The sequence below is a fragment of the Aegilops tauschii genome, chromosome 6 (genome assembly GCF_002575655.3).
Source record: "Aegilops tauschii subsp. strangulata cultivar AL8/78 chromosome 6, Aet v6.0, whole genome shotgun sequence".
In the NCBI taxonomy this organism is placed as follows: Eukaryota; Viridiplantae; Streptophyta; class Magnoliopsida; order Poales; family Poaceae; genus Aegilops; species Aegilops tauschii.
Genome location: NC_053040.3, coordinates 97,022,597 through 97,094,685, shown reverse-complemented (window position 1 = coordinate 97,094,685; position 72,089 = coordinate 97,022,597). Strand labels below are relative to the sequence as shown.

Below are 72,089 nucleotides of genomic sequence, written 5' to 3'. Positions count from 1 at the left end.
TATAATGATTCATAAGGTTCATGGAGCTCTCGGTGGTGTACACCAACAACCCGATCTGGGTGGAGCACTCCATCCACATCATGGAGTTGTTGCTTGCTGAGGAGAAGTACAGGGTGGTCGGGTTCAACCTCGAGTACACCTGCGCTCGTGCCGGGTCTCGTCCCAAGGTCGCCGTCACCCATATGTGCATGCACAATAACGTCCTAGTCTACCACTACTGCCTGGCCACAAGGCCTTGCGAGAGTTTTGCCAGGTTTGTCAACAGACCCCACTACATGTTCGCTATGGTGGACATCACCAATGATGTAAAGGTGCTCAAGAATTCGGGCATTGCCTGCCAGAATCTTGTCGACATCCAGGGCCAATACAAGATCTGGGGCAGCAAGTAGCATGAGAAGGACTCACTGGTTCACCTCGCCGAGGCCATCATCGACTCCTACTACAGAAACATGAAGGATTCCTGCAACAAGGACAAGTGTGCCTAGCACTCGGCCTGGATGGAGAAACTCGACAAAGCTCACGTCGTGTACGCGGCCAAGGAGGCGTACACGAGCTACGAGATGTACATGCGGATCGTTGACATGAGGAAGTGCCTCCTTCCCCAAAATGGCCAGGGATCCAGCCGGAAGCAGAGCAATGGAAAGCGTCGTCACAACAAGAAGTAGATGATTAGATGCTCGTTTCTCCTAGTTTAGTATGCATGTAATTACTTAGTTTGGTGTGTATAAATGTTATGTGTGTAGTCACTTACTCCCTTTGTTTTTATTTAGTTCGCGTATTAGATTTGACTGAAGTCAAACTTCGCAAAGTTTGACCAAGTTTATAGAAAACAATATAAACATTTACCATACCAAATCTATATGATGTGAAAGTACAATTAATAATGAATCTAATGGTATTGATTTGTTATTATATATGTTAATATTTTTGTTTAGAAACTTCGTCAAACTTTACAAAGCTTGACTATGACCAAAGCTAATATGCGAACTAAATAAAAATGGAGGGAGTATGTAATTGTATGATTAATTTGGTTATGCAATGTTGTTCTTATAAGTATATATGTTGATGTTCTGTAGACAGAGCGTAGATGTTGTGCGGACAGACCAAATCACATCGCACACGAACTAAACAATGGAACCATCGGTGATGATTTCATCAATCGCTCACAATTGCATACCAGCAATCGTTTACTAACAACACACACGGCTTCTTAACAGGAATCGTTTGTGTTGTTATCGGTCTTCCCACACATTTACGATTACTGAACTATTTCCCGCATATCACACACATCTTTTAAGTCAAACATTTTCTCTTGTGCTGGCTCATCGAAAATAGTTCATTCGAGTGAACTGTATGTCGTATATCACACACACCTTGATCTGGCTGACCGTTTCTGTTGTGTTGCCTGATCACAAACAGTTCATCCGAGTGAACTGTATGTCGTATATCGCACACACCTTCATCTGGTTGACCGTTTCTATTGTTATGCTCATTGCAAACAGTTCACACAAGTGAACTGTGTGCATTGCACACGCAACTATAATCTAAAACGTGTTTGATGTCTCTGCTGTCGCAAATGTTTTGTATCATTTTTGACGGTTTTCTTACACCACCGTTTGTGATTAATGCATCGCACACAGTTTCATCGAAGGGTCTCTGATTGTAGTGTCGCGTTAGCAGCATCCTGCAGCAGTAAAAGGTAGAATTAATATTCCCTTCAATTTTAGCGACAACCAATACAACTCTACGCACGCTTAACGTTCGCTTTACCTAGCTAGAACAAGAATAAAAATATTTTGGTGGCTACAGAGGCTTGCGGCGGCGGAACTCCCGATCTATTCTGTTCCCCGAAGTTTTTAGGGTATATGGGTATATATAGGAGGAAGAAGTACGTCAGGGGAGCCACGAGGGGCCCATGAGGGTGGAGGGCGCGCCCTAGGGGGGTGGGCGCGCCCCCTACCTCGTGGCTCCCTCGTTTCTTTCCTGACGTGCACTCCAAGTCTATCGGGTAGCTTTCCTTCCAAAAATAACTTCTCCAGAAGGTTTCATTCCGTTTCGACTCCGTTTGATATTCCTTTTCTTCGAAACACTGAAACAAGGGAAAAACAGGAACTGGCACTGGGCTCTGGGTCAATAGGTTAGTCCCAAAAATAATATAAAAGTGCATAGTAAAGCCCATAAAACATCCAAGATGAATAATATAATAGCATGAATACTTCATAAATTATAGATACGTTGGAGACGTATCAGGAACCTGGTCCATAATTTCCTGGCCGATTCCCCTGGTTGCTGAGTTATATGGCTCAAGTCATCAGCATCCGGTGGTCGCACATAAGTGCCCTGGAAGTTGTCAAGAAATGCATCTTCCAAATCCTCCCAACTGCCAATGGAGTCTGCTGGCAAGCTATTCAGCCAATGCCGAGCTGGTCCTTTGAGTTTTAGTGGGAGGTATTTGATGGCATGTAGATCATCACCGCGAGCCATGTGGATGTGGAGGAGGAAATCCTCGATCCATACCGCGGGATCTGTTGTACCATCGTATGATTCAATGTTTACGGGTTTAAAACCCTCTGGGAATTCGTGATCCATTACTTCATCAGTGAAGCATAGGGGTGTGTGGCGCCTCTGTGCCGGGCTATATCACGACGCAGTTCATACGAGTCTTGTCTGCTGTATTCGGCCCGGCCGGATTTGCTTTTAGTGTATCCGGCGTGACGGTCATCGTCCCGCGTTGGGGCGCGCCCCCGTGATCCGTAGATCGATCTTGCATGTTTTGCTTTGTTTTCCAATACGTCTCGCAGGTCCCGCGTGTTGCCCCGTGCCTTGGTTTTTTTGTTTGAACGGCGGCGGGGTGCGGGCTAGACTTCGGGCTGATATGCCTCTCTGTCTCGGCCACGAGGTGGCCGATCAACCGCATCATACGCTGGTGATGTAGGTTTCAATGCTTCCTCCTCGAGTTGGGGTAGCAACCTGCGCTTTGGGTAACTCTTGGTTGGGCGTTCGAGTTCGAATTCCTCGGCCGCAAGGACTTCGGTCCATCTGTCCGCTAGCAGATCCTGATCAGCTCGAAGCTGATGTTGCTTTTTCTTCAGGCTATTTGCTGTGGCTATAAGACGGCGCTTGAAGCGCTCCTGTTCGACGGGATCCTCAGGCACGATAAATTCTTCGTCGCCGAGGCTCACCTCGTCTTCGGAGAGAGGCATGTAATTATCATCCTCTGATTCTCCGTCTGCTGCCTGTTCCAGAGGGCTAGCTTGTTCATCCTCCCGCTCGAGGTCTGGCTGGAGGGGATTATCATCGTCTTCGGCACTATCCGGAGCGTTATTATCTCTTGTGCGGGTATTGCTACTTTTGCTATGGCGGGACTTAGAGCGGCACCGCTGACGTCGGTGCTTGGATTGCTTCTTGGAGGGGTTATCCTCCGTTGTCTTATCGACATCCCCTTCTTTAGGGGTGTCCATCATGTATATGTCATACGATGAGGTGGCAGCCCAGCGCCCTGTGGGCAGTGGTTCTTGTTCGTCTCCTGCATCGTCGTCCATGCCGTCGATGTCTTCGGAGCCGAAGTCGAGCATGTCGGTTAAATCGTCGACAGTGGCTACTACGTGGGTGGTGGGCGGGGAGCGAATTTCTTCGTCGTTCGCATCCCATTCTAGCCGGACATAGTTCGTCCAAGAGTCTCCTGACAAGGAGAGAGACCTTAACGAGTTTAACACGTCGCCAAAGGGTGAGTGCTGAAAGATATCCGCGGAGGTAAACTCCATGATCGGTGCCCAATCGGATTCGATAGGCACGGACGCGGGCGGCTCGGATCCCATGGCCAGGGACGAATCCAACGGTTCGGCAACACGGGTCTCGTGGGAGGTGAAGTCAGTATTCGGCTCTATCGCCACTGAGTGTGCGACCTCCGTGGCGGGGTCCATCCACCCGTCCTCAGATGGCGCAATTTGTTCCGGATTGAGGGCTGGAGTAGTTGCAGGTGTGATCTCCCGAACACTGTCCGACGGCAGAGCTAAGTCATGATCGTCGTGATTGTGCGGCACACCCGACATGGGCCCGAATCCGTCGAAGATCAAGTCTCCGCGGATATCGGCAGTATAGTTCAAGTTTTCAAACCTGACCTGATGGCCAGGGGCGTAGCTCTCGATCTGCTCCAGATGGCCAAGCGAATTGGCCCGCAGTACGAAGCCGCCGAATACGAAGATCTGTCCGGGGAGGAAAACCTCACCTTGGATCGCATCGTTGCCGATGATCGAAGGGGCCATCTAGCCTTACGGTGATGGCACAGTGTAACTCTCAATGAAAGCACCAATGTCGGTGTCAAAACCGGCGGATCTCGGGTAGGGGGTCCCGAACTGTGCGTCTAAGGCGGATGGTAACAGGAGGCGGGGGACATGATGTTTACCCAGGTTTGGGCCCTCTCGATGGAGGTAATACCCTACTTCCTGCTTGATTGATCTTGATGATATGAGTATTACAAGAGTTGATCTACCACGAGATCGTAGAGGCTAAACCCTAGAAGCTAGCCTATGGTATGATTGTTGTTGTCCTACGGACTAAACCCTCCGGTTTATATAGTCACCAGAGGGGGCTAGGGTTACACAGAGTCGGTTACAAGGGAGGAGATCTACATATCCATATTGCAAAGCTTGCCTTCCACGCCAAGGAGAGTCCCATCCGGACACGGGTCGAAGTCTTCAATCTTGTATCTTCATAGTCCAACAGTCCGGCCAAAGGATATAGTCCGGCTGTCCGAGGACCCCCTAATCCAGGACTCCCTCACCTTGAATTTTTCATTCATCGTGGAACTAACCTTTTCTTTTCCTTCTCATACACGCATCAAGAATTTACTAAAAAATATGCGCACCAAGGATCAAGTCCAAATTCGTGACTTGGTTCGTGATGCTAATGCTGACTTGGCGTGTTCAGTTGAAACCTTTAAAGCTTCGTTTTCTACCCCTGAGATTTCTTCGATCGCTGGTGCTGACCTATTTGTCTGGCGCTGCCTTCCGGCATCTGGGCATTCGGGTGGAATTCTTATTGGTGCTAGGGTTGATTTTTTGATTTTGTTGCTTTTGATCATGGGATTTTTTGGGCTAGCGTGGTGGTTTATTACAAGAGCCTCAATGTTCTTTGGGAAATTTTGGTGGTGTATGCCCCAGCTGATCATTCGCTCTCCTTACTCTTCTTGGATGAACTTACTGCTAAGATTGACTCTTGTAACATTCCTTTGGTCATTGGTGGCTGTTGGGGAACGTAGTAATTTCAAAAAAAAATCCTACGCACACGCAAGATCATGGTGATGCATAGCAACAAGAGGGGAGAGTGTTGTCCACGTACCCTCGTAGACCGTAAGCAGAAGCGTTATGACAACGCGGTTGATGTAGTCGTACGTCTTCACGATCGACCGATCCTAGCACCGAAGGTACGGCACCTCCGCGATCTGCACATGTTCGGCTCGGTGACGTCCCACGAACTCAAGATCCAGCAGAGTGTCGGGGAGAGCTTCGTCAGCACGACGGCGTGATGACGGTGATGATGAAGCTACCGGCGCAGGGCTTCGCCTAAGCACTACGACGATATGACCGAGGTGGATTATGGTGGAGGGGGGCACCGCACACGGCTAAAAGATCAATGATCAACTTGTGTGTCTATGGGGTGGCCCTGGCCACGTATATAAAGGATGGAGGGAGGAGGAGGCCGGCCCTCATAGGGCGCGCCCAAAGTGTCGAGTCCTACTAGGACTCCCTAGTCCTAGTAGGATTCCACCTCCCACATGGAATAGGAAAAAGGGAAGGGAGAAGGAGAAGGAAGGAAGGGGGCGCCCCCTTTCCCTAGTCCAATTCGGACCAGTCCACGGGGAAGGGGCGCGTCCACCCTTGAAGCCTTTCTCTCCTTTCCCGTATGGCCCATTAAGGCCCAATACGAATTCCCGTAACTCTCCGGTACTCCGAAAAATACCCGAATCACTTGGAACCTTTCTGATGTCCGAATATAGCCTTCCAATATATCGATCTTTATGTCTCGACCATTTTGAGACTCCTCATCATGTCCCCGATCTCATCTGGGACTCTGAACAAACTTCGGTCATCAAATCACATAACTCATAATACAAATCGTCACAGAACGTTAAGCGTGCGGACCCTACGGGTTCGAGAACTATGTAGACATGACCGAGACTCATCTCCGGTCAATAACCAATAGCGGAACCTGGATGCTCATATTGGTTCCTAAATATTGTACGAAGATCTTTATCGGTCAAACCGCATAACAACATACGTTGTTCCCTTTGTCATCGGTATGTTACTTGCCCGAGATTCGATCATCGGTATCCTCATACCTAGTTCAATCTCGTTACCGGCAAGTCTCTTTACTCGTTCCATAATGCATCATCCCGCAACTAACTCATTAGTCACAATGCTTTCAAGGCTTATAGTGATGTGCATTATCGAGAGGTCCCAGAGATACCTCTCCGACAATCGGAGTGACAAATCCTAATCTCGTTCTATGCCAACTCAACAAACACCATCGGAGACACCTGTAAAGCATCTTTATAATCACCCAGTTACGTTGTGACGTTTGATAGCACACAAGGTGTTCCTCCGGTATTCGGGAGTTGCATAATCTCATAGTCATAGGAACATGTATAAGTCATGAAGAAAGCAATAGCAACATACTAAACGATCAAGTGCTAAGCTAACGAAATGGGTCTTGTCCATCACATCATTCTCCTAATGATGTGATCCCTTTCATCAAATGACAACACATGTCTATGGTTTAGGAAACATAACCATCTTTGATAAACAAGCTAGTCAAGTAGAGGCATACTAGGGACACTTTGTTTTCTCTATGTATTCACACATGTACTAAGTTTCTGGTTAATACAATTCTAGCAGGAATAATAAACATTTACCATGAAATAAGGAAATAAATAATAACTTTACTATTGCCTCAAGGGAATATTTCTTTCAGTCTCCCAATTGCACTAGAGTCAATAATCTAGTTCACATCGCCATGTGATTTAACACCAATAGTTCACATCACCATGTGATTAACACACATAGTTCACATCGTCATGTGACCAACACTCAAAGGATTTACTAGAGTCAGTAATCTAGTTCACATCGCCATGTGATTAACACCCAAAGAGTACTAAGGTGTGATCATGTTTTGCTTGTGAGAGAAGTTTAGTCAACGGGTCTGCCAAATTCAGATCCATATGTATTTTGCAAATTTCTATGTCTACAATGCTCTGCACGGAGCTACTTTAGCTAATTGCGCCCACTTTTAATATGTGTCCGGACTGTGACTTAGAGTCATCCAGATCGGTGTCAAAGCTTGCATCGACGTAACTCTTTACGACGAACTCTTTATCACCTCCATAACCGAGAAATATTTCCGTAGATCTCTAAGGATAATTTTGAGCGCTGTCCAGTGATCTACTCCTAGATCAAAATTGTACTCCCTTGCCAAACTCAGGGCAGGGTATACAATAGGTCTGGTACACAGCATGGCATACTTTATAGAACCTATGGCTGAGGCATAGGGAATGACTTTCATTCTCTATCTATCTTCTGCCGTGGTCGTGCTTTGAGTCTTACTCAACTTCACACCTTGCAACACAGGCAAGAACTCCTTCTTTGACTGTTCCATTTTGAACTACTTCAAAAACTTGTCAAGGTATGTACTCATTGAAAAAAAACTTATCAAGCGTCTTGATCTATCTCTATAGATCTTGATGCTCAATATGTAAGCAGCTTCACCGAGGTCTTTCTTTGAAAAACTCCTTTCAAACACTCCTTTATGCTTTCCAGAAAATTCTACATTATTTTCGATCAACAATATGTCATTCACATATACTTATCAGAAATGATGTAGTCCTCCCACTCACTTTCTTGTAAATACAGGCTTCATCGCAAGTCTGTATAAAACTATATGCTTTGATCAACTCATCAAAGCGTATATTCCAACTCTGAGATGCTTTGCACCAGTCCATGGATGGGTCGCTGGAGCTTGCACATTTTGTTAGCACCTTTAGGATCGACAAAACCTTCTGGTTGCATCATATACAACTCTTCTTTAAGAAATCCATTAAGGAATGTAGTTTTGACATCCATTTGCCAGATTTCATAAAATGTGGCAATTTGCTAACATGATTCGGACAGACTTAAGCATCGCTACGAGTGAGAAAATCTCATCGTAGTCAACACCTTGAACTTTGTCCAAAACCTTTTTCGACAAGTCTAGCTTTGTAGATAGTAACACTACTATCAGCGTCCGTCTTCCTCTTGAAGATCCATTTATTTTATATGGCTTGCCGATCATCGGGCAAGTCAACCAAAGTCCACACTTTCTTCTCATGCATGGATCCCATTCAGATTTCATGGCCTCAAGCCATTTCGCGGAATCTGGGCTCATCATCGCTTCCCCATAGTTCGTAGGTTCATCATGGTCAAGTAACATGACCTCCAGAACAGGATTACCGTACCACTCTGGTGCGGATCTCACTCTGGTTGACCTACGAGGTTCGGTAGTAACTTGATCCGAAGCTTCATGATCATCATCATTAACTTCCTCACTAATTGGTGTAAGCATCACTTGAACTGATTTCAGTGAAGAAATACTTTCCAATTCAGGAGAAGGTACAATTAACTCATCAAGTTCTACCTTCCTCCCACTCACTTCTCTCGAGAGAAACTGCTTCTCCAGAAAGGATCCATTCTTAGCAACAAAGATCTTGCTTTCGGATCTATGAAAGAAGGTGTACCCAACAGTATCTTTTGGGTATCCTATGAAGACACATTTCTCCGATTTGGGTTCGAGCTTATCAGGTTGAAGCTTTTTCACATAAGCATCGCAGCCTCAAACTTTAAGAAACGACAACTTGGGTTTCTTGCCAAACCACAGTTCATAAGGTGTCGTCTCAACGGATTTAGATGGTGCCCTATTTAACGTGAATGCAGCTGTCTCTAGTGCATAACCCCAAAACAATAGTGGTAAATCGGTAAGAGACATCATAGATTGCACTATATCCAATAAAGTACGGTTATGACGTTCGGACACACCATTATGCTGTGGTGTTCCAGGTGGCATGAGTTTGTGAAACTATTCCACATTGTTTTAATTGAAGGCCAAACTCGTAACTCAAATATTTGCCTCTACGATCAGATCGTAGAAACTTTATTTTCTTGTTACGATGATTCTCTACTTCACTCTGAAAATCTTTGAACTTTTCAAATGTTTCAGACGTATGTTTCATCAAGTAGATATACCCATATCTGCTCAAACCATCTGTTAAGGTCAGAAAATAACAATACCCGCCGCGAGCCTCAACACTCATCGGACCGCATACATCAGTATGTATTATTTCCAACAAGTCTGTTGCTCGCTCCATTGTTCCAGAGAACGGAGTCTTAGTCATCTTGCCCATGAGGCATGGTTCGCAAGCATCAAGTGATTCCAAAAGCCCATCAGCATGGAGTTTCTTCATGCGCTTTACACCAATATGACCTAAACGGCAGTGCCACAAATATGTTGCACTATCATTATTAACTTTGCATCTTTTGGCATCACTATTACGAATATGTGTATTCTTACGATCGAGATTTAGTAAATCATTTACATTGGATGTATGACCACATAGAAGGTTTTATTCATGTAAACAGAACAACAATTATTCTCTGACTTAAATGAATTACCGTACCGCAATAAACATGATCAAATCATATTCATGCTCAACGCAAAACACCAAATAACATTTATTTAGGTCCAACACCAATCCCGAAGGTATAGGGAGTGTGCGATGATGATCTTATCAACCTTGGAATCACTTCCAACACACATCGTCACTTCGCCCTCAACTAGTTTCTGTTCATTTTGCAACTCCCGTTTCGAGTTACTACTCTTTAGTAACTGAACCAGTATCAAATACCGAGGGGTTGCTATAAACACTAGTAAAGTACACATCAATAACATGTATATCAAATATACCTTTGTTTACTTTGCCACCCTTCTTATCCACCAAATACTTGGGGCAATTCTGCTTCCAGTGACCAGTCCCTTTGCAGTAGAGGCACTTAGTCTCAGGCTTAGGTCCAGACTTGGGCTTCTTCACTTGAGCAGCAACTTGCTTGCCATTCTTCTTGAAGTTCCCCTTCTTCTCTTTGCCCTTTTCTTGAAACTAGTGGTCTTGTCAACCATCAACACTTGATGCTTTTTCTTGATTTCTACCTTCGCCGATTTCAGCATCGCGAACAGCTTTGGGAATCATTTCCGTTATCCCTTGCATATTATAGTTCATCACGAAGTTCTAGTAACTTGGTGATAGTGACTAGAGAACTCTATCAATCACTATCTTATCGGGAAGATTAACTCCCACTTGATTCAAGTGATTGTAGTACTCAGACATTCTGAGCACATGCTCACTAGCTGAGCTATTCTCCTCCATCTTGTAGGCAAAGTGATTGTCAAAGGTCTCATACCTTTCGACATGGGCATGAGTCTGAAATACTAATTTCAACTCTTGGAACATCTCATATGCTCCGTGGCGTTCAAAACATCTTTGAAACCCCGATTCTAAGCCGTAAAGCATGGTGCACTAAACTATCAAGTAGTCATCATATCGAGCTTGCCAAACGTTCATAACGTCTGCATCTGCTCCTGCAATCGGTCTTTCACCTAGTGGTGCATCAAGGACATAATTCTTCTATGCAGCAATGAGGATAATCCTCAGATCACGGATCCAATCCGCATCATTGCTACTAACATCTTTCAACTTAGTTTTCTCTAGGAACATATCAAAAATAAAATAGGGGAGCTAAACACAAGCTATTGATCTACAACATAGATATGCTAATACTACCAGGACTAAGTTCATGATATATTTGAAGTTCAATTAATCATATTACTTAAGAACTCCCACTTAGATAGACATCCCTCTAATCATCTAAGTGATCACGTGATCCATATCAACTAAACCATGTCCGATCATCACGTGAGATGGAGTAGTTTTCAATGGTGAACATCACTATGTTGATCATATCTACTATATGATTCACGTTCGACCTTTCGGTCTCCAGTGTTCCGAGGCCATATCTGCATATGCTAGGCTCGTCAAGTTTAACCCGAGTATTCTGCATGTGCAAAACTGGCTTGCACCCGTTGTATGTGAACGTAGAGCTTATCACACCCGATCATCACGTGGTGTCTCAGCATGAAGAACTGTCGCAATGGTGCATACTTAGGGAGAACACTTATACCTTGAAATTTAGTGAGAGATCATCTTATAATGCTACCACCGAACTAAGCAAAATAAGATGCATAAAGTATAAACATCACATGCAATCAAAATATGTGACATGATATGGCCATGATCATCTTGCGCCTTTGATCTCCATCTCCAAAGTACCGTCATGATCTCTATCATCACCGGCATGACACCATGATCTCCATCATCTTGATCTCTATCAACGTGTCGTCACATGGTCGTCTCACCAACTATTGCTCTTGCAAATATTGCTATCTCATAGCGATAAAGTAAGGCAATTATTTGGCGCTTGCATCTTATGCAATAAAGAGACAACCATAAGTCTTCTGCTAGTTGCCAATAACTTCAACAAAACATGATCATCTCATACAACAACGTATATCTCATCACGTCCTGACCATATCACATCACAACAAGTCCTGCAAAAACAAGTTAGACGTCCTCTACTTTGTTGTTGCAAGTTTTACGTGGCTGCTACGGGCTAAGCAAGAACCGTTCTTACCTACGCATCAAAACCACAACGATTTTTCGTCAAGTATGTGTTGTTTTAACCTTCAACAAGGACCGGATGTAGTCACACTCGATTCAACTAAAGTTGGAGAAACTGACACCCGCCAGCCACCTGTGTGCGAAGCACGTCGGTAGAACCAGTCTCGCGTAAGCGTGTGCGTAATGTCGGTCCGGGCCGCTTCATCCAACAATACCGCCGAATCAAAGTATGACATGCTGGTAAGCAGTATGACTATTATTGCCCACAACTCTTTCTGTTCTACTTGTGCATATAACATCTACGCATAGACCTGGCTCGGATGCCACTGTTGGGGAACGTAGTAATTTCAAAAAATTCCTACGCACATGCAAGATCATGGTGATGCATAGCAACGAGAGGGAAGAGTGTTGTCCACGTACCCTCGTAGACCGTAAGCGGAAGCGTTATGACAACGCGGTTGATGTACTCGTACGTCTTCACGATCAACTGATCCTAGCACCGAAGGTACGGCACCTCCGCGATCTATGCACGTTCGGCTCGGTGACGTCCCACGAACTCACGATCCAGCAGAGTGTCAGGGAGAGCTTCATCAGCACGACGGCGTGATGACGGTGATGATGAAGCTACCGGCGCAGGGCTTCGCCTAAGCACTATGACGATATGACCGAGGTGGATTATGGTGGAGGGGGCACCGCACACGGCTAAAAGATCAATGATCAACTTGTGCGTCTATGGGGTGTCCCCTGGCCACGTATATAAAGGATGGAGGGAGGAGGAGGCCAGCCCTCATAGGGCGCGCACAAAGTGTGGAGTCCTACTAGGACTCCCTAGTCCTAGTAGGATTCCACCTCCCACATGGAGTAGGAAAAAGGGAAGGGAGAAGGCGAACGAAGGAAGGGGGCGCCCCCTTTCCCTAGTCCAATTCGGACCAGTCCATGGGGAAGGGGCGCGTCCACCCTTGAGGCCTTTCTCTCCTTTCCCGTATGGCCCATTAAGGCCTAATACGAATTCCCGTAACTCTCCGGTACTCCAAAAAATACCCGAATCATTCGGAACCTTTACGATGTCCGAATATAGCCTTCCAATATATCGATCTTTACGTCTCGACCATTTTGAGACTCCTCGTCATGTCCCCGATCTCATCTGGGACTCCGAACAAACTTCGATCATCAAATCACATAACTCATAATACAAATCGTCACAAAACATTAAGCGTGCGGACCCTACGGGTTCGAGAACTATGTAGACATGACCGAGACTCATCTCCGGTCAATAACCAATAGCGGAACCTGGATGCTTATATTGGTTCCTAAATATTCTACGAAGATCTTTATCGGTCAAACCGCATAACAACATACGTTGTTCCCTTTGTCATCGGTATGTTACTTGCCCGAGATTCGATCGTCGGTATCCTCATACCTAGTTCAATCTCGTTACCAGCAAGTCTCTTTACTCGTTCCGTAATGCATCATCCCGCAACTAACTCATTAGTCACAATGCTTGCAAGGCTTATAGTGATGTGCATTACCGAGAGGGCCCAGAGATACCTCTCCGACAATCGGAGTGACAAATCCTAATCTCGATCTATGTCAACTCAACAAACACCATCGGAGACACCTGTAGAGCATCTTTATAATCACCCAGTTACGTTGTGACATTTGATAGCACACAAGGTGTTCCTCCGGTATTCGGGAGTTGCGTAATCTCATAGTCATAGGAACATGTATAAGTCATGAAGAAAGCAATAGCAACATACTAAACGATTAAGTGCTAAGCTAACGGAATGGGTCTTGTCCATCACATCATTCTCCTAATGATGTGATCCCTTTCATCAAATGACAACAATGTCTATGGTTTAGGAAACATAACCATCTTTGATAAACGAGCTAGTCAAGTAGAGGCATACTAGGGACACTTTGTTTTGTCTATGTATTCACACATGTACTAAGTTTCCGGTTAAAACAATTCTAGCATGAATAATAAAAATTTATCATAAAATAAGGAAATAAATAATAACTTTATTATTGCCTCTAGGGCATATTTCCTTCAGTGGCGACTTTAATCTTCTCAGGTTTCCTTCTGAGAAGAGTAACTCAAACTTCTCTTGGCCTTTGGCTGATGCGTTTAATGATTTCATTGCGGACTGTGCTCTTCACGAATCACCTAGGAATGGGTCGTGCTTCACCTGGTCTAACCACCAGGCCCACCCGATCCGTTCAGTGCTCAATCGTGTGTTGGTGACCTCACCTTGGGACCCGTTGTTTCCCCGTGCTTCCCTATTTGCGCTGGCTCACGTTGGCTCGGATCACTCCCCTCTCATTCTGGATTTGGGCATAAATTATACGGTGTCTGTCTCTAGATCCCAATTTGATGCCTCTTGGTTTTTTGTGGATGGCTTTTTTAACCTGGTTTCGGCTAAAATATCCTCTCTTCTTAATTCCATAGTTCGTTCTTTTGGTCCTATGGATGACTAGCATTTTTGTTCGAATGAACTTTAGATATTCCTTAAGGGTTGGGGACGCAATCGTGCGGCCGAGGCCCTCAAGTGTAAGCGTGAGCTATTGGGGCAGGTCTCATTGCTTGATGCTGAGGTAGACCAGGTTGGGCTCTCGGCTGCCGGTTGGCAAAAGCGTTATGATCTTGAAGCTCTCCTTATGCAATTGCACCAACATAACGAGGTCTACTAGAGACAACGCGACACGATTAACTGGACCCTGAAGGGTGATTCTCTATCTGCTTATTTTTTTGCTATTGCCAATGGTCGTCGTAGATGTTTGATTGACAGTCTGGTTATTATGGAGCATGTGTTTAATTTATTTTCTGGCCTATTGGCTGCTAGGCCGGCTTCTGGTTTATTATCTCTCCCAACTTCTGGCTCCAAGATTGGAGGGTTTCAGATGTGGGGAATGTGGCCCTTTCGATTCCCCTCTCTGTGGAGGAGATTGAGATGGCCATTAACTCTGCCAACCAGAACTCGGCGTCAGGCCCAGATAGTTTCTCTATCCCTTTCTTTAGACGATTCTGGCATGTCTTGCGCCCTTTGGTCTGTGCTATAATCCAAGGCCTCTGCTTAGGCACTGTGGACATTTCTCGCCTTAACTATGCTATTATTTCCCTTATTCCCAAGGTCAAGGGTGCTGACTCTATTTCTAACTTCGCCCCATTGCTCTGATTAACAACTTTGCTAAATTCCATGCTAAAGGACAGGCAACGAGGTCGACACCTGTTGCTCATCGTACCATCAGTCCAACTCAGCCGGACTTCATTAAAGGGTGACATATTCTGGAGGGTGTTCCTTGCTTGCAGGAAATTGTTCATGATCTTAGAATGCGAGACTCCCGAGCTATTATTCTAAAACTGGATTTTGAAAAGGCTTACGATTCGGTGAGTTGGGATTTTCTTTGTCAAGTGTTGCATGCCAAGGGGTTTGAGGCTGGTTTCGTGCACAGACTGATGCAGCTTGTGTCTGGGGGGCACACGGCTGTGGCAGTTAACGGTTCGATCAACAAATACTTTGTCAATGGCAGGGGCCTACGGCAAGGCGACTCCATATCTCCTATCCTTTTTAATTTCGTGGCCGATGCTTTGTCTTGTCTGTTGGATCGAGCGGCCTTGGCTGGGCATATCACCCCTGTCATCTCCCATCTACTTCCTCACGGCATCACTCACCTCCAATATGCTGATGATAAGATCATTCTAGTGGAACTGAATCAATCTTGCCTTACCAATCTTAAGTTCATCCTCCTTTGTTTTGAAGCCTTGTTGGGGTTAAAAATTAACTTTTCAAAGAGTGAGGTCATTGTCAATGGGGTTGAGGATAATGAGGCATTGCGGGTGTCTCGGCTTCTTAACTGTTCTCTTGGTTTTTTTTCTTTTAAATACCTGAGGCTTCCTATCTCCCCTTTCCACCTTTGTGCGAAGGAATTTAAACCTCTGGTTTCTAAGGTGGTAATAGAGTTATGCCTTGGCGTGGAAGATACAACACCTCTGCTGGGAAAGTTTGTCTTATTAATGTTTTCCTTTCTTCTCTTCCTATGTTCACCATGGGCTTCTATAAACTGTCTAAGGGCACTCATGAGGGTTTTGGTAAGCATAGAGGTGCTTTTTATTGGAACTCTACGGACAACAAGCGAAAATATAGATTTATCAAGTGGGATATCATATGCAGACCTAAAGCCTTGGGGGCCAGGGATTTTGAACACCTCGGTTATGAACACTTGTCTTATTACTAAATGGTGGTGGAAGATTATGACTGCTACCCTCGGCACCCTCTGGTTTGATCTCCTTAAAGCCAAGTACTTCCCTGATGGCAGTCCCATGTTTGCCTTGGCGACTCGTGGATCACAGTTCTGGAACGACCTTGTTAGGGTGAGGGACGTTTTTCGGGAGCATGTCAAGTTTGTGGTCAATAATGGTGTATCCACTCGTTTTTGGTTGGACTAGTGGACTGGTGACTCCACTCTTGCTTCTTCTTTTCCTACTTTGTTTTCTTATTGTTCTAATCCTAAGATCTCAATCTCCAAGCTCTCCCGTAATAACTGAGACCTGGGCTTCCGTAGGTCCCTTTCTCCCGAAGAGTTGGGGGATTGGCACCGTCTTGCTGCTGTGTTCCCAATCCTCTCGGAGGAGGACTTGGTTACCTGGCCCCATGTTGCGTCTGGGAAATTTTCCGTTTAGTCTCTTTATACTAGAATTATCTCTGGTACTCCTACTTCCAAGTTCAAACCCTTTTGGGCTTCCCAAGGTTAAGATTTTTCTCTAGCAGGCCTCAAGGGGCCGGTTGCCTTCTGCTGATCAGATTCGGAAGAGGAATGGCCCTGGCTCAGCATTGTGTGCTTTATGCTCTGTGCAGGAGGATACTAACCATATCTTCTTTGGTTGTACTCTGGCCAAGTTGATGTGGGGTTGTGTTCGATCGGGCTGCAAACCTCTTGGGCCCCCACCTCTTTTTCGGGTGTGCGCGTATTAACCTCTAACCTTCAGGGGCGCTCTAAGAGGGTATTTTGGGTCAGGCTGAGTGCTCTTTGCTAGTCGTTATGGACTACCAGAAACGAATTCACCATTGAGGGTGTGTTCCCTAATAAACCTGTTGATGTCCTGTTTAAAATGTCTATTCTCTTGCAGCAGTAGAAATTATTGACTAAGCATGTGGACCGGGATGGGGTGGAGATGCTGATCAACAAAGTTCGGGCGTCTGCCAATCTATTATCATCTCCTTCCATCGTACCGTCTCCGTAGTTTGTTGGGCTTTTCCTTAGCAGTAGGTGGTTGGCCTGCGTGCCTTCGTATCTGTCATTTGGGCTTGCGTGCCGCTGAACTTTGGTTTTTGTTCTGTGTGCTGGTTGGCCTGAGTGTTTTGGGTAAACTGTTTGTTCGATGCTGAATGGTTGTTACTCTGTCGTGTGGCTTTATTTATAAAGTCGGGTGTATGCCTTTTTTTAAAAGAAAATCAAGTCCAACAACGATCCATTGTGAGCATATTAGAATGCACGTGTCTTACATCCACATGCGTGACAGTTGGTGCACAAATATTCAATTACGTGTATATACATGAAGTGTGAATATTTAAAACTTGATTTAAAGACCAAGCTTTTATTATCGCGTTTTGCTATATTTTCCTATAGTAGTAGTATATGATGATGGAACCGGTTGGAACCTTGGAAGTGTGAAAAGGTTAACTTATCCGTTGAAAACTACTCCCCCACCCACTGGCCAGCGCTGGTGAAAGACGAGACGGAACGGGAGGAGTAATAATTGGTGGTTCAGCGCATGCAGCTCGGCGCTTGCGTGAGGAGGAGACGGCAGAGAGCCAGAGAGGAGGGATACGAATTTTGAAATTTCAAAGCCGCCGCCTCTCCTCGATCCCCAGCCATTAACCCCTTCCCTCCCGCCGTCCCTCCTGTCACTTCACCGCTCGCTCACTGATGCCTTCCTCCTCTCCCTTCCCCCCTTCGACGCCTCCAAGGCACGGCACGGCGGCGCAGGCTCCGACCCCATCCATGGCGACGGCGTCTCCGTCCTCGCGGCTGGACTTGTCCGACTTCTCCGACGCCCTCGACCACCCTCCTTCCGGCGAACCCCACCACCCGGCAGCAGCCGGTATCATCATCGTCCTCCTCATCTAACTACGCTAATTTCTTCAAATTAATCGTCAATCGATCCATCCTCAATCGCCCCCCTCCCGTGCACGCATACGCAGAGCCTCCTCACCACGTTGGCATGGGGAAGGTGAAGCTGCCAGGCCGCCGCCGCCGCCTATTCAAGCTTGCCAGCAACACATCTTCCGACGACGAGCTCGATGTCGCCTGCAGCTGGGAGGCGGAGGAGCCGGACATATTTCTGGACTGCATAGATGATGAAGACGAGGCAGATCAGGAGGTGGAAAACCACCATGACACAGACGGCGACGAGGAGGAGGAGCCACCCGACATATTTCTGGACTGCATAGATGATGAAGACGAGGCAGACACTGGTAGAAAAAAGGCCTTTAGTCCCGGTTCGCAAAGGCCTTTAGTCCCGGCTGTGCAACCGGGACTAAATATGCGCGACTAAAGACCTTCCCTTTAGTCGCGCCTCTTACGAACCGCGACTAAAGGCTTTAGTCCCGGTTCTCGTGGCTAACTGGGACTAAAGGCCCGTCTTTTAGTCCCGGTTCTCGTGGCTAACCGGGACTAAAGGCCTCCTCCGCAGGTTTAAACCTGGGTTTTTTGCGAATTTTTTTAAATTTTTTTTATTTTCAAATTTCTGAATTATTTTAACCTCTAATCTCTAATCACCACCCCTCATCACTGCTCAATTTATCCTCTAATCTCTAATCACCCCTCATCATTCCAAATCATCTAACTTTCCGGACGGTCACCCATCCTCTCACTACTCCAGCCTGAGCACGCTTAACTTCCGGGTTCTATTCTCCCTCGTTTCCAAGTCTGCACTTCTTGTTTTCCTGACAATAGTAGGATGTCAATTCTATTAACCCTCAGGAATTTAGCTTGAGCATGAAGTGACACATTTCACTGTTTGAGTTTGAAACTATTGTTTTAAAAAACAATAATTATTTAGTAACACTAATATTTCTAGAATAATTAGTTTGACCATTGTTTGACCACAGTTTGACCAGATTTGACCAAAATTTAAAAAAAACTGAAATAATTATTTAGTAACACTAATATTCTAGAATAATTAGTTTGACCATTGTTTGACCACAGTTTGACCACAATTTGAATTTTTTTGCCTCTCCAGATCTTAAAAGCCTCGTATCTTTTTTTTCTGTTAGGTTTTTGAGGATTTTGAAAATGTTTAACGGGGTTCCCCCAGTTAAATTCGGATGTAACTTTTCGAGTAGATGATTTTTCATATAAAAAACTTTTTCATCCGAGTTCGTATGCAAAAATTATGCCCATTTAAAGAAATTCCAGAGAGATTTTGCAAATAAAGTCGAAATTCATATTTGTTAATTTTCCCAACAATTAGACCACATATCACATGGGAAACTTATTTTATTTTATTTTTTTGACATTTCCATCGTTTTTTTTGTTTTTTCTAAAACTGAAAAGGCGATCCACGGGGCGGGGGGGGGGGGGGTAGAGTTTGAAAATGAGGCCTCAAATCCCATTAGTCGCGGTTGGCCAGACCAACCGGGACTAAAGGTCTAACCTTTAGTCCCGGTTGGTCTGGCCAACCGCGACTAAAGGTTCGGGCCATTAGTCGCGGTTGGCCAGACCAACCGGGACTAAAGGTCTAACCTTTAGTCCCGGTTGGTCTGGCCAACCGGGACTAAAGGCCTTCGGGCCAGCCTGAGGACCTTTAGTCCCGGTTGGCCAGGCCAACCGGGACTAAAGCCCCTCCCGTCCGCCAGCTGTCGACCGAGCGCGCTGGGCCCAGATAGTTGGTCGCGGGTCTCCTCCCGAACCGCGACTAAAGACCCCTTTGGTCGCGGTTTGATTATTTTGGGGACTAATGGGGGCGTATGGAAGCCTCTTTTTCTACTAGTGAGACCAGGTGGAAAACCACCATGACACCGACGGCGACGAGGAGCAGGTGGAGGTGGAGCCCGCTGACATACTTCTGGACTGCATAGATGATGAAGACGATGCCAACCAGGAGGAGGAAAACCACCATGACACCGACGGTGACGAGGAGGAGGAGGAGAAGGAGCCGGCTGACATACTTCTGGACTGCATTGATGATGAAGACGATGCCGACCAGGAGGAGGAAAACCACCATGACACCGACGGCGACGAGGAGGAGGAGGAGGACTTTGAGATGGGGGCCGCCGCGGGAAGCGGCAGGCCGCCGTACAGGCTCCCAGCGAGGGTATACAAGATGTTGTACGCCCACCAGCGCGAGGGACTCGGCTGGCTCTGGTCGCTGCACTGCATGGGAACCGGCGGGATCCTAGGGGACGAGATGGGACTCGGCAAGATCATGCAGGTTCAATTCCTATTTCTTCCCTTCATCTAACCCATTGGCATTCATTTGGTTGTTCTCCTCATTAAATTGATCAATCATAACAAGACCTGTTAATTTGTGTCGATCTCACCATCATCGGCTCGGTTTCTCCCTTAATTGTACGCCCTTTGTTCCTAAATATAAGACATTTTAGTAGTTCAATTTAAACTGCTAAAACGTCATATATATATTTAGAAACAGAGGTAGTATTTTTTTTGCGAAGAATCATAGGGTTTATTATTCCAAAATGACAGAGTTACAATCCTCAGCGACTAAGTCACTGACACAAGGAAGGTTGTTGTGGATGAATGCTAATTGCTACTACTAGCCTGCAGATATTATTCTGAAAACTACATCCTGCATAGTAAGGGACTGAAACCGATTATATTTATCATCTGACCCGACACAAGAGAATAGAATTTATTTCGTTGCTATTGTATCGCGTGCTTAATTACACTTGTTTCCAAGCTAGTAATCTGTGTACTACTACATAAGCACTCGTTTCCTTCAGCCAGAATATATATACTCTCAATATCAAGTTGGTGATGCATATCCTGATTGAGAGAGTTTATCCTTACTTTTATGTCGGTGCAGGTTTCTGCCTTCTTGGCAGGGTTGTTCCATTCCGGTTTGATCAGGAGGGCGCTAGTTGTCGCCCCTAAGACAGTTCTCACTCATTGGATTAAGGAGCTTTCGGTTGTCGGCCTCAGCCACATGATCTGCGAGTAGGATCTCCTATTTCACAATATTTCAACCACCCCCCCCCCCCCCCCTCCCTAATTGATACAGATCAAGCCCTGTTGATTTCTGCTAATTGATTCCTCTTCCTTTTCACAGGTACTATGGTTCCAACATGAATATTCGTGACAATGAGCTTCAACATGCCTTCAAGGTTTGTTTTGTTTGGTTTCCTAAGATAAATTGACTTCAGTTGGTCATTCATTTCCTTAGTTTTTATCCGAACTGTCAAATGGAGCAGAAAATCATTTCCACATAAGTGCCATCTAAAAAAATTGCATAGCTAGTTCTTTCTATACATTTTAGTGAGTCACATCAGCTATTTATCGTCTTATTACAGGAGGGAGGTATCTTATTGACAACATATGATATTGTCCGGATCAATTACCATCTAATAAGAGGTGACTTCTATAATGACACCGGCGACAAGGAGGAGGACTTTTGGAATTATGTTGTTCTTGATGAGGCACATTATATCAAGAACCCCAATACACAAAGAGCCCAAATCTTAGTTGAAATACCTTGTGTCCATCGGATTGCCATTAGTGGAACACCTATTCAAAATAACTTGATGGTACCACCTAGCTGACATTTCTAAAAACCTCGTACATGCTCCTATGTACTTTGTCCTCCTGTTACTGATGCAAATAAGCATGGATACTCTTGTAGGAAATGTGGGCGATTTTCAATTTTTGTTGCCCGGAAGCCTTGGGTGATAAGGAAGAGTAATTTACTTGCTCCCTTGTTTTCCTGCATTAGTGATGCTGTTTTACTTGACACCATCTAGTGTTATTTATTTCTGTATTTTGACAGGTTCAGAACAAGGTATCAACGGTCTATCAGTCGAGGAAATGACAAGAACGCTAGCATTCGAGAGAAGCACATAGGGTCAAATGCAAGGAAGGTACCTGTCATCCTTGTGTGTTTGAGTCCAATTGACAGATAGACTTTTTAGTGTGTCAGCGTTGTTCCTTACTTTTTGGTATGTCCGCATTTTGGTACTGTATAAATGGTGATCATGTTTGATATATTCCACCATGTGCAATGCCATTACTTCTTGTCATTGTGATTTGTTAAGAAATTACAAGCTGAACATGCTGATCTCTAAGATGTGCATAATGTATTCATATACAGCTAAGTAGTACTTTCGTCTCTGGTTTGACATGTGAAAGCAATTCTCTAACTGAACTGCGTTTCAATTCCACATTATCTAATGTTGACTTCTAGTTGAACCATGAGAGGGCAAGCCATTTAGATTAAGCCATCTGAATCTGGATAATTACTTGTAGTCGTCTGAACTTACACCTATTATAATTCTTCTTTCATAATTAACTTTGTTTCACAGGAATTAAGAGAACGGATAAAGCCATATTTCTTGCGACGCATGAAAATTAAAGTGTCCCTTGAGACTGGGTTGACAGATGATAAAAAGCTTCCAAAGAAGGATGGGCTAATTATCTGGCTGAAATTAACAGATTGCCAGGTACTATAAATTTTGGTGTCGCTAATGCAAAACTGGTCGAGTAATTGGGCGAATGACAATTTTGCAATTTGTCTGTCTTTTGGGTGCAGAGACGTCTATATGAAGTTTTTCTGAACAGTGAGCTAGTTCAATTTGAATCGGAAGGAAATCCCTTGGCTGCTCTTAATGTAAGCATAAGCTCCAAAGCCTTCTCTTTGCATCCATCTTGTCTAACTTTATTTGTTCTCTTGTTGCTGTCATCTACTCCTTTAGCTCTGCTTATGTATGCTCATCATATACTTGCTCTGATTCAAAAGAGTTTGCAATATTATATCAAAATATAAGGCATGGCTGTAGAAATGATGACTTTTTCTATCTCTTGCCCTCATTTACCTCTCACTCTATTTATCATTTATTGTTAAACTTGCATATTAACTAACTATTCTAAGACAATAGTTTTCCCTTACTATTAATCCTTTCCGTACCTCTGAGCTAAACCAAAAATACACTTATAAAGTAAAATGGAGGTTGTATGGGAGGCAGCATTTGCTAATTGTATGGCCTTAATTTGTCATTTGTTTTTCTGTGCACATTCTTTTGTGCAATTATGTCTGTTTCATGTTTTTCCTTTTCCTCAACAGTATTGAAAAAAATATGTGATCACCCACTGATATTAACTCAGGGAGCTGCTGAGGACATCTTGGAAGGCATGGATGGAGATTTTAGTACTCAGGATATAGTGATGGTTGAAAAAATGGCCATGAACCTCGCAGATATGGCTCATGATGATGATGCAGTACAATTCAGTCAGGAAGTCTCATGCAAGTTATCTTTTATCCTGTCTTTGTTGGTAAGCATTATTTGAAGCATATTAGTTGTTAGTAATGTACTCCAACTATTTCTTTATGCAAACTCAAATGGTTAATGTTGTGTTGCAGCCGAATCTTCTTGAAGAGGGCCACCATGTTCTGATATTTTCTCAGACTCGTAAAATGCTAAACCTTATTCAGGTCTGTTGTCAATTCTTGGAGTGCATGCCGTGTTTTTGTGATATACTATAACATTCAAATTAGATCTACTCCCTCGGGGTCTCAAGACAGGGGATAGGAAATTAGGAAACCCAGGATGAGGGAGGCCGAGGCCGCCGGAGCCGAGGCGGAAACGAGGCCGCCGGAGGCGACCGGCTTCCCTTCACCGGAAACTCGGTCCTCGTCGGGTGGCTGCGTAGGGGGGTCACCGCAGATCCGACCGCGTTCTCCCAGTGTCCTCGCGGCGGCGCCGCCGGGAGGAAAGGAGGAACCGACGGGATCGGGCGGGGATCGTAGCGCCTCAACGCAGAAGAAGATCGGACGGGAGGAGAGCAGATGGACTCAATGGCGGGCTATGTTTTCTGCCGGGACAGATCCGGGCATCTGGACCGAAGGACGTCTTCGATTCACTCCGCACTCAAATTGGCTGGCACTTCTCGATTTGGAGAACGACGTCCTCGCCGGCGAATATTTTCCGAACAGCGGCATAATCGAGGTAGGATTTCAATTCAAATTTGATGCGTATGAAGTGGTTGTTGGCGAATGCGTACAGATCGATTTGCGTCCTAAGGCGCCGGAGGTGGTCGATTTGACGGCACCGACGGCCCCTGCACGACCGGGCGGACGATTTTGGGTACTTTTGGAGAGCGAGGACGAAGAACAGGTGGAGGTTCGTGTTCCCACAAGAACGCCTTTGACCTTGCAGGTTGCGAGTCCGTTGCCGGAGCCCAACGCCACAACGTTTCGACGTCGATCAAAAGTTCCCATCTCCAAACCGTCGATGAAACCATGGATCGGACCCATTCCTAAGGTAATCCGTGAACCTGTAACTTTGTCAGAATTTTTGCCGGAAAATTGGACTATGGTCACGAGGAAGAAGAAGAAAGGAAAGATTGTCCGGCCACCACCACCGCCGCCAGGATCGCCGGTGGCGAGATCGGCGAGCGATATTCGAGCGGCCAGACGGGCTCGTTTGAATACGTTATTGGGCTTTGGGCCTGGGGTGGATGCAGCGAGGGATGCAGGGACGGTCGTGGGTTCTCTAGGTTTGGGCGAGGCCCAGCCAGAGGCCCAAGCCTCTTTGCATCCACATCATGCGGACGTGCACGTATCGACGCTGCCAGCGAAACGATCGATCGCGTCTAGGGTTTTGGCTTCGGGGTTTCCATCGCTAGGCTCGGGACGGGCGAGGAAAGTTTCTCGCGCATGCGCCATGACAGGACGAGGGCCGCCGTCCGCTGCTGGCGCCTCTCCTTCGGGTGGTTCTGGTCGTGGTGCTCCGCCGGTCCTTGGTGCAGCCGATGCGGGCGGCGTCGGTCGTAATGCTCCACTGACCGCTGGCGCTGGTGGCGCCGGCCGCGGCGCCCTGCTGGCCGGTGCGAAAGGCAGTGTCGGACGCGGCGGCCTGCCTCCTCAGAGGCCATCGGCTGCGGGGATGCAGCCCAGAGCCGGAGCCGGCCGGGGTGCTCCGACCGTCCCGCGGCAGATTTCGGTGGTCGATCCTGCCAGGTCTCAGGCGTTGACACATGCTGCTCAGACCACCGTGCGCCAGCCGGAGGAACCAATTCAGCCACCGGCAGCCAAGGCACTGGCCCTAGGAAGGGGTCGCGGTGCGCAAGGGCGTGGTGGATATAGTGGTTACAGTAGAGATGGACAGAATTTCAACCGCTACGGGCGGTGGGGAGATGATGGATATGATGCATATGGTGAGGGAATGCACCGTGGATCTTCGTCCGGTGACGGCCGGGGATATAATCGATATTCTGATGAGGACGCAGGACATTTTCAAGGTCCGCCCGGTAATTTTGTTGAAGGTGTTGCCGGACCCAGGGATCGTTTCCGAGGTGGATATCGTCGCGGTGGGAGAGGGAAACGGCCACCACCGCCACGGCACTACCCACCGCCGCCACCGCCAGCTATAGAGATGGCTTCGGTCAAGGAGATCGAGCACGGAGCAGCTAAGGTGGGAGACCCATCCACGCTACCCGCAGCGGCAGTTGATGCGGTTAGGGCTTTGGCAGCAGTGCAGGTTCCGGTGACTTCGGGAGGGACCAAACATCGGGAGGGCACGTATGACAAAGGGTCGGAGAAAGCGGAGGGAGAGAAACTCTCTAAGTGGGCGATTAAGAAGAAGAAGTTGCCTTGTTATAGATGTGGTGAGCCGAGTCACTTCGTGGCAGAGTGTACGAATGAGCTTTGCGAGTATTGTCTCCGCTCCCAGCACGTGACCGGGGAATGCCCTCTCCTCTCCGGTCCCAAGCCTGCCATTAACATTTTTGGGGTCTGCTGTAAGGAGTTGATGTTTTTTGAGACACCGGAGGTCGATCCTCTACCACAGATGGTTGAGAGTTCTTTCCCGGTAGCTATCAGAGTTACTAATGGGCAGTTGACCGAAGCTCAGATTGTCAGACAGTTACGTGAGTTAGTGCCGGGTAATTATCAGTGGCTTCTGGAGCAGTTAGATGGTCAGTCTTATAAGGTTGATTGTCCCACTAAAGAGGATCAGATGCATTTTCTTAAGTGGGGTTTATGCAGAGTTACGAGTACAAACATTGTTATCGCTTTCGACGAGTGGAAGCAGGAGGAACCTGAGGGTACACCTCTACAGAAGGTATGGGTTCGTTTTTATGGGGTGCCACCTAGATATGTAAAACATTTTCTGATTGCTTGGAGTTTGGGTGGTCTGATTGGTAAGACAGATAAGGTTGACATGCCTTTCACTCGCGCACAAAATGCTGCGAGGCTGTTGGTCAGTGTGGTGAGTGTTGAGCATATACCAGATGTGGTCAGCTGGACACATGCTGGAGTCACTTATATCTTAGAGCTCGAGATCGAGGATACTGCAGTCTCCAAGGAGGGGGATGGGCCACATGACATGGATACGACTGAGGGTGGCGGCGCGCCCGGGAACCAGGAGAAGGGGGCCGATGATACACTGCCGGAGTCGGATAAGGGGCCTACGCCAGATAAGGTAGCCAGTTCTACCAAACAGGCGCCCTCGTCCACTACTCCGATGAACACGCTTCGCTTTGGTTCTTTTGCACCGGGGTCGGCTCCTAGCCGGTTATGGAGCACCAGGGTTGAGGCAGACGACCCGGCAGAGCTTGAGCTGCCACCAGTGCCGAATCTAGTCGGCGATGTGATGATTGCGGAGTCTACACCCGGGGCGCGGGCCGATCCTAAGAGGTTGGCCGCGGGAGGGGCGCCTGGACAGGAGGTCTGTGGCGCTCTTCCTATTTTGACGTCTCCGGTCGAGTTGGGGGTGAGGTGCGGGAAGGAGTCCCGTGCTATAACCCCCCCACAGGATCATATCTTCCACAGTGGCGTGTCGGGGGTGAGATGCGGGAAGGAGTCCCGCGTTGCAACCCCTCCACTGTGTTGCACCAAGCAGGGCGGTCGAGGGACGACGGTTTCTCCGGGTGCCAAGGGGGACGGGATCAGTGAGCAGGCGTCTCCACGGTCCTTTTCCCCCGTGGCACTCGCGGCGGAGGTCCACTCCACCACGCCCTACCCTCCTTCACCGACGATACGGGAGGGGCGTGGGAGTCCTGACCGCACCCTTTGCGGGAGGACCACGGAGGAGCTCATCGCCTTTGGCGGGATTGCGGATCCGGTGTCGGCTGGCAGGCGTGTCAGCAACCAGATCCAGGGACAGCCGGATGCGGACGACCTGCAGCTAGCGCGTGCCAAGAGGGCCGCCATGCTTCGTCATGCTGAGATCACTGCAGGTACGTCCTTTGATATAAGTTGTTCCATTTTACACTTCTCTGAGAATGAAATTGTTGATAAGGCAAACGACTTAGGTATTTCTTTGGGGTCAAATGAAACCGAGGACGTCAAATCCGTTAATGATCTTTTAGACTTGGAAGCGGAGAGGGCTTCTGAGATCATTCATAATCTTGCCTCTATCCAACCTTTGAATCAAAATGACATGAACACTTTAGGAATTAATGATCTTACAAATATTTGTAATAATCTCTTACCGAGTGCCGAGGCTGAAGAGGAGGAGGATGTTGAGAACACAGATACGGTGGAGCCTCTCTTGATGGAGGAGGCCCTGTCTGTCATAGATGATTCCTTCGTACCGTAGGGTGTTGAGGAGAAGCCCAAAAGACCCTGGAAGCGGAAAATTTATCCTACTTCGGCAGTACGTAGAAGTGCTAGAGTAAAACTTAAGAAAAAATTCCATGATGATTTATGAAAGGACTTTTTTGGAATAGCAGAGGTCTAGCAGACTTGGCTAAACAAAGATTCTTAGCAGAGACAACTTTAGAGCATCACTTAGATTTCATTGCACTTTTAGAAACTGGACGAGATAATTTCACATCCCAATTCCTCCAAACACTTTCCAGTGGTATCGACTTTGACTGGCACATTTTACCTCCTAGAGGAAGATCCGGCGGGATTTTACTAGGAGTACGGTGTGAGACGTTAGAGGTGCTTAATGTGGTGCAGGGAGATTTTTCGGTTAAATTCAGGGTGAGATCAAAATTGGATGGGTTCTGATGGTCGCTAGTTGCAGTATATGGGGCAGCGCAACCTGAATTTAAACCCGATTTTCTTGCCGATTTAGTGCGGATTTGTGGAGATGAAAATCTGCCATTACTAGTCGGGGGAGATTTTAATATCATTCGGAGAAGAGAAGAAAAGAATAATGACAATTTCGATGGACGTTGGTCAATGATGTTTAACATGATTATCGAGAGCCTCAATTTGAGAGAAATTGAGCTCACCGGTAGACAGTTTACATGGGCCAACTCGTTACCTACTCCGACTTATGAGAAGTTGGATAGGGTACTTGCTAGTGTGGAGTGGGAACAAAAATATCCCATGGTGTCGGTTCATGCGATGCAAAGAGCGATCTCGGACCATACACCACTCTTTTTAGATTCGGGAGAGGCTACCCATGTTGCAAACAAGAACATCTTCTCCTTCAAGCAAAGTTGGTTTGAGCGAGAAGGATTTATGGAGATGATTGCACGCGAATGGGATAAACCAGTTATGGGTAGGACACATGTCGAGAGATGGCAGAATAAGATTAGACACCTCCGACAATTTCTGAGAGGTTGGGCCAGGAATGAGAGTGGGATTTATAAGAAGAAAAAAGAAAGTCTAACTCAACTCATTGAGGCACTAGATGTAAAGGCTGAAACCACTCTTCTTTCTGTTAATGAGCATCGCACCAAGTCTGAGGCTGAGCAAGGCCTACGTGCTCTCTTGAGAGAGGAGGAACTCAAGTGGGCGTTGCATGCGAAAACGCTTAAGGTTGTCCAAGGGGACAACAACACACAGTTCTTCCATATGGTTGCAAATGGTAAACATAGGAAGAAGAAGATCATACAGCTTGAACAGGACGAAGGAACAATCGTGGGGCATGAAAATCTGAAAGCATATATTTCCAACTATTATAAAAGCCTTTTTGGACCCCCGATTACTTCCACGGTGTCTCTTGATGAGTCGGTGATTGATGATATACCTCAATTACAGGTAGCGGAGAACGATGTTCTCTATGCACCGTTTACTGAAAAAGAAGTTCATCTGGCCATAACTCAAATGAAGCCGAATAAAGCACCGGGACCAGATGGGTTCCCAGCTGAATTCTATAAGAAATGTTGGCATATCATTAAAGATGATCTTATGCCTATGTTTCACGATTTTTTCGATGGCCATTTGGAGTTGTTTCACCTCAACTTTGGTATTATAACATTATTACCGAAGAAGAATGAGGCGGTCCGAATAGAACAATTCCGACCCATTTGCCTGCTGAATGTGAGTTTTAAAATCTTCACAAAGGTAGGAACCAATAGATTGACACAAATTGCTCACTCAGTGGTTCAACCTAGTCAGACAGCTTTCATGCCTGGACGACACATACTCGAAGGAGTGGTTGTCTTACATGAAACACTCCATGAGATTCACTCAAAGAAACTAGACGGGGTTATCTTAAAAGTGGATTTCGAGAAGGCTTATGATAAAGTAAAATGGCCTTTTCTTCAGCAGGCAATGCGTATGAAGGGTTTTAGTGAAACCTGGAGGCACCAAGTGGATACTCAAGTCCAGAAAGGTAGTGTCGGAATTAAGGTGAACGATGACATCGGTCACTACTTCCAGACGCATAAGGGGTTGAGACAAGGGGATTCCATGTCACCTCTTCTGTTCAATATTGTGGCAGATATGCTGGCCGTCATTATTGGCAGGGCCAAGCAACATGGCCATGTAGAAGGTCTAGTTCCTCATCTGATTGATGGAGGAGTGTCCATTCTACAATATGCTGATGACACTATCCTTTTCATGGAACATGACATGGCTAAGGCACGTAACATGAAACTTATCTTATGTCTATTCGAACAATTGTCTGGATTAAAAATCAATTTTCATAAGAGCGAGGTGTTCTGCTTTGGGAAGGCCAAAGAAGAGGAACATACTTACAGACAATTGTTTGGATGCGAATTAGGTGCTTTACCATTCAGTTACTTGGGTATTCCGATTCACCACCGTAAACTATCCAATAAGGAATGGAAATGTATTGAAGAACGAATTGAAAAAAACTCAGTTGTTGGAAGGGCAAGCTGATGTCATATGGAGGTCGACTAGTTTTGATTAACTCCGTATTGACTAGCATGCCAATGTTTTTACTTTCGTTCTTCGAAATTCCGAAAGGGGTCAGAAAGCGGCTTGATTTCTTTAGATCTCGTTTCTTTTGGCAATCTGAGGAGTCCAAGAGGAAGTACCGTCTCGCGCGATGGGATATCCTTTGTCGACCTAAAGACCAAGGGGGGCTCGGTATTGAGAACTTGGAAATTAAGAATAAATGCCTTATGAGCAAATGGTTGTATAGGTTAGAGACAGAGCCGGAGGGCATGTGGTCTCAAATCCTGCGCAATAAGTATTTGCACTCGAAAACGCTAGCCCAGGTTACTATCAGACCGAATGATTCACCGTTCTGGAAGGGACTTATGAGAACGAAGGATTTGTTCTTTCGTAGGATCAAATTCGTGATTGGCAACGGGATGTCAACAAGATTTTGGGAGGACACGTGGCTAGGAGAGACACCTCTGGCCTTACAATATCCTACCCTTTACAATATTGTGCAACGTAAGGAAGATTACGTAGGTATTGTCTTTCAAAATATTCCCTTGAACATCCAGTTCCGACGTACATTAGTGGGTGAGAGATGGACGGCCTGGATGCACCTGGTTCGGAGATTGATTGAAGTTCGACTCTCCAACGTGCCAGACTCCACACACTGGACGTTAACTAAAAATGGGATATTTACGGTGAAATCATTTTATACGGATCTGATTAATTCTGGCCCCATCTCAAGGTCACTTCATATATGGAAGATTAAGGTTCCTTTGCGGATTAAAATTTTCATGTGGTTTGTTCACAAGCAAGTAATACTCACAAAGGACAACCTACTTAAGAGGCGATGGGTAGGTAACTCGCGGTGTTGTTTTTGTGCTCAAGACGAGACAATACAACATTTATTTATTGAATGCCCACTTGCCAAGTTACTTTGGAGAACGATCCATATAGCTTTTAATATCACCCCCCCCCCCCCCCCGAAGATATTGCGTCTTTGTTTGGGACGTGGTTAGCTGGGGTTGAACAGTTCACGGCAGCTCGTATTCGGATTGGAATATGTGCGTTATTATGGGCTATATGGAACTGCAGAAACGATATGATATTCACCAGACAACACAACTTAACTTTTTTGCAGGTTATCTTCAGAGCTACAGCATGGATCCGTACGTGGTCCTTACTCACTCCTATGGACTCCAGGGAGCCTTTGGTTACTGGGTGCAACCAATGGGAGATGGTGGCTCGGGCTATATTCAACCGGTTCGGATGGCGGTCGCATAACAGGATAGGAGTCTAGAGAGATTGTCCTCATTATTACCGTACCGGTTGTCTTTGTCCGCTTGTACTTTTCAGTTCTTATGCCTTGTGCTTTGCTCCGTTTGCGAGCTGTAAGACCTTTGTGGTGATACTTTTTGAATTTTTAATAAAAGGGCTGCATGCATCATTATGATGCAGAGGCCGGGGGTATACCTCCATTTCCAAAAAAAAAGATCTACTCCCTCGGTCCCAAAAAGCTTGTCTTAGATTTGTCTAGATACGGATGTATCTAGATTTGTATCTAGATACATCCGTATCTAGACAAATCTAAGACAAGCTTTTTGGGACGGAGGTAGTACTATTTTGTATACATTGTTGTTTTTGTATATTCACGTACTCCCTCTGTAAACAAATATAAGACGTTTTCGAGACTTGTGTTAAGTCTCTAAAACGTCTTGTATTTGTTTACAGAGGTAGTACATGATAAACTCTGTTAGTAGAGTAAATGGGTAATTTCTGCTTACAAAATATACTGATGTTAAAATCTGTGCACGTCTTACTGTTACGTGAGTCTTAGACACTTGTGTGCAACAGAAGAGGCATATCACATTCAAGTTCCGTTCAATAGACAAGTATACTTGAGATAAAATATTGTCTTAGCATGACTGGTGGCTTTTGGCATGTCTGATCTAGTGCTGGCATCAGAATATACATTCCCATTGTCGTTGAGTATGTACTACAGTATATCATAAAAAGTAGTTTTGAGACGTGGATTCTCATCTGTTGTAACACATTCAATTATTGCAAAAGGAAGCTATAATATTAGAGGGCTACGACTTTTCTCGCATGGATGGTGGCATCACTGATATTTCCGAGAGGGAAAGGATTGTGAAGGTTCCTATTCTCACTTCCCTTTTTCTATGTTATGTTAGGCAATGGACTCAATTATATATGCTATGTTGCTTACGTATTATGCATTTGCATAACCAGGATTTTCAAGAGGGCTATGGAGGTCAAATATTTTTACTGACCACAAAAGTCGGTGGTCTTGGACTTACACTCACCAAGGCAGCTCGTGTCATACTAGTCGATCCTGCTTGGAATCCAAGGTATCCGAATATTGGCACATCCTTAACAAGTGTATTCCTTTTGCTTTTATGGATGCTTGTCACTGCAAGTTTTTTAATTCCATGACACGATCTTCCATTTTACAGTACGGATAATCAGAGCGTTGATCGGGTTGATCGAATTGGACAGACCAAAGAAGTGCTTGTGTACCGCTTAATGACCTCTGCAACTGTCGAAGAAAAGATGTATAAATCGCAGGTTCAAATATGATCTAGAATTTTCTTACTCCAATGTTTTTCATAATGACATCTCTAGGCTCTATCTTTAAGTTCCATACTTTCGCATCCTTGAATCGTATGTTACCTTTTTCCAGGTCCTCAAGGGCGCTTTGTTTAGGGCAGCCACGGAGAAGAAAGAACAGAGACGTTACTTCAGCCAGAGTGTACTTATCATGATACCGTTACTTGTCACTACTTGCTGGATGTTCTACTGGATACTATGGCTAATTCTTTTGCGTATCTTTAGGAAATTCAAGAGCTTTTTAGTCTGCCGAAACAAGGTTTTGATGTTTCTCTTACCCAGAAACAATTGCAAGAAGAGCATGGAGAGCAGCTTGATATGTAAGACATTTTCTTTTGTTCATTAATTTTGATGATATCAGCACTGGAATATTCGAGGCTCCATATACTTTAGCATAAATATGAAATGGAACTGGCTTTAATTATTACTTGGTACAAATCAGTCAGAAAACACACACAAAAATGTTGAGGTGTTATGGAGACATTTTGGGGTACAGAAGGCTTTAGTTCTTCTTGATAGGACAATTTGGGGTGCCCAAAGGAAATGGATAATAAGATATTTGCAAAAAAGGAGAACTAATTAACAGCTAGTTTTCACATGAATCGGCTGGACAGGGGGCTTCTTGATCCCTGATAGCAATAGTCGGTGACAACTCTAGGTTCTTTGCTGCAAAGTTAATCTGTTTGCCTGTACTATATATCCAGGGACGAGTCGTTGCGGGAGCACATCCAGTTTCTGGAGAAGCAAGGAATAGCAGGTGTGAGCCATCACAGCCTCCTATTTTCAGAAACAGAAATCTTGCCGATGCTGAGTGAGAACGATGCTCCGGGCAGGTCAGTGCTGCTGCCTCCAACAGACCGCATTTTGTCATTCTTTTGTTAGCAGCCATCAAGTGGATTATCACTAAACTTGAGTTTACATCATGTAGGGGTGCCCATGCTAAGCCAAAGGTCGATTGCTTCAATGCTAAAACACACTTGGCAGGCAAGAACACAGATTCAGATATCCCCGAAGAAATCAACCGGCTGTCGGAAACCTTCGCAAGCACGGTAAGCCTCCTTCACTTCTGCAAAAGAGCTATGCACTATCTGTAATAAGCTGAGAAGAATGTACATATTGTGGCTGGCAGACGCTGGAGCCGAGGCTGCCTCAGTGTGGAGACAGGACACATGGTTTGGATGACGAAAAGCTGGTGGTGATCGCCGAGTCGTCGTCGTCGCCGTCCAAGGAAGTGGTCTGCTAATTATGCTCTTCTTCACCAGGCTGCTGCATCTTAGCTCGTGACCAACCGAAGTAGTTCATCTGCTTGCTGGATTTTATTATGTCTTTTGTTCTGAAACTCTACCGAGGCTGTAAGTGGCTGCATCCAACGTTTGTTGGTTCAGCTTCTCTTTTCTATATTTTGGATGAGTGTATGAAACACCATGGATGCTGGTTGAATGTTGTTATTGATTTCCAATGGAAGTAGCAGGTGTCAGAGGGCGGTCTTCCCGACCCTCTGAACTTCATGTCATTTGAACTGAAGTCTCCACGAAGTCGATGCACATGAGAATACTACTGGTGCTTTTCATAATTTGTTTTTTTGAGTTTCACAAAGAGGAGAAGTCCTGACAGAGAACGCTTCACCAAAGAAGACGAGGACTCGAGATACGAGGTAACGAGGAACATATATATGTCGTGCCATACATGACAAATCCTACTAACTAATCAGAGGCATACAAATTTGGTGAGCTTCCCCGTGGCCTTATCCACCAGAGACTGGAGATCGATCTTCCTGAGGCTGGTCATAGTGGGGAGTAACTTATACTAGTGTCATGCATATGACACTAGTCTAAGTTACTATCTCCATAGTGCAAAATAACATAGTAGTAGTGTCATAGATTGCTTTATTTATTAGCTCATAGACTCATTTTGTCTCGGGAAGCTGTCAGGACTGAACCTGCATCGACAATCTTCAGTTACCTGTAGCAGATCAAGAAGAAAACGCTTTGATCAAATGAACGGCTGGGATGGCGCCTCACAGTTACCGTTCGTCGCTAGCCGTTAGATTCGATTGTAACGTTACTCTGTTTCAGTTACTGTTCCGTTTCACCCCGTTGCCGGGAGAGCTCGCCTATAAAGCAGCCGGGCTGTGGCTAGCCGTCACTATCTAGAATCTTTGCGCGTTGCCTTATGGCCAAGTAAACTCATACCAATACAATACAAATCAGATCTGGGTGACTTTTCTCAATTTTCCTACACAAAATCCCTAGTTCTATCTCTTCTAGTGATCTAGATCCTGACAAAATTGGTATCATGAGCATGCGTTCCTTGGCGGAGAGGAGTTTTCGTGGGCGAAATTTTTCCCCTAGCGGAATTCCCACCCTTTTCCTCTGATCGGCGGCGGAGCTTCGCGAGGCGTTGGTGTCGGGGTTGTAGTGCTGGCGACGGTGTTTGGAGGCGCTGGTGGCGGCGGTTCGTTCGGGTACAGATCGGTCGAGCCGGAGTGGTTGATCAGGCGCCTTGCCGGGTCGATAAAATCCCACGTCTGAGCGCTGATCCATGTACCTTGGAGGCGTGGATCGGGGCGACGGCAGGATCTGAAGGCGAGTCAGGGTTGCTGGTTTACCAGTGGTAAAATTCCTCAGCTCCACTTCAGATCAAGGCGATGGGGCGTGCGAAGACTATTGATGAGTCAGATCTACAAGAGATGTTGTCTCTGCGTGACGATTTTGGAATTTTACAGAAGGATCAAGCTCAAATGCAAGCAGATATGGCGAAATTGCATGATGATGTTCATTCGGTCAGTTCAAAACAGGGAGAGATTTCAGTGCAGATGGGGAATGTTGAGCAAGTAGTTCTTGACTTGGGCAAGCAACTATCAACTATAAATGCAGTGCTGCAGACCTTAATTAAGGCTCCTGCCCAGCGAGAGGCCTTTGATCCATCTTCCAGTTCGCAGCAAGTGCCCAAATCACCAACAATATCCCAAGAGCAATTGCAAAACCAAACACTCCGAACAGAGCAACTCAGGAAACAACTTGAAGCGGAGAAAGAGAAAACAAGACAGTTAGAAGAGATACAAGCACAGAATTTACCTCCTATCAGAACAAGCAGGCCGACAGTTCCACCTGGATTCAATCAACATGGCAGAACAGAGCAAGCAAGTCCATTGGGAACACCATTAACAGCTAGGCACAATGCTTACACACCTGCATTCCAGCAGCACTATCAACATAACTGAGATAGACAGTTGTGGCAGGGTTATGCAAACACATATGAACAAGACATGCAATGTCAGTTCATGAAATCTCTGACAAAAGGGCCAAAAATGGATTTCCCAAGATTTGAAGGAGAAGACCCAGTAGGTTGGATCAGGCAGTGCAACAAATACGTCTAGATGTCTGGAGCACCAGAAGAATATAAAGTGTCATTGGCCCAACTTTATATCATTGGAGAAGCAGATGTGTGGTTAAGAAGATCAGGCTTGTTAAAGAAAAAGGTGTCATGGAAGGAATTTTGCACAGAAATTACTAAGAGGTTTTCTGCACAGGGCTCCTATGACTTAACTGAGAAATTCAATTCAGTTAAGCAATCAAACAGTACAGTGTCCGGATATACAAAACTGTTTGAAGATCTTATGGCTGATGCGCAAGAGGAAAATCCAGAGCTAGGGGAATCCTGGTTTGTCAGATGCTATGTAAATGGATTAAGAGAGGGCATAAAATTTCAGATCAGACCACTAAGACCACAGACACTCACTGATGCTTATTGGCTGGCCAGAGATGTAGAGCCTTGTCACCCCCCAGCATCAACAGTTCCCAAGAGAAACACTGTGCCTTATAACAACTATTATCAGAAATCCTCTGGAACTTTCCCTCCTAAGCAAAACATCACTGCCTCTGTTCAACAGCAAATTCCAATCAGACAAGCTGAAACTCCTGCTAACAGTACACAGAAAATCAGAAAAGTGGGAGAATGTTGGAGATGTGGAGATAAGTGGGTGCATGGTCATAAGTGCAAATTAGTACCAACTATACATGCAATGCAGCAAGAAATGGAAGAGCAAGTAACTTATGATATGGAAGAGCAACAGCTTGAGGAACAAATGGAACCAATCTCTGAGGGAGATCAGGCCATGTTCATTTCTGCTTTTGCCATGGGACAGCAACTGGCAGTACCCACACCAACTGTAATAATTCACATAAATGGAAAAAGAGCAGTGGCCTTATTAGACTCTGGCAGCACTACCTCTTTTATCAATCAGGACTTTGCAGTAAAAGCCAATTGCAACATGTTGCCTGTAAAACCTAGAAGCATTTCAGTGGCTGGGGGAGGACTATTAGTATCTGATGCAGTAATTCCCAAGTGTGAGTTTCAAATGGCAAAATTGACACTATCTCACAACTTCAGAGTATTATCCCTACCAAGTCATGATGTGATCTTGGGTTATGACTGGTTCACTGCTGTTAGTCCTGTCTCATTTGATATTCCTGCACAGCAATTTGGGTTTACACATGAAGGGAAACAAACTATATCTACAGCAATGTTCTCTACAGCTGCTAACCTAAAGGAAGTACCCCCTAAAAAAGTGGACAAGCTTCTAGAAAAGGGACCTGAAGTATTTCTCTGTCAAATCCATAACATCCTTATGGATGCCCCTGAGGATTTCAAAACTCCTCCACAAAAACAGCAGCTACTTTTGCAATATGCAGACCTGTTTGAAGAACCTAAAGTACTACCACCTCAGAGAGCTTTGGATCATACTATCCCTTTAGTGGCTGGTGCTACACCACCAAGTCAGGCCTTACAGAGTTCCTCGGCACCAAAAGAAAGAAATGGAAGAACAGATAAAAAAATTGTTGGCTGCACATTTGATAAGACACAGTCAAAGTCCTTTCACAGCACCAGTTTTACTTGTCAAGAAAAAAGATGGATCTATGAGATTATGTACTGACTATAGAAAATTAAATGCTCTCACAATTAAGAACAAGTTCCCTATACCAGTTATAGAAGACTTGCTGGATGAGCTACATGGAGCTAAGTTCTTCACCAAATTGGATTTAAGGTCTGGATATCATCAAATCAGAATGTCTCCTGAAGATATACCAAAAATTGCATTCAGAACATTTTTAGGGCATTTTGAATATTTGATAATGCCCTTTGGCCTCTCAAATGCTCCTGGTACTTTCCAAGAATTAATGAACACCATCTTTGCACCATATCTGAGAAAATTTGTACTGGTCTTCTTTGATGATATATTAATATTCAGCAAAAACTTCAAGGAACACCTGGAACATATCAAATTAGTAATGGACTTACTCAGAGAGCACCAGGTCTATGCAAAGATGTCTAAATGTGTTTTTGCAGTCCAGCAAGTGGAATACTTGGGCCATGTCATTTCTGAAAGAGGTGTGGCAACAGACCCACAGAAAATTGCTGCTATTGCAGAATGGCCAATTCCTGATAATATAACCAAACTAAGAAGTTTCTTGGGACTGGTTGGCTATTACAGAAGGTTCATTAAAGGATATGGTGTCATTTGCAGACATTTACATGATTTATTAAAAAAAGGAAATTTCTCCTGGCAGCCTGAACATAGCAGAGCTTTTCAACACTTAAAACAAGCTCTGACTTCTGCCCCTGTGCTGGCTCTACCTGATTTCACACAACCATTTGTGTTGGAAACAGATGCTTGTGGCAAAGGGATTGGAGCTGTTTTAATGCAACAAGGAAGACCTATCTCTTACTACAGCTCTGCATTATGCCCTAGAAATGCTGCTCTATCTACATATGAAAAGGAAGCTCTGGCTATCTTGGAGGCCCTAAAGAGATGGAGGCATTATCTGTTGGGAAAAGAACTGATTATCAAAACAGACCAACAGTCCTTGAAATTCATGACTGACCAGAAAATCACTGAAGGAGTGCAGCATAAGTTGATGATGAAACTGCTAGAGTTCAACTTCACAATACAGTATAAGAAGGGAATTCACAACAAAGTGGCTGATGCATTATCAAGATTGCTTCCTCAATGCATGGCCATCTCAGCTGCTACTCCTATGTGGGCAGAGGAATTAGTAGACAGTTACAACAAAGACCCTGTTAGTTTGCAGTTACTGGAGAAACTGCTCCTTCAGAAAAATCACACAGAGTCAGACTAGTCCTTAACAGCTGGAATAATAAGATATAAGGGAAAAATATTAGTGGGCAACATGCCTGAACTAAGAAACAAACTGATCACAGCTCTGCATAGCTCACCAGTAGGGGGTCACTCTGGCAGAAGGGCAACATACCACAGAGTGAAAAGCATATTTTACTGGCCTGGGCTGAAATCATCAGTGGAGAGTTTCATTGCTACTTGCCCCATTTGCCAAAGAGCCAAGCATGAAACCTGTTTGCAGCCAGGTCTGTTAGAACCATTACCTGTAGTGGATATGGCCTGGCAACACATATCAATGGATTTCATTGAAGGCTTACCTAAATCTCAAGGAAAAGATGTTATCATGGTCATAGTGGACAGGTTTACCAAATATGCCCATTTCATTCCCTTATCACATCCTTATAGTGTGCTCAGTGTGGCTCAAGCCTTTGTGGACAACATAATCAAGTTGCATGGACCTCCCAAAATGATCATATCTGACAGAGACAGAATATTTACTAGTCAACTGTGGAGAGACATCTTTTCTGCACTCAAAGTGGAATTAAGGTACAACACTGCCTACCATCCACAAACTGATGGCCAGACTGAAAGAGTGAATCAATGTTTGGAAACCTACTTAAGATGTATGACTACTTCTGCACCTCAGAAATGGTTTTCCTGGTTATCTTTGGCTGAATTCTGGTACAACTCTACTTACCACACATCAATCAAAATGTCCCCATTCCAAGCTTTATATGGTTTTCCTCCACCACTGATCTCAGAACTTGCCATTCCTGGACCTGATGATCCAGAGGCACAGGATTTTCTGTCAGCTAAACAGCAAATGTTGCACCAACTGAAGGAAAACCTGTTACTAGCTCAAAACAGAATGAAGAAATATGCAGACACTAAGAGAGTGGAAAGAACGTTTCAAGTAGGAGATCCAGTTTATCTCAAGATGGCCCCTTATAGGCTGGCAGCATTCGGGTTCAGAGGAGCTTTGAAGCTACAGAATAAGTTCTATGGACCATTCATGGTAATTCAGAAAGTGGGAAATTCTGCTTACAAATTACAGCTGCCAAGTAATGTGCAAATGCACCCCTTTTTCATGTTAGTCAGCTCAAACGGCATGTGGGGGACAAGTCAATCCCTGGTCCTAATCTACCCATGGTGAACTCCGATGGGACGGTCAAAACCGGGCCAGAAGAAGTCCTGCAGGTTCGCCAAGTTCCTCGACAGAATGCACCAGTCGTTGAGTGGTTAATCAAGTGGATCAACTTGCCCGCTGACGATGCGACTTGGGAGGATGCGGATTTCATCAAGTACACGTTTCCGGAGTTCTTCAGCACAACTACGCGATCGTGGAGAGAAGCGGCAGCAGCGCTATGAGGACACGTCGGCTCTCTAGGGGGGAGCAATGTCAGGACTGAACCTGCATCGACAATCTTCAGTTAACTGTAGCAGATCAAGAAGAAAATGCTTCAGTCAAATGAACGGCTGGGATGGCGCCTCACAGTTACCGTTCGTCGCTAGCCGTTAGATTCGATTGTAACGTTACTCTGTTTCAGTTACTGTTCCGTTTCACCCCGTTGCCGGGAGAGCTCGCCTATAAAGCAGCCGGGCTGTGGCTAGCCGTCACTATCTAGAATCTTTGCGCATTGCCTTATGGCCAAGTAAACTCATACCAATACAATACAAATCAGATCTGGGTGACTTTTCCCCAATTTTCCTACACAAAATCCCTAGTTCTATCTCTTCTAGTGATCTAGATCCTGACAGAAGTGCTATATTACAGTAACATATTATGTTACCACAAGCACCTCTTTCCTCATTAAATAGTTGTCACACAAGCAAAATTATCTTGGGATGTGTTAAGTTACTATCTAAGTTACCCCCACTATGACTAGCCTGAGGTTGTGTTCGGCTGACAGGGTTGCGCAACGGTTTTGGCAGGGATTGAGGTTGATTTAATCCTCTGCAAGTCAAAATCCCCTCCAATCCTCTTATCAAAGGGCGTAACCGAACAAGGCCTGAGGTGGTGGATTGACAGTCCTTGCGGAAGGGGTTCGCCCTCGGGGCAGCACGGAGAGGGACGGCACCTCAGTCATTGTGGCTTTGAGTGATGGTGGCCAAAATTTGTTCAAGGGTCGGCACCGTTTGCAGCGACACTGTCAGCAGCAAGGACTGTTCCAACGGGGTCTCAGAGTGCAGTGAAATTGCAGCATACGTCCGAAGGCTGGGAGCTGGCAGCTGGAACTGTCTTTGAGCTCACCGTTTCCCGATCAAACTGCTAATGTGATCACCTCGTTACTTCCCATGAACAAAAAATGGCCCTAAAAAAGAAGTGAACCCTAAAGCACTATTAAGAAACCCACTGCACTATAAGATGTGCATTATGCGTGGCTGCTGCTCAAGCTGCACGATAGAGTGTAGAGATGAATTGCCTAGCAATATTATCTCTCAGTAGCAATAACGATAATTAAACCTAGGGGGAAAAACTGTAATGGAAAAAAAAAATGAGAATTGAGGTTACCAAAAGTTTGCACATCGACATGGTTCTAATCCAAAACATTTTGAACCCCAAACGGTATATAACTCCAACCCATTAAGACCAGTAATATCTGCCCTTGTATACTAGTAACACCGAAGACGCACTTTAATGTGACACAGTAACGACCACTGTTGAGGCCCCTTGTCCGCTAGAACCCTAGACTAGAGCCACTACTTTTTTCTTCTCCTTCTCTACACTATTCTATATGTTTTAATAACTCCTATCGACAACGCGCAAATGGAGTATTGCATCTGCACTCGGAATTTCAGATGCTAGGCTGTGATTTGTCCTTCAGCTCGGCAGTCGGCACGAGAACCACCAGTTGGTTCTGCAAGTCACGCTCCGCGGTTCCAGCGCCGCCTGGTGCTGCTGCTGATGATAGCATGTCCCCCTTGAGTCTCTGCAGCCTATGCTCGAGTCCGCACACGTTCTGGATCACATCCAAGAAAGGCTGGTCGCTGGAAGGCCGCCTCAGGTCCTCGTGAGAAGCGGCTCTCTCCTCGGTATAGATGTCACGGTTTGCTAGCATCACATCCAGGAAAGGATCGTCTGAGAAGGCCACCGGATCCTCCCGAGAAACAGCTCTGTCGTTGGTGTTGATGGTGGGATATGATAGGATCGCATCAAAGAATGGGTCGTCCGAGAAGGCCACTGGATCCTCCCGAGAAGCAGCTCTATGCTCGGTGTTGATGATGCGATCTGCTACATGGCTAGGATTCAAGCCAGGCTTGGTTGTAGGTGGTGTACTCTCCTGCAAACACGTTAGGAGTACATTCAGTTGAACGAATCTAATCAGAGTAGATTATTCCAGGTGGAGGTCATTATTAGTTCATATTAGATCTGCAAATTACCCAAGATAAACAAGCAAACTTTTGTCTTTGTACCTTGACTTCGGTGGGCGCGGGCGGACACAAGGGAGCTCCTTTATCGTGTACCCGCCTCCTTGCAGTTCTACTAGTTGATTCGGGCTTCCTCTCAGGAATCCCTTGTGGATGTGTAGGTACACTGATGATTTCAGGCACGGGAAGAAGATATGAATTGTCCACTGGATCAATCTTGCCTGAACTTCCAGATTTCCCTGCACTCTGTCTCGATCTTTTGCTGGGACCAGCAACACGACTATTTCCTTCAGCCTGCAGACAGCACTAGTGTTATGCAAACTGTGTGTTGAAAATATTTGACCACGACGTATACCTAAAGAAAAAAACTGAAACTGGTGTAGTTTATTCCTAAAGTTCTACACATGGAATGGAATTGAAACATATGCTGTGACGAAGGAGCGCAGTACTTGAAGATAGTTCAGTCTATACCATATGTACTTCTGTAGCTAAATCCATCCAAAGTGATAATTTGTCATTTGTGCAGTTATAGAAACCAAAGATTCAAGTATGGAATGAAACCTTCAAAAAGTTCACTTTTTAACCCTAACACCCTTGGAAGTTCACTTTTCCACCTTGAACTCTAAAACCGTTTGAATTGTAACCTTAAACTACTGAAATAGTCCACTTTTCGACTTCGGCTGGTTTCACAAGGAGTTGTGGATGACATGGATGTCACTGTCATGTTGCTGCCATGAACAATAAAAAACACCCAGGAAACAATCTAAAAAAACTATCATCTCAATAGAAAATTTTCACAGAAAAAATTGGCTGAAACAAAGAAAAAGAATGGTATCTGATGGCGTGGCAGCAACATGGCATTGAGGTCGTCAGTCAAAGTCAAAATTACTTGAGAAGGAAGAGTGGACTGTTTGGTTGCATTTCAGACAGTTATACAGTCCAAGGTTGAAAAAAAGGACCTTCCCAACCCTGAACTTTTGCCATAGTTCAGGGTCGAAAATTGAAAAATAAAATCTCTGTTTAGTACTTACCATTTAGGTGACAGCTGAATGTTTGCAATGTAGCAAACGGAAATAAGAAAAGTAAGCAATATCCAGAATTGAACACGGGAGACCAAGTGAGAATGCAAACACATGCTAAAGACTCAACAAAAATACGAGTATGAATAATTATGAGATAGAAATGCATGCCTTCCGATCTCTTAGAGCAGCACACCTTGTATTTTTGAACCACTTGTCAATCTGCAAATGGATCAGACATTGGTTAGTGACTCTTTTTTCAGGTTATACTTCTCTATTTCAAATATGCTACGTTTATGATATTTTATAAGAGACGAAAGAGTGACCAACTATACTATGAATCTGACCTTACTGATATGAGTAGTGATTATAATATACTATATTTCTTTTTTAAAGAAGATGTGATGTATGGCCCAGTCAGTGTCAAAGGGTAATTGACTAGCAGAATGATATACACATGTCAATAAGCATGTGCCAGTAAGCTGTAATCAGTAATACACAGCTGTAAAATTTGTTTAATCCAACATTACTCACCTTTTCAAAAGAAATACCCAATTCTGTTGAGAGATTCTCTTTCACCTCCCGGGTTGGAAGCTCACTTTCAGCAAAAGATTTGCGTAGTACCTAGTTTAGCAACATGAAGAGGATATTAGAATGTGGTAAGCAAGACTGAACCTGATGTGAAGAACACATATCCACAGTTACAAGTGCAATAAACCCAATGAGGAATCTCGTTATAGTCATCAGTAAGAGTGCAGATTATATGAAAATGTGTGTGTGCACACGTCGGTAGAGGCACCCCAAAGTTTTCGAGATTTATGATTTTTATTCCGATGGATTTAGTTCATGCTATACATGTGGACATGGAAAACTTCAACCAAAAATTGAGACCATCTATGGCCAGCAGAACAAAATATACTTTAAACTGCAAGACTGTTAACTCGACTAATTTTTGTGTAGGCTAGAGTTGGTCAAAGTTTTGAATGAAAAGCTTTACATGCTATAGCATGAACTGCATTCTAATTTCTTCACAATTTCGGCGGCTTGTACCAATGTTAAAAAATCAGTACAAAATTTTGTTCTTCGGATTTTTTTCTGACTATTAATTATTAAATTAAGAATAAAACAATTCGATAAAAATACCAGTTTTTGGGCAGACCAGTAAAAACCCTTACATGGCATGCAGACTACACCCAAAAAGTTTAATAACAACCACTTGGGCGCATCTGATCAGGACACCATCAGTGATCATATAGCCAAGCATCCCCCCCCCCCCCCCCATAGCGGAGCAGTCTAACCCCCCTGCTGCGGAGGGACGAAAGGGAGCGCAGCACAAGAGGTGGGCTCGAGGGAGGTGCACGAGATTGCAGAGGCAACTGGTAACAGATTGGACCCCACTTTGTGCCCTTGTGCGACACGAGCTCACATTGTGGATGCGCTCGAGGCAGCGGAACCACCTCCCTCAAGCCCATCTCCTGAAGATGAGGCTGCACTCCATCCCGTCCCTCCACAGCAAGGGCAATGGATAGGAACTTGGGCGCACGCATGTGGGCAATTAGACAGTGTGCTAACTGTGTGTCGCCATGTGGAGGGAGAAGTTTCGCCTATACGACGGCCAATGATGTCTTGATCAGAATGTGGTGGTTGTTGTTGTCTGTTGTTTCTCCTTTTGGGAGTAGTCCACACCATGCACGGGTTCTTTTTACCGTTTTGCCCCAAATTTGAGGTGTTCGTATCTTAATTAAAAGGCAGAGCTCCAGCCATTTATCACGCGGGGGGGGGGGGGGGGGGGGGGGGGGGGGGGTTAATTATTACTATCACTTTTACCTGAACTGCCTCAGGTGGAATTCTGAAGAGTTTTCTCCTCTGCGGTTGGGCTTTCTCATTCGATTTTACATCTAAGGAACCCTCGGCAGACTTAACTCCAACACCAGCTGAATCCACTCTTCTTTTCTTTCTCCTATTATTAGTACCCCAATCTTCATCTTCACTCTGCTTCTCATTCTCAGTCAGCTTTCCAAACATTTCCTGTGAAGGGTGAAAAGCAGTTAAAGCCCCAACCTGTTGAAGCAACGTAATGCTGATGAGTAACTTACTCAAGGTGCAACTAACACACAATACATGGCTAATTCAAAATGCAGTTCCTTGAATTGCAAGTATAAGAAAAATATTCTGCTTAGCAAAATACACCTCATTAAGTCTTTTATAATCAACCTCTCTCTTTGGCCTTTGGTAGGTAAGCATCTCGGCAACATCATCATCATCAGAATCAATTCCTAAATTTGAATTGGTGTGGTAGAATCCTTCCGCATCAGTGAAATCTGCTGATATAAAGCCTGGAATATCATCGTTTGGAGAATAAAGCGGACTTCCTGAACAATTGGACTGATCAGATATACTTTCTTCACCACTATCCAGGCTGCTGCTTGTGAAGTCATTTTCTTCAGGGTCATAGTCCTCATCACCTGAATACTCAGATAACCAATCCTCTCCTAGTCCATCCTCAGAGTCCATCTGTTTAGTTGCTTCCTTAAAAATATCCTATAGAAAGCTAGTGTCAACATTGTCTGAATAGATAACATCCTTCAATGTAAAAACGATAAAAGAAGTGGATGCATAAAAAAATGAGGGGGGGGGGGGGGGGGGGGGGGGGCTTACTTTAGAGGGACACATCACTGTAAGGCTTGTTCCCAAATGTGCATTTACAGCTTCTAAAATGTTCATCTTGCACAAACAGAATTTACAAAGCCATCCAGGACCACCAGTAGGAAGACCTGAGAGATTGCACAATACAGAGAAAGGTACATTATAAACCATAAACTAATTAGGACTACAACATCTACAAAGCCATATTAACAAATATAAAAATCCATCTCAATATGGAGTAAACAGGCAACAAGAATGTATATATAATTGTCAGAATGGAAGGTACAGCATGAGTGTGTGTTATTGCAAACTAGATTAACCTGGTAAGTATTACCAGATTTCATCCCTTGATTTCATTTAAAGGTGGGTAATATTAAGATTATTATTCTTAAACAATTTCCGCATGCAAAAGCATTGAACAGCTTTTGCTTATTGCATGACTCCACAGTTCATTTGTTTTCCAGCATTTGAGCTCACCTTCCAGAGTTATTTGATGTTCCCCAATGGTTACATCAGTCCAATGGATACAACACACAGGAAAGGATTGAATGGATAAAACTATGGACACCAACATGACATGAAAATTGTTAATAATGTAGGCAATGATGATATGCTAGGGAGTAAGAAACTAGGAGAGATTTTTTTTTTAAATAAAACAACCACAACTAAATCTGGAAACTTATTTAATAAAGATGAAATTGAGATCATTTAGTACTGGAAAACATAGTTTCGTAATTTGCATCAGTGCAGAACTACAGATATCTTTTAATTCCATTTGCTACTGTATTTGCACAAGAAACACAGAGACAAAATCAGAAACAGAAGAAGTGTTGTTTAGGTGATCAAGATGAAATTGCGAAGCTTTACACCAATCAAGGATGCAAATAAGCATGTTACAGAAATATGTGCAACCTAGTACTCCCTCCGTCCGGAAATACTTGTCCTAGAAATGGACCCATTTCTAGGACAAGTATTTCCGGACAGAGGGAGTAGTTTGAAAACAAAACCGAGAAAAAATAACCCACTTTTGTCTAGAGGAGGTTCTGAACATTTCTCATGGTATGCCATTTTGCAGGCCCCTTCACAGAAGATAAATTTATTGTTGGGAACTGATTCAGGAGACTTGCATCTTGAACATATGGTCTAGCAAAGAGAATATTGATAATCCATCAGTTACATAATCATGTGGAAGTAGGGAGTATGACTGATTTGATGATATACATACATTATCAGGGTTAATAGACTCATCTGGAGGCATCACGGAATCTTCCATGCTCCCACTAGAACTATACAAATCAAGTTGATGGATAATATCACGGATAGCAATTTTGCATTTAATGATCTGTTTCTTAGCACGCTGTAGCTCCTTCTCTGGCTTTAATTTCTCTCGGCTGTTTAGAAAAGCACACCTTCAATTAATATAACTAGCACTCTTATTTTACTGTAAGAAACTTCAAAGCAGAAGAGCAAAAAGAGTAAGGGGGATCATATGCAGCACGAGTAAAGTGTGCAACATAGATTAACGAACAATAATATGAACTGTTTGCATGATTCTATCATGACAATTGAAAGGCAAATCAGACTTAGCTTACACTACTTAGTGACGAAAGCTACTCGACTATACTTCTATTATCTCAAGAAATGGACATGGACATCATGTTGTCCAACTAATCAAGTCCAATGGGTACTTCCCACAAATAATTACTTTCAATAGATCAGTCATCAATGGCCACTACCAATGAACTTAGGACGGATTGTGATCCTCCTATATAAGAAACAAACAGCAAGTGGTTACAACTACATGAGTTTTCATATGATTTAAAAGCGTAAAATAGTTACAAACCTCATATATAAATTCATGCGCATAATTGTTCTAAATAAACTGGAGTAGCCTAAAACTGTGTCATACTTTACATTTGTTCATGCTAGAATTGAAGATATTTACAGGTACCCCTTTTCTTTTTTATTGCATGTAAATTATATGGATTTAAGATTTTCCTTTACCAGCAATAGACAGGAGAGAGAGAGAGAGAGAGTGGTGCCCACCTGTGCCCATTCCAGCCATCTCCAGAGTATGCATCTATTAAATTCTGCTCCGATTTTATTTTGACCAGCAAATATCTCGCCCTTCTTTCCATGCGAGTTGCCTCATCACAATCAGTATTGTGCCTTCTCCGTTTCCGGTTCCTCCTCCTGACTGGTCCTGTCGCAGTTTTTCCAGTAGCAGCATTTGAAGCCTGCCGCTTGCTCAGAGGACTACGATAATACTTGTTCTTTATATATTTTGCCAGATTAACATTCCTGACTGTTCTTACTGTTCTCTTGGGAGGAGAACAATGATCTGGCTTATAACTGCTGGAGGTATTGTGGCGAGTTGGCTTTTTTGCTGAAGAAACCAACTCAGAAGAGGACTGTTTCCTCCGTTCTGATGATCTTCTAGGAATGGAGCATGCCGACTTCTTGTCTGAATTATTCATTGTCAGAACTGGAGTATCACATCCAACCGAGTCCTTTACCATAAAAGAATATGTTAATTGGAAAGAAGAATGGGACATCATGATGAGTATTTGCTGAAACTATTTAACATATTTGGTAGTAACAATAAGGAAATGCTCTGTCCATACAGTGTTAAGAATAAATAGAAATTTTCCCCTTTCACACTGTCTGTATGCAACATGCTCAGTTATTAGTCATACACCTATTACTAAGACATACATTTAGTACACTTGGCGCAAGCTAGCTATAAAAAAAAGGAAGCAGACAGCAGTTCAGGGCACCCATGCCAGGCCCAGCGCAACACGACAAGCCAGAGATGCCAAGTCGAGACCGTGAGCGTATCGTGAAAAGGTGTTCAGCAGTCCCAGGCTCGGTGACGTCGTATACAACAGTCAAACGACGGTGTTGCAGGGCAGCCAGCGGAAACGGCATCTTAACGGTGCTATAGCTTTGCCAATGATCTTACAGTGACGCAATAGTGTCCTGACAAATAAGAAGGATGACATCCTCATACAAGGGATCAATTGGGGACACTGAGAAGTTAGTCCCAACCAGAGCATCACATTCCACAACAAACGTTACTCGAAATGGAACTTGCTGCCTAGTAGTAGCAGCTCTACGGAATCTAAAGATGCATACAGGGTTCAACTAGGCTTCCGCCATATACCCATGCCAGACAAACGATTTGCGCGTTGGCATCGCTTTCAGCCTCCGCCACAGTTTTAATCTAGCCTCCGCCATAGTTCACCATTTTTGGGTTCCGTCGACTCGACAGGAGTGACGGCCTGCCGGTCGTCAGCGCGTCGTCTCACCAAGGTTTCAGGACCTTCGGCCTTGCTCGGAGCGAAGGGAAGACTAAGAAGACGACTAGCAATGCGAGGAGGGCAGGGTTTCCTTACAGAGAACTGAGGTCCCGGCGGATCTCCGCTCCAAGCAAGCCCAGCAGAGGAGGAGGAGATCCGAATTCCTCCAATTGGAAGCCGGCGGGCGTGCCCCGGTGGGAGGGCTGCGCGCGGGCGGCGGCGGCGGCCGGCGGGGCGAAGCGGGCCGGAATCTGGGGAGGCAAATCTGGGGGAGACGGTGGGGAGGAAGGAGAGAAGGTTTATGGGAAGAACACGGCACGAGTGTAAACGGGGATTAGAATTGGAATTTAGTAAAGCGCAATTCCAAATGCAAAGTGGCTACCGAGGTTAGCCAGGCACATCTCCAGATGGGCGAGGGCATTAAATTTGTTTTATTACCCCCATAAAACTGCAGATGGGCCCATATACACCACCACGATGCGCATACACTCGCGGAGTTGACTGAGCCCTGTTTGTAATTTTTACTGCAGAAAAGCCAGGACACCATCTCACGCGGAGACTGCCTCCCGGGTCGCACGCGCGTGCGGCTCCGGAGGCCTCCAAATCCCTAAACCAGAAGCCGCCGGATCTCCTCCCCTGGCCGCTGCCGCCGCCGGCGGTGGCGGCCGCGCCCGGTCGCCAAAGGCGGAGGGTGCTGGCGATGCCCCCACGACAGGCCCCTTCGCGCGGAGCGGGTCTTCCCCGGGGCCAGCCTTGGAGGTGGGGTGGCCAGTGGCGTGATCTTGTTGCTGGTCGCCGGAGCACGGCGGAGAGCGCGGTGGTGCGAAGGAACCGGGTCAGGAGGCTGTTGCGCGGAGGAGGAGGAAGAAGGCGGTGCGCTGGCGCTGGTGGGCGGCAGCGGCGCGAGCGCTCTGCCATGGAGGTGGCGGCGCTGAGGAGGCCCTGCCAGGAAGGAGATCCTGGCGGGCAGCAGGCGGTCGGCCGTCTCCATGCGGTGGGCGTGAGGTGATGCCCTCGGAAGCGCTGGCGCCGGAGTAGTGGATGGAGATGCGGTCAGGTCCAGATCCGTTTCGATCTGGGCCTGTGGGGTTGGTTCCGCCGCGCGGCAGTGGAAAGACCACGACTTTCTTCTCGCGGACGGCGCGGGGACTCGCAGTGTGGTTGGAGGCACAGCGGAGGGCACGACGAGGGCGTTCGCCGGATCCTGGCGAGGAGCGCCGCTGGTAGGTGGCGACAGGTGGAGCGCTAGCAACGGCGGTGGCGGCGGCGTTGGATCAGCCATGGGGGCGGCGGCGGCGAGATGGCCCTGCCAGAAGGTGTCCTGGCGCGCAGCGAGCGTCCGGCCGCCTCCGTGTGAAAGGGATCGCGGCGATGCCCCGGTGGAGATGGCGCCGGAGTGAGGTTGGAGGGGCGGGCCAGATCCAATCTGGCGGCAGTCTCTCGGTGTCGATGAAGGCCGATGGAGCGGGTCTGGCTTTTGCTCCGCTTGGAGGAGGTGGTTGCTTCTTGACGGTGATGTTGGTGGAGGTCTGGTTCGCGCTCTCTCGGCAGTGCGGGTGGTGTTGGACCACAGCTACGCGGCTTCGGCGGATTTGCTGCGGTGACGGCGGTGCGAGGCTTCAGGAACGGTGCTGCCGGTACCTCGTCGGAGTGGAGGTGTGCACATTACGGATGAAAATCCTGTCCGGTTTTGGCCGGCCGGCGTCGATGGCACCCACGGGTGTCATTCCCCTCTCTGGAGGCGACGTCGAGTGTGTCGCCATCTCCCTCGTGCTTGGTGTTGGCAGTTGTCTCCGGGCGAAAGCCTTGGTCCTCTGGAGCGGCATGATGGCGGCGTCTGCGACGTCGTTTCTCTGTTGGGAGCATCGTGCGAGGAGCCTGAGTTTCCTGTGGTCGCTACTCCGGTGCTCGTCGTGGCCCTGACCGCTCTCCTCCGGTGCTATGTATGGTCGTCGCGGATGAATCCAAAGGAAGCTAGAGTTGCTGTTCTTCGGAGGTGTTCGGTGTCGATCAAGACGCGGCGAGGTGTTTCGGTTTTTGGGCAGGTTTTTCCGTGTTCTTGTTGTGTTGTCGTGTGTAGCTATCCTAAGATAGTCGGATGTGGTGTGATGCTACGCTCGTTGTTCGCAGCGAGTGGTAGAGGTTATGTACTAATTTTCTCTCCTTCTATAAAGCTATGGTACGCAATTTGCGTACCCTAAAAAAAAAGTATTTTTTACTGCACGATTCTAAAAACGCAGAAAAGGAAGGGAAAAAGACACGGGAATTAGATAGGAAATCGCGTGTAAAATAGAGAATCAGGAAATATAGGAATGCGCAGCCGTTGGTCCCCTCTCCCTTCGCCGACCGCTCCGGCGGCAAGAGGGAGGGGGAACCTCGAATCGTGCGCCGGGTAGGTTCTCAAGGATTGAAATGAGATGTTGCCAAGGCCGTTGCGGCGGTATCGCGTCTGAATAAGTTTACTCGGGCTTCATCACGGTGAGGCGGGGCTCTTGCCTTCGTCTAGGAGCTAGCGGGGTGGGGGATCCCCGGATCTCGTTGAGGTCATGGGCTATGGTGTTTGGAGGTCGACCGGCACTGGCCGGTTTGGTCCTGAGATTGGTGGTGGTTGTGCAGAGACCGAGATTCTTCTTCCTCCTCATTGGTATGATTCCTGATGGTGCTCTTCCTCTTTATTTGTGTTGCTGTTAGAGAGATACTCTCTCCGTTCCTTTATATAAGGTGTATTAGTTTTTCCCAAAAAAATCACAATGTAAGGTGTATTTCTCTTTTCCTTGCAGTTTTCCGTGAGTGCCCTTCCTTTATCCATTACATGCCTTAGATAAAAAGTATTATGTATTCCCAGGAAGGTAGTAAAACAAGAATATATCTCCTTGATTGCATGCACTCACATTTCTCTCTCCCCCATCCAGCGAGATTTAGTTGCCTTTTGTTAGACCGCTAGTTATTTATTTATCGCTAATTGACATGCTAACTACCTAATTAGCTAAGGGCATTTTTGTCCAAAACTCTCCTCAAATATGTACCTTGGTCACCGCGCCCAAAAAAATGCACCTTACATAAAGGAACAAAGGGAGTATCTTGTTTTGCCCGGGTGGTTGGCCTGGCCGCGGCGCCAGAACCGGATCCTAGTTCTCTTCCATTTTGAAGAGGCACATATATTGGTACTTAAAGCCACATATGGCGAAGGCTCGTGTAGGCGTCTTGGATGCACAGTGTGTCCTTGTCTTTTCGGCATCAGGGCGAAAAAAGGGGGAGCAACGTGGCGGCGATTATGTGGTGGTTGAAGATAATGACCTGCTTGGGTTGGGTCTGAATGCATATTCTTGTATTGTGTGGGTCTTTTCTCGCAAGGTTCAGGAATGATGACACCGAGCTCCGAAGATCATCGTGTTTTACTGGTTGTTTTAGGGTGCTCTTTATTATGTTGGTTATTTGTGTGTGCATTAGGGTGTATTTGTACGGGTAAGAACTTTGTATTAGTTATTTGAATGCAAGCATACTTTCTAAAAAAAGAAATTTTGTACTCGTGTTTGGTTCACATGCATAGAAATTACAGGAATCCTAATAAATAGAGTCAAATCAAAGTCAGACCACATGAAAATGTATAATTAGCATGTTATTATGCCACTGAGAATCTTAGTTTGTTCTTCGTGTGTAGGAATTTGAAAAGGAGTTCCAAGTAGATTGTAATTTCCTGCATTTTTTTGTTAAAACTGGCACCAAAAGAAAAATATCTTTGTGTTTTCCTTTACTACATTCCTTTGAACCAAAGGTTTGAATGGTTTCACTATAGGAGATTTTTCTATTCCTATGTTTTTCCTCTACTTTTTCTTTGAACAAAAGGAGGCCTTGATCTTGACGCTAGAAATTCGGGAAAAAATATCTTCGTGGGTAACAACTTGGCTTCAAGAAAACAAAGCATCACTCTATTGGTTGGGAGCGCGGGTGCACAACATACTATTAAAGAATGCCTCCATGGGACTAGTCCTGGATGGTTTCATTTTACCAACCTAACCTCAAAGAGATGGTTTATTTTTATTGACTTGTTCAACAACTATCTCGAAGGTATTCCTCTCTTTGGAAAAGAAGGCGTGAACTGTTTCATGCAATTCAACGAGAAAAGGGCGCTAGGAGTGTGTTTTTTCGGGGTGCGTGGTGTGAAGAAAGTACCCCAATTTTCCCTGCACCGATCCTAAAAACCTGATTCTCCCTCGGCCACATGCCCCTACCCATTCGTCTTGGCGTTCTCCACGTGTAGCTATCATATTCATCAAAATGCTCCATGTCATCATTGTCCTTGTCCTTTATCTCTTCACCATCTTTTTCACCAGATGTCTACTATGCAGTCTTCTTCTTGTAGACTCGTGTTGGGCCTCCAAGCGCAGAGTTTTGTAGTACAGTAGCAAATTTCCCATAAGTGGATGACCTAAGGTTTGTCAATCCGTGGGAGGCGTAGGATGAAGATGGTCTCTCTCAAACAACCCCGCAACCAAATAACAAAGAGTCTCTTGTGTCCTCAACACACCCAATACAATGGTAAATTGTATAGGTGCACTAGTTCGGCGAAGAGATGGTGATACAAGTGTAATATGGATGGTAGATATGGGTTTTGTAATCTGAAAATATAAAAACGGCAAGGTAACTAGTAACAAAAGTGAGCGAAAACGGTATTGCAATGCTTGAAAACAAGGCCTAGGGCTCATACTTTCACTAGTGCAAGTTCTCTCAACAAGGATAACATAATTGAATCATATAACAATCCCTCAACGTGCGACAAAAGTCACTCCAATGTTCCTATCGCGGAGAACATAAGATGAAATTGCTTGTAGGGTACGAAACCACATCAAAGTTATTCTTTCCGATTAATCCATTGAGATATTCCTATAAGTGTCACAAACAGCCCTAGAGTTCGTAGTAAAATAACACCATATGATACACATCAATCAACCCTAATGTCACCTAGATACTCCAATGTCACCACATGTATCCGTGGGTCAATTATATGATATGCATCAAACAACTTTAGATTCATAATATTAAATCAAACAAAGAACCTCAAAGAGTGCCCCAAGATTCCTACCAGAGAAACAAGGAAGAAAACGTGCATCAACCCCTATGCATAGATTACCCCAATGTCACCTGGGAATCCGTGAGTTGAGTGCCAAAACATACATCAAGTGAATCAATAGAACACCCCATTGTCACCACGGGTATCCCACGCAAGACATACATCAAGTGTTCTCAAATCCATAAAAGTATTCATTCCGATAATAGTGAAACCTCAAAGGTAAAACTCAATTCATCACAAGAAGGTAGAGGGGGAGAAACACCATATGATTCAACTATAGTAACAAAGCTCGCGATACATCAAGATCGTGCCAAATCAAGAGAGAGAGAGAGAGAGATCAAACACATAGCTACTGGTACATACCCTCGGCCCCGAGTGTGAACTACTCCCTCCTCGTCATGGAGAGTGCCGGGATGATGAAGATGGCCACCGGTGATGGTTTCCCCCTCCGACAGAGTGTCGGAACGGGATCCTGATTGGTTTTTCATGGCTACAGAGGCTTGCGGCGGCGGAACTCCCGATCTAGGTCTATTTCTGGGGGTTTCTATATTTATAGGAATTTTTGGCGTGGGGAACAAGTCAGGGGGTCCACGAGGCGATGACAAGGCAGGGGCCACACCCTAGGGGGGCGCGCGCCCTCCATCCTTGTGGATGCCTCTGGTCCATCTCCGATACTCCGTGGGCTTCTTTTGGTCCATAAAAATCATTGTAAAGTTTCAGCTCGTTCGAACTCCATTTGGTATTCCTTTTCTATAAAACTCAAAAACAAGGAAAAACAGAAACTGGCACTGGGCTCTAGGTTAATAAGTTAGTCCAAAAATTCAATAAAATAGCATATAAATGCATATAAAACATCCAAGATAGATAATATAATTGCATGGAACAATAAAAAATTATAGATATGTTGGAGACGTATCAAGCATCCCAAGCTTAATTCCTGCTCATCCTCGAGTAGGTAAATGATAAAAACAAAAATTTTGATGTGGAATGCTACCTAACATATTCATCCATGTAATTTTTCTTTGTTGTGGCATGGATGTTTAGATCCATAAGATTCAAAACAAAAGTTTAATATTGACATAAAAACAATAATATTTCAAGCATACTAACAAGGCAATTATGTCTTCTCAAAATAACATGGCCAAAGAAAGCTTATCCCTACAAAATCATATAGTCTGGCTATGCTCCATCTTCATCACACAAAATATTCAAATTATGCACAACCCCGATGACAAGCCAAGCAATTGTTTGATACTTTTGATGTTCTCAAACCTTTTCAACTTTCACGCAATACATGAGTGTGAGCCATGGACATAGCACTATAGGTGGAATAGAATATGGTGGTTGTGGAGAAGACAAAAAGAAGGAGATAGTCACACATCAACTAGGCGTATCAACGGGCTATGGAGATGCCCATCAATATGTTGGGGAACATAGTATTTCAAAAAAAAATTGCCTACGATCACGCAAGATCTATCTAGGAGAAGCATAGCAACGAGAGGGGAGAGTGTGTCCACGTACCCTCGTAGACCGAAAGCGGAAGCGTTTAGCAACGCGGTTGATGTAGTCGAACGCCTTCGCGATCCAACCGATCAAGTACCGAACGCACAACACCTCCGCGATCTGCACACATACAGCTCGGTGACGTCCCTCGAACGCTTGATCCAGCTGAGGCCAAGGGAGAGTTTCGTCAGCATGACGGCGTGGTGACGGTGATGATGAAGTTACCGGCGCAGGGCTTCGCCTAAGCACTATGACGATATGACCTAGGTGTGTTTCTGTGGAGGGGGGCACCGCACACGGCTAAGAGAAACTTTAGTGTGCCTTTGGGGTGCCCCCCTCCCACGTATATAAAGGAGGGAGGGAGGAGGAGGCCGGCCAGGAGGAGGCGCGCCCAAGGGGGGTCCTACTCCAAGTAGGATTCGCCCCCCTTCCTATTCCTACTAGGAGAAGGGGGAAAGAGGAGGAGGAGAGAAAGGAAAGGGGGGGCGCCCCCCAACGCCTAGTCCAATTTGGTTTGGGCTTGGGGGGGGGCTCCCTGGCTGCTGCTTCCTCTCTTCCACTACTAGGCCCATGAGGCCCAATAACCCCCCCGAGGGGTTCCGGTAACCCCTCGGTACTCCGGTAAATACCCGATACACCTCGGAACTATTCCGGTGTCTGAATATAACCTTCCAATATATCAATCTTCATGTCTCGACCATTTAGAGACTCCTCGTCATGTCCGTGATCTCATCCGGGACTCCGAACTACCTTCGGTACATCAAAACACATAAACTCATAATACCGATCGTCATCGAACATCAACCGTGCGGACCCTACGGGTTCGAGAACTATGTAGACATGAAAGAGATTCATCTCCGGTCAATAACCAATAGCGGAACCTGGATGCTCATATTGGCTCCCACATATTCTACGAAGATCTTTATTGGTCAAACCGCATAACAACATATGTTGTTCCCTTTGTCATCGGTATGTTACTTGCCCGAGATTCGATCGTCGGTATCACTATACCTAGTTCAATCTCGTTACTGGCAAGTCTCTTTACTCGTTCTGTAATGCATCATCCCGCAACTAACTCATTAGTCACATTTCTTGCAAGGCTTATAGTGATGTGCATTACCGAGAGGGCCCAGAGATACCTCTCCGACAATCGGAGTGACAAATCCTAATCTCGATCTATGCCAACTCAACAAACACCATCGGAGACACCTGTAGAGCATCTTTATAATCACCCAGTTATGTTGTGATGTTTGATAACACACTAAATGTTCCTTCGGTATTCGGGAGTTGCATAATCTCATAGTCATAGGAATATGTATAACTCATGAAGAAAGCAATAGCAACAAACTAAACGATCATAGTGCCAAGCTAACGGATGGGTCTTGTCCATCACATCATTCTCTAATGATGTGATACCGTTCATCAAATGACAACACATGTCTATGGTTAGGAAACTTAACCATATTTGATTAACGAGCTAGTCTAGTAGAGGCTTACTAGGGACACTGTGTTTTGTCTATGTATCCACACATGTATCAAGTTTCCGGTTAATACAATTCTAGCATGAATAATAAAGATTTATCATGATACAAGGAAATATAAATAACAACTTTATTATTGCCTCCAGGGCATATTTCCTTCAGTCTCCCACTTGCACTAGAGTCAATAATCTAGTTCACATCGCCATGTGATTTAACACCAATTGTTCACATCTTTATGTGATTAATACCCATAGTTCACATCGCCATGTGACCAACACTCAAAGAGTTTACTAGAGTCAATAATCTAGTTCACATCGCTATGTGATTAACACCCAAGAGTAATAAGGTGTGATCATGTTTTGCTTGTGAGAGAAATTTAGTCGACGGGTCTGCCACATTCAGAGCCGTATGTATTTTGCAAATTTTCTATGTCTAGATAATTGCTCCCACTTTCAATATGTATCCAGATTGAGACTCAGAGTCATCCGGATCGGTGTAAAAGTTTGCATCGACGTAACTCTTTACGACGAACTCTTTATCACCTCCATAACTGAGAAATATTTCCTTAGTCCCCTAAGGATAATTTTTGACCAATGTCCAGTGATCTACTCCTAGATCACTATTGTACTCCCTTGCCAAACTCAGGGCAGGGTATGTAATAGGTCTGGTACATAGCATGACATACTTTATAGAACCTATGGCCGAGGCATAGGGAATGACTTTCATTCTCTCTCTATCTTCTACCGTGGTCGGGCTTTGAGTCTTACTCAACTTCACACCTTGCAACACAGGCAAGAACTCCTTCTTTAACTCTTCCATTTTGAACTACTTCAAAATCTTATCAAGGTATGTATTCATTGAAAAATTTTATCAAGCGTCTTGATCTATCTCTATAGATCTTGATGCTCAATATGTAAGCAGCTTCACCGAGGTCTTTCTTTGAAAAACTCCTTTCAAACACTCCTTTATGCTTTCTAGAAAATTCTACATTATTTCCGATCAACAATATGTCATTCACATATACTTATCAAAAAGGCTGTAGTGCTCCCACTCACTTTCTTGTAAATACAGGCTTCATTACAAGTCTGTATAAAACCATATGCTTTGATCACACTATCAAAGCGTATATTCCAACTCCGAGAGGCTTGCACCAGTCCATAAATGGATCGCTGGAGCTTGCACACTTTGTTAGCACCTTTAGGATCGACAAAACCTTCTGGTTGCATCATATACAACTCTTCTTTGAGATATCCATTAAGGAATGCAGTTTTGACATCCATTTGCCAAATTTCATTAAATGCGGCAATTGCTAACATGATTCAGACAGACTCTAAGCGTCGATACGAGTGAGAAAATCTCATCGTAGACAACACCTTGAACTTGTCGAAAACCTTTTGCGACAATTCGAGCTTTGTAGATAGTAACACTACTATCAGCGTCCATCTTCCTCTTAAAGATCCATTTATTCTCAATGGCTCACCGATCATTGGGCAAGTCAATCAAAGTCCATACTTTGTTCTCATACATGGATCCCATCTCAGATTTCATGGCCTCAAACCATTTCGCAGAATCTGGGCTCATCATTGCTTCCTCATAGTTCGTAGGTTCGTCATGGTCTAGTACCATGATTCACAGAACAGGATTACCGTACCACTCTGGTGCGGAACATACTCTGGTTGACCTACGAGGTTTGGTAGTAACTTGATCTGAAGTTTCATGATCATCATCATTAACTTCCTCACTAATTGGTGTAGGAATCACTGGAACTGATTTCTGTGATGAACTACTTTCTAATGAGGGAGCAGGTACAATTACCTCATCAAGTTCTACTTTCCTCCCACTCACTTCTTTCGAGAGAAACTCCTTCTCTAGAAAGGATCCATTCTTAGCAACGAATATCTTGCCTTCGGATCTGTGATAGAAGGTGTACCCAACAGTTTCCTTTGGGTATCCTATGAAGACACATTTCTCCGATTTGGGTCGAGCTTATCAGGTTGAAGCTTTTTCACATAAGCATCGCAGCCCCAAACTTTAAGAAACGACAGCTTAGGTTTCTTGCTAAACCACAGTTCATATGGTGTCGTCTCAACGGATTTAGATGATGCCCTATTTAACGTGAATGCAACTGTCTCTAATGCATAACCCCAAAACGATAATGGTAAATTGGTAAGAGACATCATAGATCGCACCATATCCAATAAAGTGCGGTTACGACGTTCGGACACACCATTACGCTGTGGTGTTCCAGGTGGCGTGAGTTGCGAAACTATTCCACATTGTTTCAAATGAAGGCCAAACTCGTAGCTCAAATATTCGTCTCCGGGATCAGATCATAGAAACTTTATTTTCTTGTTACTATGATTTTCCACTTCATTCTGAAATTCTTTGAACTTTTCAAATGTTTCAGACTTATGTTTCATCAAGTAGATATACCCATATCTGCTCAAATCATCTGTGAAGGTCAGAAAATAACGATACCCGGCGCGAGCCTCAACACTCATCGGATCGCATACATCAGTATGTATTATTTCCAATAAGTCAGTTGCTCGCTCCATTGTTCCGGAGAATGGAGTCTTAGTCATCTTGCCCATGAGGCATGGTTCGCAAGCATCAAATGATTCATAATCAAGTGATTCCAAAAGTCCATCCGCATGGAGTTTCTTCATGCGCTTTACACCAATATGACCTAAACGGCAGTGCCACAAGTATGTTGCACTATCATTATCAACTTTGCGTCTTTTGGCATCAATATTATGAATATGTGTATCACCACGATCGAGATTCAATGAACCATTTACATTAAGTGTATGACCATAGAAGGTTTTATTCATGTAAACAGAACAACAATTATTCTTTGCTTTAAATGAATAACCGTATCGCAATAAACATGATCAAATCATATTCATGCTTACGCAAACACCAAATAACATTTATTTAGGTCCAACTGTTGGGGATCGTAGCATAATTTTAAAATTTTCCTACGCTCACCAAGATCCATCTATGGAGTATACTAGCAACGAGGGAAAGGAGTGCATCTACATACCCTTGTAGATCGCGAGCGGAAGCGTTCCAATGAACGTGGATGACGGAGTCGTACTCGTCGTGATTCAAATCACCGATGACCGAGTGCAGAATGGACGGCACCTCCGCGTTCAACACACGTACGGTGCAGCGACGTCTCCTCCTTCTTGATCCAGCAAGGGGAAGGAGAGGTTGATGGAGATCCAGCAGCACGACGGCGTGGTGGTGGACGTAGCGGGTCTCGGCAGGGCTTCGCCGAGCTTCTGCGAGAGGGAGAGGTGTAGCAGGGGAGGAGGGAGGCGCCCAAGGCTGTTATGTTACTGCCCTCCCTCCCCCCTTATATAGGCCCCCTGGGAGGGGGGGGGGGCGCCGGCCAAGATCCCATCAAGGGAGGGGGCGGCGGCCAAGGGGGGAGACTTGCCCCCCAAGGCAAGTGGGGCGCCCCCCCACCCTAGGGTTTCCAACCCTAGGCGCAGGGGGGAGGCCCATGGGGGGCGACCCAGCCCACTAAGGGCTGGTTGCCCTCCCACTTCAGCCCATGGGGCCCTCCGGGATAGGTGGCCCCACCCGGTGGACCCCCGGGACCCTTCCGGTGGTCCCGGTACAATACCGGTGACCCCCGAAACTTTCCCGGTGGCCGAAACTTGACTTCCTATATATAATTCTTCACCTCCGGACCATTCCGGAACTCCTCGTGACGTCCGGGATCTCATCCGGGACTCCGAACAACATTCGGGTTTCCGCATACTCATATCTCTACAACCCTAGCGTCACCGAACCTTAAGTGTGTAGACCCTACGGGTTCGGGAGACATGCAGACATGACCGAGACGCCTCTCCGGTCAATAACCAACAGCGGGATCTGGATACCCATGTTGGCTCCCACATGTTCCACGATGATCTCATCGGATGAACCACGATGTCGAGGATTCAATCAATCCCGTATACAATTCCCTTTGTCAATCGGTATGTTACTTGCCCGAGATTCGATCGTCGGTATCCCAATACCTTGTTCAATCTCGTTACCGGCAAGTCTCTTTACTCGTACCGTAATGCATGATCCCGTGACTAACGCCTTAGTCACATTGAGCTCATTATGATGATGCATTACCGAGTGGGCCCAAAGATACCTCTCCGTCACACGGAGTGACAAATCCCAGTCTCGATCCGTGCCAACCCAACAGACACTTTCGGAGATACCCGCAGTGTACCTTTATAGTCACCCAGTTACGTTGTGACGTTTGGCACACCCAAAGCACTCCTACAGTATCCGGGAGTTGCACGATCTCATGGTCTAAGGAATAGATACCTGACATTGGAAAAGCTCTAGCAAACGAAACTACACGATCTTTTATGCTATGCTTAGGATTGGGTCTTGTCCATCACATCATTCTCCTAATGATGTGATCCCGTTATCAATAACATCCAATGTCCATAGTCAGGAAACCATGACTATCTGTTGATCAACGAGCTAGTCAACTAGAGGCTTACTAGGGACACATTGTGGTCTATGTATTCACACATGCATTACGATTTCCGGATAACACAATTATAGCATGAACAATAGACAATTATCATGAACAAAGAAATATAATAATAACCATTTATTATTGCCTCTAGGGCATATTTCCAACAGTCTCCCACTTGCACTAGAGTCAATAATCTAGTTACATTGTGATGAATCGAACACCCATTGCGTCCTGGTGTTGATCATGTTTTGCCCTAGGGAGAGGTTTAGTCAACGGATCTGCTACATTCAGGTCCATATGTACTTTACAAATATCTATGTCTCCATTTTGAACACTTTCACGAATGGAGTTGAAGCGACGCTTGATATGCCTGGTCTTCCTGTGAAACCTAGGCTCCTTCGTAAGGGCAATAGCTCCAGTGTTTTCACAGAAGAGAGTCATCGGGCCCGACGCATTGGGAATCACCCCTAGGTCGGTAATGAACTCCTTCATCCAGACTGCTTCCTGTGCTGCCTCCGAGGCTGCCATGTACTCCGCTTCACATGTAGATCCCGCCATGACGCTTTGCTTGCAACTGCACCAGCTTACTGCTCCTCCATTCAAAATATACACGTATCCGGTTTGTGACTTCGAGTCATCCAGATCTGTGTCGAAGCTAACGTCGACGTAACCCTTTACGACGAGCTCTTCGTCACCTCCATAAACGAGAAACATATCCTTAGTCCTCTTCAGGTACTTCAGGATATTCTTGACCGCTGTCCAGTGTTCCATGCCGGGATTACTTTGGTACCTTCCTACCAAACTTACGGCAAGGTTTACATCAGGTCTGGTACACAGCATGGCATACATAATAGACCCTATGGCCGAGGCATAGGGGATGACACTCATCTTTTCTCTATCTTCTGCCGTGGTCAGGCATTGAGCCGTGCTCAATTGCACACCTTGCAATACAGGCAAGAACCCCTTCTTGGACTGATCCATATTGAACTTCTTCAATATCTTGTCAAGGTATGTACTCTGTGAAAGACCTATGAGGCGTCTTGATCTATCTCTACAGATCTTGATGCCTAATATATAAGCAGCTTCTCCAAGGTCCTTCATTGAAAAACACTTATTCAAATAGGCCTTTATACTTTCCAAGAATTCTATATCATTTCCCATCAATAATATGTCATCCACATATAATAAGAGAAATGCTACAGAGCTCCCACTCACTTTCTTGTAAACATAGGCTTCTCCATAAGTCTGTGTAAACCCAAACGCTTTGATCATCTCATCAAAGCGAATGTTCCAACTCCGAGATGCTTGCACCAGCCCATAGATTGAGCGCTGGAGCTTGCATGCTTTGTTAGCATTCTTAGGATTGACAAAACCTTCCGGCTGCATCATATACAACTCTTCCTTAAGGAAGCCATTAAGGAATGCCGTTTTGACGTCCATCTGCCATATCTCATAATCATAGTATGCGGCAATTGCTAACATGATTCGGACGGACTTCAGCTTCGCTACGGGTGAGAAAGTCTCATCGTAGTCAACCCCTTGAACTTGTCGATAACCCTTAGCGACAAGCCGAGCCTTATAGATGGTCACATTACCATCCGCGTCTGTCTTCTTCTTAAAGATCCATTTATTTTCTATGGCTCGCCGATCATCGGGCAAGTCAGTCAAAGTCCATACTTCGTTTTCATAGCATGGATCCTATCTCGGATTTCATGGCTTCTAGCCATTTGTCGGAATCCGGGCCCGCCATCGCTTCTTCATAGTTCGAAGGTTCACCGTTGTCTAACAACATGATTTTCAGGACAGGGTTGCCGTACCACTCTGGTGCGGAACGTGTCCTTGTGGACCTACGAAGTTCAGCAGTAACTTGATCCGAAGCTTCATGATCATCATCATTAACTTCCTCCCCAGTCGGTGTAGGCACCACAGGAACATCTTCCCGTGCTGCGCTACTTTCCGGTACGCAAAGGGGTGACTATCACCTCATCAAGTTCCACTTTCCTCCCACTCAATTCTTTCGAGAGAAACTCCTTCTCCAGAAAGGACCCGTTCTTGGCAACGAAGATCTTGCCTTCGGATCTGAGGTAGAAGGTATACCCAATAGTTTCCTTAGGGTATCCTATGAAGACGCATTTTTCCGACTTGGGTTCGAGCTTTTCAGGTTGAAGTTTCTTGACATAAGCATCGCATCCCCAAACTTTTAGAAACGACAGCTTAGGTTTCTTCCCAAACCATAATTCATACGGTGTCGTCTCAACGGATTTCGACGGAGCCCTATTTAAAGTGAATGCGGCAGTCTCTAAAGCATAGCCCCAAAATGAGAGCGGTAAATCGGTAAGAGACATCATAGATCGCACCATATCCAATAGAGTGCGATTACGACGTTCGGACACACCGTTTCGCTGAGGTGTTCCAGGCGGCGTGAGTTGTGAAACGATTCCACATTTCCTTAAGTGTGCACCAAATTCGTGACTTAAATATTCTCCACCACGATCTGATCGTAAGAATTTTATTTTTCTGTCACGTTGATTCTCAACCTCACTCTGAAATTCCTTGAACTTTTCAAAGGTTTCAGACTTGTGTTTCATTAGGTAGACATACCCATATCTACTTAAATCATCAGTGAGAGTGAGAACATAACGATATCCTCCGCGAGCCTCAACACTCATTGGACCGCACACATCGGTATGTATGATTTCCAATAAGTTGGTTGCTCGCTCCATTGTTCCGGAGAACGGAGTCTTGGTCATCTTACCCATGAGGCATGGTTCGCACGTGTCAAATGATTCGTAATCAAGAGACTCCAAAAGTCCATCTGCATGGAGCTTCTTCATGCGCTTGACACCAATGTGACCAAGGCGGCAGTGCCACAAGTATGTGGACTATCGTTATCAACTTTACATCTTTTGGTATTCACACTATGAATATGTGTAACATCACGTTCGAGATTCATCAAGAATAAACCATTAAACAGCGGGGCATGACCATAAAACATATCTCTCATATAAATAGAACAACCATTATTCTCGGATTTAAATGAGTAGCCATCTCGAATTAAACGAGATCCAGATACAATGTTCATGCTCAAAGCTGGCACTAAATAACAATTATTGAGGTTTAAAACTAATCCCGTAGGTAGATGCAGAGGTAGCGTGCCGACGGCGATCACATCGACCTTGGAACCATTCCCGACGCGCATCGTCACCTCGTCCTTCGCCAGTCTCCGTTTATTCCGTAGTTCCTGTTTTGAGTTACAAATATGAGCAACCGCACCGGTATCAAATACCCAGGAGCTACTACGAGTACTGGTAAGGTACACATCAATTACATGTATATCACATATACCTTTGGTGTTGCCGGCCTTCTTGTCCCCTAAGTATTTGGGGCAGTTCCGCTTCCAGTGACCACTTCCCTTGCAATAAAAGCACTCAGTCTCAGGCTTGGGTCCATTCTTCGACTTCTTCCCAGTAACTGGCTTACCGGGCGCGGCAACTCCCTTGCCGTCCTTCTTGAAGTTCTTCTTACCCTTGCCCTTCTTGAACTTAGTGGTTTTATTCACCATCAACACTTGATGTTCTTTTCTGATCTCCACCTCCGCTGATTTCAGCATCGAATATACCTCAGGAATGGTCTTTTCCATCCCTTGCATATTGAAGTTCATCACAAAGCTCTTGTAGCTTGGTGGAAGCGACTGAAGGATTCTGTCAATGACTGCGTCATCCGGGAGATTAACTCCCAGCTGAGACAAGCGGTTGTGCAACCCAGACATTCTGAGTATGTGCTCACTAACAGAACTATTCTCCTCCATTTTACAGCTGAAGAACTTGTCGGAGACTTCATATCTCTCGACCCGGGCATGAGCTTGGAAAACCATTTTCAGCTCCTCGAACATCTCGTATGCTCCATGTTTCTCAAAACGCTTTTGGAGACCCGGTTCTAAGTTGTAAAGCATGCCGCACTAAACGAGGGAGTAATCATCAGCACGCTGCTGCCAAGCGTTCATAACGTCTTGGTTCTCTGGGATTGGTGCTTCACCTAGCGGTGCTTCTAAGACATAATCTTTCTTGGCTGCTATGAGGATGATCCTCAGGTTCCGGACCCAGTCCGTATAGTTGCTGCCATCATCTTTCAGCTTGGTTTTCTCTAGGAACGCGTTGAAATTGAGGACAACGTGGGCCATTTGATCTACATGACATAGTGTAAAGATTTTAGACTAAGTTCATGATAATTAAGTTCATGTAATCAAATTATTCAATGAACTCCCACTCAAATAGACATCCCTCTAGTCATCTAAGTGAAACATGATCCGAGTTAACTAGGCCGTGTCCGATCATCACGTGAGACGGACTAGTCAAGATCGGTGAACATCTCCATGTTGATCGTATCTTCTATACGACTCATGCTCGACCTTTCGGTCCTCCGTGTTCCGAGGCCATGTCTGTACATGCTAGGCTCGTCAAGTTAACCTAAGTGTATTGCGTGTGTTCCGAGGCCATGTCTGTACATGCTAGGCTCGTCAACACCCGTTGTATTCGAACGTTAGAATCTATCACACCCGATCATCACGTGGTGCTTCGAAACAACGAACCTTCGCAACGGTGCACAGTTAGGGGGAACACTTTTCTTGAAATTATCATAAGGGATCATCTTACTTACTACCGTCGTTCTAAGCAAATAAGATGCAAAACATGATAAATATCACATGCAATCAAATAGTGACATGATATGGCCAATATCATTATGCTCCTTTGATCTCCATCTTCGGGGCACCATGATCATCCTCGTCACCGGCATGACACCATGATCTCCATCATCATGATCTCCATCATTGTGTCTTCATGAAGTCGTCACGCCAACGATTACTTCTACTTCTATGGCTAACGCGTTTAGCAACAAAGTAAAGTAATTTACATGGCGTTATTCAATGACACGCAGGTCATACAAAATAATAAAGACAACTCCTATGGCTCCTGCCGGTTGTCATACTCATCGACATGCAAGTCGTGATTCCTATTACAAGAATATGATCAATCTCATACATCACATATATCATTCATCACATCTTCTGGCCATATCACATCACATAGCACATGCTGCAAAAACAAGTTAGATGTCCTCTAATTGTTGTTGCAAGTTTTTACGTGGCTTGTAGGTTTCTAGCAAGAACATTTCTTACCTACGTATGACCACAACGTGATTTGCCAATTTCTATTTACCCTTCATAAGGACCCTTTTCATCGAATCCGTTCCGACTAATGTAGGAGAGACAGACACCCGCTAGCCACCTTATGCAACTAGTGCATGTCAGTCGGTGGAACCTGTCTCACGTAAGCGTACGTGTAAGGTCGGTCCGGGCCGCTTCATCCTACAATACCGCCGAAACAAGATACGACTAGTAGCGGCAAGAAGAATTGGCAACATCAACGCCCACAACTGCTTTGTGTTCTACTCGTGCATAGTAACTACATATAGGCCTGGCTCATGATGCCACTGTTGGGGATCGTAGCATAATTTTAAAATTTTCCTACGCTCACCAAGATCCATCTATGGAGTATACTAGCAACGAGGGAAAGGAGTGCATCTACATACCCTTGTAGATCGCGAGCGGAAGCGTTCCAATGAACGTGGATGACGGAGTCGTACTCGCCGTGATTCAAATGACCGATGACCGAGTGTAGAACGGACGACACCTCCGCGTTCAACACACGTACGGTGCAGTGACGTCTCGTCCTTCTTGATCTAGCAAGGGGAAGGAGAGGTTGATGGAGATCCAGCAGCACGACGGCGTGGTGGTGGACGTAGCGGGTCTCGGCAGGGCTTCGCCGAGCTTCTGCGAGAGGGAGAGGTGTAGCAGGGGAGGAGGGAGGCGCCCAAGGCTGTTATGTTACTGCCCTCCCTCCCCCCTTTATATAGGCCCCCTGGGAGGGGGGGGGGGGGCGCCGGCCAAGATCCCATCAAGGGAGGGGGCGGCGGCCAAGGGGGGGAGACTTGCCCCCCAAGGCAAGTGGGGCGCCCCCCCACCCTAGGGTTTCCAACCCTAGGCGCAGGGGGAGGCCCATGGGGGGCGCCCCAGCCTACTAAGGGCTGGTTGCCCTCCCACTTCAGCCCATGGGGCCCTCCGGGATAGGTGGCCCCACCCGGTGGACCCCCGGGACCCTTCCGGTGGTCCCGGTACAATACCGGTGACCCCCGAAACTTTCCCGGTGGCCGAAACTTGACTTCCTATATATAATTCTTCACCTACGGACCATTCCGGAACTCCTCGTGACGTCCGGGATCTCATCCGGGACTCCGAACAAATTTCGGGTTTCCGCATACTCATATCTCTACAACCCTAGCGTCACCGAACCTTAAGTGTGTAGACCCTACGGGTTCGGGAGACATGCAGACATGACCGAGACGCTTCTCCGGTCAATAACCAACAGCGGGATCTGGATACCCATGTTGGCTCCCACATGTTCCACGATGATCTCATCGGATGAACCACGATGTCGAGGATTCAATCAATCCCGTATACAATTCCCTTTGTCAATCGGTATGTTACTTGCCCGAGATTCGATCGTCGGTATCCCAATACCTTGTTCAATCTCGTTACCGGCAAGTCTCTTTACTCGTACCGTAATGCATGATCCCGTGACTAATGCCTTAGTCACATTGAGCTCATTATGATGATGCATTACCGAGTGGGCCCAGAGATACCTCTCCGTCACATGGAGTGACAAATCCCAGTCTCGATCCGTGCCAACCCAACAGACACTTTCGGAGATACCCGCAGTGTACCTTTATAGTCACCCAGTTATGTTGTGACGTTTGGCACACCCAAAGCACTCCTACAGTATCCGGGAGTTGCACGATCTCATGGTCTAAGGAATAGATACCTGACATTGGAAAAGCTCTAGCAAACGAAACTACACGATCTTTTATGCTATGCTTAGGATTGGGTCTTGTCCATCACATCATTCTCCTAATGATGTGATCCCGTTATCAATAACATCCAATGTCCATAGTCAGGAAACCATGACTATCTATTGATCAACGAGCTAGTCAACTAGAGGCTTACTAGGGACACGTTGTGGTCTATGTATTCACACATGCATTACGATTTCCGGATAACACAATTATAGCATGAACAATAGACAGTTATCATGAACAAAGAAATATAATAATAACCATTTATTATTGCCTCTAGGGCATATTTCCAACACCAACACCAATCCCGAAGGTATATGGAGTGTACGATGATGATCTTATCAACCTTGGAATCATTTCCAACACACATCGTCACCTCGCCCTTAACTAGTTTCTCTTTATTTTGCAACTCATGTTTCGAGTTACCACTCTTAGCAACTGAACCAGTATCAAATACTGAGGGGTTGCTATAAACACTAGTAAAGTACACATCAATATCATGTATATCAAATATACCTTTGTTCACTTTGCCATCCTTCTTATCCGCCAATTATTTGGGGCAGTTCCGCTTCCAGTGATTAATCCCTTGCAGTAGAAGCACTCAGTTTCAGGCTTAAGTCTAGCTTTGGGTTTCTTCACGGGAGTGACAACTTGCTTGCCATTCTTATTGAATTTCCCTTTCTATCCCTTTGCCCTTTACTTGAAACTAGTGGTTTTGTTAACCATCAACACTTGATGGTCCTTTTTTATTTCTACCTTCGCCAATTTCAGCATCGCGAAGAGCTCGGGAATTACTTTCGTCATCCCTTCATATTATAGTTCATCACGAAGTTCTAGTAACTTGGTGATAGTGACTAGAGAACTTTGTAAATTACTATCTTATATGGAAGATTGTCACATCCCTAGTTCTGGTTTGCTCTAGGCTAGCTAGTCATGTGTGCATCATGTTTAAGTTTCAAATGAATTTGAAATGGGGATTGCCTAAACCCTAGCATTAAAGGAATTCACTAGGTTCAACTAAAATATTCCCAGTGACTCCAAATGGCTTTCAAAAATGTTCATTATTTCTGGGAAATGCTGGAAGCAATAACCAGACGTGTTGCACATTTTTCCATGACATATTTGGGCTCTGAATTAAATCATATAGTATTTGCATTTGGGCATTTAAATGCTATGAAATATTTTAAATGCTCAAATAATCATGAACTAAAATGTTTGCTGTTGGTTATATTCCAAAAAGTGGCATTGAGCAGTTTGATGATTTTTGGATCTGTCTAAGTATTTTTAATAAAGCCCTAAAGACTACAGAACAATAGAAAACAGAAACTAAATTAGGAAAGAGAGAGAGAGAGAAGTACCTGGCCACTTACCTGGCACAGCCCACCTGCCAGCCCACCAGATAGCCCAACACTGTGCGGCCCAACCCAGCTGGCCGACGCCAGTCGTCGTCTCCACCGCGCCAGAAGGACGCCGAGCGTGTGCTCGCCGCGCGCGCCCACACGCCGAGCCACCTCCTGCTTCCGCCGCTTCCGGATGCCTCCACGAGTGCCACGGCACTTCCCCGACCCCCCTCTCACTTCTCCCTCGCTCTCTGGACCCCTCCTCCTCCTACGCTCTCCCTTCCTCTCGTCACCGAACGCACCTGAGAGCGCCGCTCGCCGGTGCCATGACCACCGTGCTCCCCTCAACTCCCCACCTCGTCTGCAAGCTCCGCCATCGTCCGCTGCTTCGCCCCACCCTGGCCCCGAGCGCTGGGACGGCCTGCATCGCCGGCTGCTCCATCTTCTTCCTCCTCGGTCGCCGAAGGCCGCGCCCGTCGATTCGCCGCCGTCTCCGCGTCCCCGAGCTCGCCGACTTGCTCGTCCGACTCGCCGTGAGCCACTGACCCGAACCCCCCTCCTCTGCGCTCCATTTGCACGCTGTAGCCGTCGCTCCGCCGGAGACCGAACCCCGCCGTCGCCCGCGCTCGTCGCCGGTGCTGCTCCGGTGACCATTTGGTCCCGGGCATGCGTCCATCGTACTCACCGCACCACGTAGACGCCGTAGGTGCTAAACACACATCGCCACGACCACCGCAACCGCGTCCCCGCTCTCTGCTGACTCCGTCCGCTGCAAACCTCGTCGCCGGTGCTGCTCCCGGCCACCCTAGCGCCCGCAACCGCCACCGTTGGATGCGCAACTCCGCCCTCATCCCGTAGCTGTGCTCCGCGCGCCAAACGACGCCCCGTAGGGCAAACCCGCGGCTCGCCGCCGCGTCTGGCCTCGCCGGCGGCTAAACGCCGGTGAGTTGACCTCGTTTGACCAGGCTGACCCCCTCCCCTGAGTCAATGACAAGTGGGGCCCGCCTGATAATTAACCTGGGTTTACTTTTAATTAACTCTAAATTGGTTAGTTAATTAACAGTGACACTGACGTGCGGACCCCACACGTCAGGTTTGACCTGGACCGGGTCAGTTGACCACTGACGTCACCCTGACGCACGCTGACGCAGTAATAGATTTTCTGGACTTATTCTTATACAGGAAATTCCAGAAAATCCTATAAACTTCTAAAAATCATACAAAATGAACCGTAACTCCAAATGAAATAATTTATATATGAAAAATGATCAGAAAAATCCAATCTATCCATCTGTACCATCTCCATGCATGTTAGAACAACTTATGACTACTGTTTAGGACAATTCAATTAAATGGCATTTAAGAAATCACATATGGAGTTTGAATTTGAATCTTTGATTCAAGCCAACTCCATTTAACTTGCTGTTAGTTGCATTAGCTCAAAACACATTCATATTGCCATGTCATAGCATGCATCATATTGTGCATTGCATTGATCGTGTTTCTTCTTTGTTTGCCGGTATTGTCCCCTCTCGGTAGACGTTGCTTCGACGATGCGATCGATGACACCGATGAAGAGCTATGCTATCTTCAGAAGTGCCAGGCAAGCAAAACCCCCTTGCTCATTCCGATACAATCCCACTCTCTCGCTCCTGCTCTCTTTTACTGCATTAGGACAACAACGATTCATCTGTTACTTGCTGCGGTAGCTGAACCCCTTTATCCTCTGCATGACCTGTCATTGCCACAGTAAATAGATGAAACCCACTAGCATGAGTAGGAGTTGTTTGAGCCCTGATGTGCCTACTCATTCATGCTTGTTTGTCATGCCTGCTATTGCTTAGAGTTGTGTCAGGTCTGATTCATCGGGAATGAATTGGAATGTGGTGAACATGTCCTACTGTTGAGAGCTAAGTGTGTGAACACGATTTGGTAAAGGTAGCGGTGAGAGGCCATGTAGGAGTACATGGTGAGTTGTCTCATTGAAACCGTCCTCAGGAACTGAGTTCTGTGTTTGTGATCCATGAACAGTTACTACCACACATTGGGCTCCGGGCGCTCCAAGCTCTCTCGACTTATTAATCAACCTGATCTCTGTCCAGGAGTTGCAACTAGTTTCTGGTGTTTGTAGGTAGTGTTAGTAGTCTACCAAGTGGCACCCGATACAGGTGGGCTTGGGACAGAC

At 45.5% G+C, this 72,089-nt stretch overlaps 2 protein-coding genes and 1 pseudogene across 5 annotated transcripts; 2 read left to right on the top strand and 1 right to left on the bottom strand.

Moving 5' to 3' along the window:
- The first annotated feature begins 17,975 nt into the window (after positions 1 to 17,975).
- LOC109743342 (SNF2 domain-containing protein ENL1-like) lies at positions 17,976 to 33,882 on the top strand. Its single transcript, XM_020302427.1, has 19 exons — positions 17,976 to 18,218; positions 19,755 to 20,186; positions 20,799 to 20,929; positions 21,042 to 21,096; positions 21,283 to 21,516; positions 21,612 to 21,667; positions 21,756 to 21,846; positions 22,288 to 22,425; positions 22,515 to 22,588; positions 23,041 to 23,254; positions 23,343 to 23,414; positions 32,082 to 32,165; positions 32,262 to 32,380; positions 32,486 to 32,597; positions 32,713 to 32,781; positions 32,865 to 32,959; positions 33,344 to 33,472; positions 33,568 to 33,688; positions 33,769 to 33,882. The coding sequence occupies exons 1-19, from the start codon at positions 17,976 to 17,978 to the stop codon at positions 33,880 to 33,882; spliced, it is 2,583 nt and encodes an 860-aa protein (XP_020158016.1).
- LOC141025380 (uncharacterized) lies at positions 24,646 to 31,748 on the top strand (annotated as a pseudogene).
- Positions 33,883 to 41,286: 7,404 nt separating the features above from the next.
- On the bottom strand, positions 41,287 to 49,516 carry LOC109743339 (pathogenesis-related homeodomain protein). 4 transcript variants are annotated; one of them, XM_020302422.4, is made up of 11 exons: positions 49,208 to 49,516; positions 47,859 to 48,322; positions 47,038 to 47,203; positions 46,838 to 46,955; positions 45,825 to 45,940; positions 45,357 to 45,707; positions 44,994 to 45,194; positions 43,701 to 43,790; positions 43,338 to 43,388; positions 42,193 to 42,441; positions 41,287 to 42,059 (listed from the first exon to the last, which is right to left on the bottom strand). In XM_020302422.4, the coding sequence occupies exons 2-11, from the start codon at positions 48,287 to 48,289 to the stop codon at positions 41,574 to 41,576; spliced, it is 2,259 nt and encodes a 752-aa protein (XP_020158011.1). In that variant the 5' UTR covers positions 48,290 to 48,322; positions 49,208 to 49,516; the 3' UTR covers positions 41,287 to 41,573. The 4 variants fall into 4 exon arrangements, with proteins under 4 accessions (XP_020158011.1, XP_020158009.1, XP_020158010.1 ...); XM_020302420.4 differs by having other exon boundaries at positions 44,994 to 45,227; positions 49,208 to 49,510; XM_020302421.4 differs by having other exon boundaries at positions 44,994 to 45,227; positions 45,381 to 45,707; positions 49,208 to 49,510.
- Positions 49,517 to 72,089: the final 22,573 nt, after the last annotated feature.

Excerpts from the sequence above, each read along its gene's own strand:
- LOC109743339 (XM_020302420.4), bottom strand. The coding sequence starts at position 48,289 with ATGAATAATTCAGACAAGAAGTCGGCATGCTCCATTCCTAGAAGATCA. Across the intron at positions 46,956-47,037 it reads AGTCTATTAACCCTGATAAT|ACCATATGTTCAAGATGCAA; the intron begins GTATGTATATCA and ends TCTCTTTGCTAG. Across the intron at positions 45,228-45,356 it reads ATTATAAAAGACTTAATGAG|GTTGGGGCTTTAACTGCTTT; the intron begins GTGTATTTTGCT and ends TTGCTTCAACAG.
- LOC109743342 (XM_020302427.1), top strand. The coding sequence starts at position 17,976 with ATGGGGAAGGTGAAGCTGCCAGGCCGCCGCCGCCGCCTATTCAAGCTT. Across the intron at positions 32,381-32,485 it reads GATCCTGCTTGGAATCCAAG|TACGGATAATCAGAGCGTTG; the intron begins GTATCCGAATAT and ends TCCATTTTACAG. Across the intron at positions 32,960-33,343 it reads CATGGAGAGCAGCTTGATAT|GGACGAGTCGTTGCGGGAGC; the intron begins GTAAGACATTTT and ends CTATATATCCAG.